The sequence below is a fragment of the Carettochelys insculpta genome, chromosome 12 (genome assembly GCF_033958435.1).
Source record: "Carettochelys insculpta isolate YL-2023 chromosome 12, ASM3395843v1, whole genome shotgun sequence".
Lineage (NCBI taxonomy): Eukaryota > Metazoa > Chordata > Testudines > Carettochelyidae > Carettochelys > Carettochelys insculpta.
In genome coordinates this window covers 606,294-676,030 of record NC_134148.1, presented here as the reverse complement: position 1 = coordinate 676,030, position 69,737 = coordinate 606,294, and the positions used below count along the sequence as shown (strand labels likewise).

The 69,737-nt window shown below is 52.4% G+C and overlaps 2 protein-coding genes across 2 annotated transcripts; one reads left to right on the top strand and one right to left on the bottom strand.

Moving 5' to 3' along the window:
- Positions 1-21,292: 21,292 nt before the first annotated feature.
- LOXL1 (lysyl oxidase like 1) lies at positions 21,293-48,395 on the top strand. The gene is made up of 7 exons (XM_075007244.1): positions 21,293-22,535; positions 38,730-38,838; positions 42,836-42,973; positions 43,623-43,779; positions 44,635-44,730; positions 45,601-45,716; positions 48,100-48,395. The coding sequence occupies exons 1-7, from the start codon at positions 21,419-21,421 to the stop codon at positions 48,104-48,106; spliced, it is 1,740 nt and encodes a 579-aa protein (XP_074863345.1). The 5' UTR covers positions 21,293-21,418; the 3' UTR covers positions 48,107-48,395.
- Positions 48,396-56,766: 8,371 nt separating this feature from the next.
- LOC142019804 (zona pellucida sperm-binding protein 3-like) lies at positions 56,767-63,605 on the bottom strand. The gene is made up of 9 exons (XM_075007090.1): positions 61,733-63,605; positions 60,243-60,361; positions 60,060-60,163; positions 59,435-59,612; positions 59,218-59,338; positions 59,030-59,121; positions 58,423-58,568; positions 58,006-58,110; positions 56,767-57,933 (listed from the first exon to the last, which is right to left on the bottom strand). The coding sequence occupies exons 1-9, from the start codon at positions 62,138-62,140 to the stop codon at positions 57,845-57,847; spliced, it is 1,362 nt and encodes a 453-aa protein (XP_074863191.1). The 5' UTR covers positions 62,141-63,605; the 3' UTR covers positions 56,767-57,844.
- Between the last annotated feature and the right edge of the window lie 6,132 nt (positions 63,606-69,737).

Sequence of the window (69,737 nt, the reverse complement as noted above, 5' to 3'; positions counted from 1 at the left end):
CGTGAGGAGAAGGTGCAAGAGCAAGAGCAGATAATGGGGCTTCAGAAATCCCGCTCTGAGCGACGGCCGGAGCTCCCGACAGGCTGTCGGAACCACCACTGCCATAAATGTTGCGTCTTCCTAGCAGATTGGGAAGGAGTCTGAGCGGAACAAGGTGGCACTGCAGCCTGCGTGTGTAGCTAATGTAATGACAGCAGCTTAATGGCTCGGGTACTAATGACTGCAGTTCACCTGAGCACAATATGGAACCTACCGGTAATTACTTTAATTGCTTAATGAACATGGTGTTTAAGAGAAGAGCTAGGAGTGTAGGGAGCAGGAGGGGTTGGCAGGGGAGATCATGGGGTGGAGGGATGAAGTTCACAGCCAGGGGACATCAGAGCATTGGCTGGAACGTGGCCAAGCTAATGAAGAAGATGAAATTTGTACTCATTACGCTACCCGGGTTAATCGCTAACACAAACAGCCCACAGGGCTCAGGAGGATCTGGGAGAAAAATGAATCGCGCCCTTTGGATTTCTTCTGCCACATGCTTTGCGCCGGTAGCCTCAGCACCTGGCCAGTAGCAGCTGGGGCAGATCAATCTTATTGCCCGTCTCCACGAAGCGCTGTCAATGCTGCAGCTCTGGCGCACAGTCTCAGACTCTCCGTGGTACCAGTGGCTTCATGGTGTGGGGCCCACGTCACTCACTTCCTGCTCTCTGGCAGCAGAGCAGCCGGGATCCAGCCTGGGAGCTGGAGGTGCTCTGAGAGCTGTAGTTCCTTGGTTAGCTCCCTGCCTAGACAGCAGGGAAGGGACTACGTAGCCCAGAATTCCTTCGGCAGCTAGCAAGAGGGAAGGAGGGTCGGGGCTGGCTGTGATACTCCTGCCCAGCAGCTTGCTGTGAATGGAGAGTGGGCTGCTGGAAGGCGATCTGTCGGGGGCTCTGTGAATGAGGAACATGTGCTCTCAGGGAAGTCGGAGGCTTTGGATTTGGCCCAGATCTGACCCTGAGACGGCTTCCCCAGATTGGATTAGGGACACTGGTGGCCTTCCCTCTGAAGGGATTGTGTCGACTGAGTGGACAATACTCCTCTGTCTGCAGCCTCGCAAGCGAGGCATGTGGCCCCCACCAGGAACAGTTAACATAGTCAGTAAAGGAGGGAAGGCTCTTCTAGGGGGCTGGGCAGCTTTCAGTACAATACCAGGCACGCAAGAGTATTAGGTTCTATTTCCACTTCTGAGCCATGGGAGTAGAAATTGCCTTTTCCTTTCCAGATTTATCTAATATTCAGAAAAGAAGTGTAGGGCCTGCTTTCCGTATGTGAACACCCTCAAAATTCAGCAGTTTGGTCTGCTGTGACTTCATGTCTCCCACATCAAATATTGATCCACTGCACAGTGCCGTAGAAAACATAGAATGCAAGTGAGCAAGAAATGTTGGCATCTTCCCATCACTAACTAAGACTGGAGCTGTTATTTTCAACAGCCATTTCCACTTTTTTTTTCTTTTGCCAAGAAGACCGGGATAATTGCATTGGCAAATTCCCCACAGAAACCATCTACCAAAAGGACAACAACAAGGGCCCCCAAACTTCTCCTTGGCTCTTGGGACGGTCTGACACTATCGATCCAGCTTTTAAATGGAGTAATTGGGCAGGAGGGTTCTCGGAAGAAGTTAAGTGCTGCTGTAGGTGTTGATTATCCGCTAGGTCAGGGGAGTCCCTCCTGGTACAATAGTAAACCAGCACAGCACAGGACGTGCTTTGTTCTTGTGGTCTCGAACGGAGCCCTTTGCTTCTATGCATAATGTGTCAGACAATGACAAGACTCCCACTCACGTCAGCAGGCTGTGGGCAGGACTGGTTGCACGTGGGGCAACTCCACTGTCTTCAGAGGGTCCCAGTCCCACAGTGGAGAGGGAACCACTTGAGCTCGCTGCAGAGCCGCTGCTCAGGGATGGGAACTTTCTGGCACCCCAGCCCCCAGACCTGTTTGGGCTGCACTTTCTGCACAGCTGTGGGCTAACTGAGGGGTGTGTGGGAAGTGGCAGCCCCTGCAGCATCCCAGCCTTGGAACTGCCACCCCGCTTGTGGTTGTTGCCAAAGAAGCTGCAGGTGGATGTGTGACTGTCAGGGCCACTACGCTAGGGGAGCAGACAAAGAATCTGGAGTTGGCCTCAAGGGACTGAGGTCACCAGTAGGAGAGGAACGTCCAGGGGAGCAGGTCAGGCTTGCAGGAGAACTGTCCCCGCTGGCTGGGGGGCATGTCCAAGGTAGAAGGGAAACAAGCCTGGGGAGACTTGGGGGTGACCATGTTGTAGAGCAGCACGTAGAGGGGAGCAGAGGGAGAAGGCCCCTGGGAACCCGCAGCCACCAGCCTAAGTCCTCACCTTGGGGAAATGGTGGCTTGCTCAGGTATCAGGGTGGGCGCTGGGGGCGGGATTGGTCAGAACTGATCAGGACATGGCTCAGGGATGTCTGGGTGAGGAAGGAGATGAATCTGTGGGGCGTTTCCCCTGGTCACTGCTTGCTGTGGGTAGTGGAAAACCCACCTGGGCGTACGTACGGCTCCATGAGAAGAACTGGGGGCGAAGGAAGCTGTGCGTGGCAGTACAGACAGTCATGCAGAGGTGTGTGAGCACAATGAAAAGTGCCTCAGACTCAGTACCGCATAGACCACATCACCTATGACACTACCACACCAGGCCCACACTCGGAAGGGGCCAGCAGCAACTACACGGGGACCCAAAATAGGTGTGTGGCTGAGCCACAAAACGTTACCCTGCCCTGCTAGCATAAGGAGCTGTTAATTGCTGCAAATGGCTGGTTGGTTGGTTTTTGGTGGGTTTTCTTCCAAATGGTGTGTGTCTGAAGGTGGGAAAGTTGTGGGCACAGGCTCTTCAGTGGTTAGGGGTATGCATCTTGAGCAAGGACGTGTCCTGTGAGTGACCTGCAGAGAGCAAGCAAAATAAGCCAGCTGCAGCTGGGTGCTGCTAGCAGCGAGGAGACTTGTCTCCTGACTCCTGGGTGAGACCAGGCTGTTGCAAGGAAGCTGGGCTGGTCCGTTTGGGTAGGCCGTGGAGATCCCTTTTGGAGGAAAGGGGTCACCTCGGGTCACTGTTCTCACTTCCCTTGCGTGGGAGAGGTGAAAGTGTTTAGCTGATCTAAGTCTCCCCGGCCTGTGGACCAGGCTGAAAGTCTCACAGAAATCAGTTCTTTCTGTAGATTTGCTCCTCTTTCTCTGTCTGTGATTCACTGCTCCAGTAGGGACGGGGCAGCAGCCATTAACCAGAGGACAGAATCCTGACCGGAGTTTGGCTGGTAAGATTGCTGAGAGCATGCAGTGAGAAAAAACGTGAGATTAATGTAGCTTCTTACTTTAACGAGTTGTATTTATTTTTCTTGTAACCATTTCTGACTTTTATGCATCATCACTTGTATTAACTCCACAGAGCAAGATTTTAATTGAATGAGTGAACTTGTTTTATCTGAACCAGTGTATTTGAATTGAAGTATTTGGGAAACTCCCTTTGCAGTAACAGGAGTTGTGCGTATCCCTTCCAGAAATACCATGACAGGCTCTATGAAAGCGTGCTGTGCAGGAGCACTGGGCCGTACAATGTACATTAATGGGGTCACCCTGCAGTGTAATGCAAGCCGGTGAGAGCCTAAGCGTGACTCACACACAGACTAAGCTAGGTGTGATTTGCATGCTAGAAGCTATTTGTGACTGGAGGTGACAGCAACAAGCAAGGTAACAGGCACCCCAGCTTAGAGACGGAGATGATGCAGCTACTCACTAGTCTGAACTGGACCCTAAATAAGTCTCACCTCTCCACCCCATTTCTTAGACGTCTGTCAGACATAGAATCACAGAATCCTCGGGCCAGAAGGGGCCTCAGGAGGTCATCAAGTCCAGCCCCCTGCCTGAAGCAGGATCAATTCCAACCAAATCATCCCAGCCAGGACCTTGTCAAGCTGGGACTTAAAAACCTCTAGGGATGGAGATTCCACCACCTCTCTCAGTAGCACATTCCAGTGCTTCACCTCCCTCCTGGGGAAAGAGTTTTTCCTAATATCCAACCTACACCTCCCCCTCTGTAACTTCAGACCATTGCTCCTTGTTCTGCCATCTGTCACCACTGAGACTAGTCTCTCACCATTGTCTTTAGCGCTCCCCTGCAGGAAGCTGAAGGCTGCTATCAAACCACCCCTCAGTCTTCTCTTCTGTAAACTAAACAAGCCCAAACCCCTCAGTCTCTCCTCATAGGTCATGTGCTCCAGCCCCCTAATTGTTTTCGTTACCCTCTATTTGACCTGCTCCAGCATATCCACATCCTTTTTATATGGGGGGTGGGCCCAGAACTGGACATAATACTCCAGATGATGCCTCACCAGTGACAAACAGAGGTGACTAATAACTTCTCTAGGTCTGGTGGAAATGTTTCTCCTAATGCACCCCAATATACCATTAGCCTTCTTGGCTACAAGGGCACACTGTTGACTCATATCCAGCCTCTCATCCACCAATCATGTCATGCTCTCCTTTGCTGGCAAGTATACAGCAATAGTCCCTATTACACCTTTGGGAGAGAAACTCATTCATCCTGTTTTAATAGCTGCCGCCAGCCCTACCCCTGGATCTCACGGGAAGGCTACCAGCACTCTACAGGATAGGGGACCAGTTTCTGAACACTAATTCCCTTGTTTCTGGGCCGTGCCCCAACCACTGGATGAATGTCTTGCCTGGGATGTTGACGTGGGGTCTTAAGTATTTCTCCACTCTGAATCCTAGTCCCTCCCTACCTATTAGCAAACCCAGGCAGCAAACTCAGGAGTTGTGCATTCCTGAAATGAACCCTGGCAATGCATGTGTAGTGGGGCCAAGTGGCCACCCCACTAATGAAAGAGGAGGAGCCCTTCCGGCAGCCATTTTGTATGGAGCCTGGCCCCTCCCAGTCACCTGACCAGAGGTCAGGAGGCGGGGCCAGAGGTATAAAAGCCTGGGCTGCAGACTCAGTCTGGACTGAGCTTCTAGGAGGGGTCAGATGAGGGTTCTGGGCTTGCTGCCTGAGGGCTCAGCTGGGGCTGGACAGTCTCTAGGGGAGCCTGAGTGGCAGAGGACCAGCTGAGGGAGGTCTTGGGCTGGCTTGTCCTGACATCCTAGGGACCCCAGCAGCCCTCAAGGACTGGTGTCTAGGAGTATGTGCTGGTGGGGGGGGTAAGACCAGGAGTGGCCAAGGAGGTAAGAGGACTGTCAAAGGGCCTCAGGCTGCCATGTTGCAGTCTGAATTCCCTACCAACCTGTGCTGCTGACCAAGCTGCTGCAACCAGGGTGCCTGGACCAGGACATAGTGGAGTGGGTGTGCCTGTGTCCCACCTGCCAGGTGTCTGTCTCCCGCTCTGCCAATATGGGGGGGGGAGTGTGTGTGCTAGTCTTGAAACTCTGAATGGTGTGTGCTTGCTGCCCTGCCCTGCCCTGCCCTTGCTGGGCTTTTTGTGAGCTGTGTGTTTGCTGCCTGGACTAGGGCCGGGTGTTCTGGAGACTGTTGTGGTGTTGCCATTCTGCGCTCCCCCAACCCCACACACGCACCTTGCACTAGGGCCTGGTGCTTTCTCACGATTTGCTGCCCTGCCTTGCACTGGGGCCTGGGCGTTCTAAGGCTGTGGCTGTCGTGTTGCACTGCCTTGCACTGGGGCCTGGGCGTTCTAAGGCTGTGGCTGTCGTGTTGCACTGCCTTGCACTGGGGCCTGGGCGTTCTAAGGCTGTGGCTGTCGTGTTGCACTGCCTTGCACTGGGGCCTGGGTGTTCTAAGGCTGTGGTTGTTGTGTTGCACTGCCTTGCACTGGGGCCTGGGTGTTCTAAGGCTGTGGTTGTTGTGTTGCACTGCCTTGCACCAGGGCCTAGGTGCTTTCTCACAGTTTGCTACCCCGCCCTGGGTGAAGGCCAGGCTGCATGGGGAACATGTATGCTCTGCCCTGACTGGAGCTCATTGCCCCAGTGCCTGGCTTTTGGAGCTATCACCCGCACACACCGGAGGCAAGGCAGGCCAAGGATAGTGACTGGGGGTGTTGTGGTGCCCATGGCAGTGGGGTAGATGGGCTGCCCACTGCCCTGGAAGAGGAGGACCCCTTCCAGGAGCCTGAACTGGCTACAGTGTGATAGTAATGGGGGAGGGACGTGGTCAGAGCTCACAGGCAGGACACGTCTGTGGCCAGCTCCTGCACAGGAGCGTAACTCCCATATCTCCTGGGTGGGGTGCGCTGTCCCCACTAGGGGCACCAAGACCACTTAAAGATGCATGAGGCTGCTACAGCCTCAGGTAATGGGAATGTGATCTTTGCCTCCTGCAGTAAAGGCATCTCGAGCTACAGGTCCCAGTCTTGTCCCTCGCTGACCACTAGCATTGATCTCTTGGGTTAGTAGCCATGCTGACTTCACCAGCTGAGCCTCTGGTATCTGCTACCTTCTGCCTTAAGACTACTTGCCCTAGTGACCTCTGGAGATGAGAGAGTAAGGCCCAGGTTTGGGTCGGAACCAAAGCCTCTGCTTTGTGCTCTTTCCGGAGGGTTTTTCAGTAGCTCAAATCCCAGCAGGGATACAGGAAGTGCACTTGGGTAGATTCACTTAGGTAAGTGACCAGCAAGCTTCACCCTTTACCTCTGCTTATGCTCAGAATGTTCTTGTCTCATTTATTTTGATATGGGGGGGGGGGCCTTTTCTCTCCAGCCACCTGTTTGCAGGGAGTGGGGGAAGACACAGCTAGCTTCCTATTTCCTTTTTCCACTCAATTCCTGGCTGCCTCTCCAGTTCCCTGTTTTCCAAACCCCCAACCTCCTGTGCATTGGGATGCCTGTCTTAGAGCACCACCTCGTGGATTCCCTATCGGTAGCCACCTGTTGCCAGGGCTATCTTGTCAGCAGACCTGGGCACAGTTTTTTCCAACAAAACGTTACTTGGCAAGAAAGCCAGATCCAGCAAGACCATAACACTTGGCCAATTCATGTCAGTTTTACCAGATTATTCTGGTTTGGCGGGAGGGGCACTCTGTAAACAATGAAAGATGTTTCTCTTTTTGTTTGAAAAGACTTTGTTTCCACATTTCTTTTTAATTTGATTGTTAATGACTTGTTTAAAATGGTCAAATTTTTACTTTTGTCAAATGAAAATCCTAAGTTTAACACAAACAAACATTTTGCTAAATACCTGACCAAAATCATTTTCCTGTTAAACCAAAATGACTTTTCCCTTCTCATTTGTTTTTGAACGTCCTGAAGTGGCAATTCAACAAGAAGTGCAGAATCCTGCACTTGGGATGGAAGAATCCCAAGCACTGTTCCAAGCTGGGGACCCACTAGCTAAGTAGCGGTGTACCAGAAAAGGACCTGGGGATTACTGTGGATGAGAGGCTGGATAAGGGTCAACCGTGTATCCTTGCAGCCAAGAAGGTTAACGGCATATTGGGATGCATTAGGAGAAGCATTTCCAGCAGATCTAGAGAAGCTGTTCCCCTTTGTCAGGCCACATCTGGAGTATTGTGTTCAGTTCTGGGTTCCCCAGTATAGAAAGTATGTGGATGCATTGGAGTAGGTTCAGTTGAGGGCAACTAACCCGATTAAGGAGCTGAAGTGCATGACCTAGGAGGAGAGGCTGAGGGATTTGGGCTTACTTAGTTTTCAGAAGGGGTGCAATTTGATGGCAGCCTTCAGCTTCCTGAAGGGGAGCGCGAGAGAGGCTGTTCTCAGTCGTGACAGAACAAGGCGCAATGGTCTGAAGTTAGAGTGGGAGGAGGAGGTTGGGTATTAGGGAAAACTCTCCCCCCAGGTGGGTGGTGAAGCCCTGGATTGTGTTACCGAGCGAGGTGGTGGAATCTTCATCCCTAGAGGTTTTTAAGTCTCGGCTTCACACAGCCCTGGCTGGAACGGTTTAGTGGGGGGTTGATCCTGCTTTAGGCCGGGGGTTGGACTCAATGATCTCCTGAGGCCCCTTCCCGCCCTAGGGCTCTATGAAGAGAGAACGGTTATTCAGAGAGCTCTGTGGGAGAGCTGCATACAGCTGATCTGCAACCTGCAGCATGGCCAACTGCTTTTCTGCAAGCAACTTGACCTTTTAGCAGCTGTGTGCGCGTGTGCCCATCTAAGGGGGAGGAAGGGGGCCCTCCCAAGGCAATTGTAACACACTGACCGTGCGGCTGCCTGCGTTCAGAACCAGTTCCCCTGTCTGCAGTGTGGCTGCAGTAGTGTCACCAGCCATATGGGTTAAAAATGGCTCCGCTTTGCACCCTCTTTCGAGCATTCCATCTAACATTTGTGATGAATGTCCAGAGCTGGGAGCTTTAGTCCCGGCAGCGCCCGCCCGCCCCGTTTCACATCCTTCTCCCTGGCCAGCAAAGGGACAGGCATCAGGCTCCCCTAGGGAGCAGGAATGGTCTAGCAGCAAGGAGCTGCTGAGAAACCCTAGGAGCTATGGCAAAGTGCCGGGCGTCTCAGCTGGGTGCAGCTCAGTGTGGAACTTACGGGGGAGCAGGTGGGGCTACGCGGGGAGACAGTGCAAAGGCCTCTGCTGCGTGCCCACAACTCTTGTTAGCTCAGCTGCAGATGGGGGACTCTCTTCTTCAGTCCTGCGCTGAGCCTGAAAAAGCCCTGGCTCTGCATTAACTGCCCCAGGTCCTGGGGGGGCTCGGTGCTGCTTCCTTGGAACTGTAACTCTTTACTGCTCTGTACCGGGAGACACGCCACCTTGCCCTTTCCTGCCAGCCCCAGCCGAAGACCCTTCCCTTTAGCCACATCTGAGTGCTGAGGGACCCCCTGAGCTCGTGCCTGAAACTGTTGCAGCACTCACCTCCAAGATGCACTACTCTGGGCGCACCACTGGGTTTGGGGACAGAATCACCCACTAAACGCACTCATTGCTCCAGCGGCCAGGCAGCACACTCTGCTCTCCTCTCAAGCACTACGCCTTGGGAGTCCTGCTGGTTAGCAAGTCTCCGGTACCGTTACAGGCTGCCGCGTCCTCCAGCGCCCCAGAAGAAAATGGTCCCTCCCCAGCCAACTGCCTGGCATGGACTCATGCAGGAGAATCAGGCCTGAGGGGGACACTAGCTATCTCAGGGGCCAGCAACATGAGCAGAGCTCTGTGGCACTAGAATGCATGAAGGCATCTGGAGGGGCTCTCCAGGGGTCAGCTGCCCTGGCTGGGACACTTGGAGCTGGGCATGATGCAATTCTAGGGAATGGGGCTGCACGGCTGAGGGGCTAGGACCTACTTGGGGGCTGTGATTCTGAGTTGGGCTCTGCTGTCCTCATCACTTGGGCTCTTGCAGCCCCCACCCAAGCCCACCCTGGCATCTGGGGGTTGTGGGATGGGGGTGGGTGCATTTCAGAGCAGACTCCTCCCCCCCTTGCACCACAGCTGGTCCAGGCTGAGAGAGATTTTTCCCTGTTCCTGTAACACTTCCCCACCCCTGGGGAGGGCCCCAGCCTGTGTCCTGATCTGACCTGTCTGGATGAAAATCTGAGGAGTGGCGGCCAGGCAGCTGGACATTATGGAACCTGTGGCTCCCCTTGCCGCACCCCCTGGCATATGCCTCCCTGGGCACAGCCATACTAACACTCATCTCAGACAGGCAGGCCCGCAGTTCTGGCTCGCTGGCTTGTGGCAGAATCCAGGCCCACCAGCTCCATCCTGGCCTTGGTACCCACGGCTCCTGCAAACCTCCCCGCTCCCCCGAAGCAAACCCTGCAGCGCGCACACATACACAAAGGCTCTCTCCTTTTCCTGGGCTGGGGGCCGCGTTCCCTGCAGCTGCGGAGCAGCCGGTTAATCGAGAAAGGGCCAATGCAAACAAGAGGAGTCTCTGAGAAACACCCTGTCTTGTGCCAAAACCGGGGGGCAGGGGGAGGGGCACTGGAGCCTGCACGATTACACCAGATTGCAAAGCTGGCAAGTGCTGCCCTGCCGGTTACATCAGCTCTGGCATTTCCAGCCCCCAGGAGAAGGGAAGGAGAAAAAATAAACAGGGAAACAGCAGGCCAGGGAATTCTTCAGGGCCCTAGAATAAGCTCTGTTCAGTGCCAGGGCCATATCCAGCCCTGCCCTCATTGCCAGGACTGCTGGTCCCCAGCTTCAGGGCTGGGATGGGGAGACCAGGGTCTGGACTTAAAGCACCAGTTTCTTCTGACACCTGTGAGGACAAATGGCTCAGGAGTGTGACCTGTTCGGTACTTGACAGCAGCAGCTGACGCGGGCCCAGGACTGGGCATAGGATTTGCAGCGCTCTGCAGTGACAGGCTCTGCCACCCCGGAGGAGGGGCTCAGTCTCTCAGTGCCTCGGTTCCCCTCTCAGCGAATGGGAGGGAAGCCGGGCCATCCTGCCCAGAGGGGCCCGTGAGGCTGAGTGTGTCCACAAGCCATTCAGAGCCTCCCAGGCGGTGCTGCAGAAGCGCAGATGGTTGTTAGTGGTGCCTCTGCCCTGGCATGGCCATAGCGGTGATGGGTATTTGATTATTACCATACTGCGTTCCGGCTTTTGCCACGGCCCAGGAGCCCATTGCACAAGGGGCTGCACCAACACAGAACAAAGGGTTTGCAATCTAAATATGAGGCCAGAGCCATCAGCTGGATACAGAAAGATGGGTGTATGAGGAAACAATCAGACGATACTGGTCAGCGGGGTGCATAATGGAGAGATGGGCTGGTCTCTGCCCAGCCGTGGCCTAACTGGGCTCCAGGGTTTTGTGGGCATCACAGCAAAGGAGAGGGGTGAGGAGGAGAAGCAGGCAGCTAGGCGAGGTTCCTGCGGGGCACCTCCCAGGCCAGGGCCAGCGTGGGAGAAAACCTGAAAATGTTCGACAATGTAACAAGCTGGAGATGGAAGCTGGTTGCTCCGAGATGAGACAAGGGATGAGAGGCTGGATACAAGTCAACACTGTGCCCTTGTAGCCGAGAAGGCTGACATTATATTGGGGTGCATTAGGAGGTGCATTTCCGTCAGATCTAGAGAAGTTATTATTCCCCTCTACTCGGCACGGGTGAGGCCACATCTGGAGTATTGTGTCCAGTGCTGGGCCCCCTGCATAGAAAGGATGTGGACTCATTGGAGCAGGTTCAGCAGAGGGCAACGAAAGTGATTAGGGGGCTGGAGCACATGACCTATGAGGAGAGGCTGAGGGATTTGGGCTTATATAGTCTGCAGAAGAGAAGACTGAGGGGCAATTTGATAGCAGCCTTCACCTACCTGAAAGGGGGTTCCAGGTGGAATGGAGAGAGGCTGTTCTCAGTGGTGACAAAACAAGAAACAATGGTTACAGGTTGCATTGGAGGAGGTCGTTTGGATATTAGGAAAAAACTGTTTCCCCAGGAGGCTGGTGAAGCACTGGAATGGGTTACCTTGGGACGTGGTATATTCTCCATCCCTAGAGATTTTTGAATCCCGATTTAACAAAGCCTTGGCTGAGATGATTTAGTTGGGATTGCTTCTACCTTCAGCAGGGGGTTGGACTTGATGGCCTCCTGAGGTCTCTTCCAGCACTACAGTTCTATGAGAAGTAAGATCTCCAGAGACCATGAAAGATCAGTGCCCAACTGCGGCATCTCACTTCATTGTCCACAAGTGGAACCTGAACTCAGCTCTTCAGGAGCATTCAAAGAGCTGAGCCACTGAGTGCTGGGAAGCCTGGGAGGGAGAATACAGACCATTACCCTCCTGCACAAGGGAGATTCCTGTCAGACCCTGCCTCAGGGCAAGGCGAGCAAGGTGCCACCAACTGACTGCATCCACCAGCTGGTCCCCACTTCAGCGTGCCACCTTGAGCCTCATGCACCAGCTGGGCCTGCTGGGCAGGCTCGGAGTCCTGCTAGCAGAGGGCATCACAGAAAGAGCTTCCTTGCCTTGAGTACCAGATCCTCCTGGTGTTGTAAGGGAGTCTCCCAAGCAATGGTGGGTTAACCTCCAAAGAACTGGAGATTCAATTCGGACCAGAACACCAGAAGCTTGGGGAAAGGGCAGAGCCTGTCTGCCATTCCTTAAACAGCCAGTGCAGGTCTCCGTGCAGCAGCATTGTCTTTCCAGGGTTGAACAGTTAAAAGAGAAGTAGCCGTGTTTGTCTGTACTCCAACAAAATAAAAAAATAGTTATGCAGCACTCTAAAGACTAACAAAATAATTTATTAGGTGATGAGCTTTTGTGGGACAGGCCCACTTCTTCAGATCACAGCCTTACCAGAACAGACTCAATATACAAAGCACAGAGGTCCAAAAATTGTTATCAAGGTTGGCAAATCAGAAAAATTGTTATCAAAGTTGGCATATCAGGTAGGAGAGCAGAAAGAAGGGACTGAGGGATGGGGGAAGTTAAGTGTTAGGTCAAACATCAAAGTGTGTGACAGAGCCCTTGTAATGAGTCAGGTAATTTCTGTCCCTTTTCAAACCACGTGGTAATGTGTGGAATTCAAATATGAACATTAGTTCTGAACATTCTTTCTATGACGATTGTTAAAGTCTCTTCAGAGCACAAACTCTCAGGTCTTTAACAGAACGGCCCACTCCATTGAAGTGCTGGTTGACAGGTTTGTGTATTTGGAGATTTTTGATGTCTGCTCCGTGTCCATTCGTTCCAGAGTTGTACGCATGTTCCTCTCTAGCTGGCTGGGAATGAACTCATCTTGCTCTGTCTCCCTGAGAGGAAATGCCACCCTGTGCCAGGACACAAGTGTCCCAGCACCCCGAGGGAACAACTGCAGATCAGCTGGATGCAAATGAAGAGGTGGCCTTGCAAAACTAGGGGCCCTGGAGGAAGGCCATCTAGTCTCACTTCCAATGCAAACATTTGAAAAGCACTTACTAAGACTGTCAGATCTTTGACTTGGGCTCAGACGAACGCTCAGCAGAGCTGACACCTTCTTGTCTCCAGTAGGATAAGGGAGTCTCCCAGAGGCAGAAAGCACCACATTCCAATCAATAACCACACTAGAAACCTACCTCTGAGTGTCCCCCTGCATTTGATAAGGTGGTTTCCATGCCAAGCAACTTCGGAGTTAAAAATGAAAAAAACACTCTTGGGAGGGTTAAAAGCTAAAGCTGGAATGAGTGGCAATGGAGATAGGTTGATTGGTGTTCTCCGAGAGACCCTCAATCTCCTGAATTGCATCAGGGAAATAGCAAGTCTCAGGTAGAATGTGTGAGAGAGAACTGAGGCCTTTGCTCTTGGAAAGAGGCAGAGACAGAGAACTGGAGACAGAGGCATGGAGAGCAGGGGTCCTAAACTGAGTGCTTGGGTGGCCTCCCAGAGGAGATTCCACTGCCGCCAGCTGATTAGGAGAGCACCCACAGCGGGCAGCATGTTTCTCCTGCTGGTGCACATTACAAAATGTATTCTGTGCGTGCATGGAAAAATTGGAGGGAGCATTCACAGAGGAGACGTGTCTGAAGGGCTAGGAATAGCTACACGTGTCTGCTTCTCAGAGACCGAGGTGTGTGGTGTGGGAAGAGAGAGGCTGTTGTCATGGTTACTGCACTGGAAAGCTGCTCTGGTGAAGTGGAGTTTATTCTCGCCTCTGACACAGGTTTCCTGTGACGGTCTGGGCAAGTCACCTAAACCAGACTTTTCGTAGGTGGCCATTGTTTGTTTGATCCTTGTTTTCTGTACTTGGGTGGGGTTGTGAAATAGTGTGTTGCAAACAAGGCAGGGGCCACAAGCTGAATGCTGAGGATAAGCTAGTACCTGATCATGTAATCAAGGCTACAGTGTAATGTTTGTGCACAGGGAGCACCAGGGAGCCATCTGACTGCCAGACGTTACAAGCTCTGTGTTCTTTTGCTGTTGTTTGGGCGGATATAATTTCCTAAGTTTTCACAGTTAAAAATGTCATTGTGCAGAACCATAATTATCACCGCCCAAAAGGCTTTAGAATTTGCAGGCACTGTCCCTAACCTGTTCAGTACAGGGTGATTGGCTGACCTCTGAGTGGACTGGAAAGGAAAAGTACATGACTTGAAATCAGAAGATGATCTAGTACAGGCAACTGTTTTAAATAAGCATAAGGAAGTATTTAAGGATGAGGTGTGCACTTTAAAAGAAGCTAACACTAAAATATACATGAACGTAAATGCCATACTTGCTTGTTTCAAATCCTGATCTGTACACATTACTATCATAGAATCACAGAACCCTAGGGCTGGAAGGGATCTCAGGAGGTCATCTAGTCCAGCCCCCTGCCTAAAGCAGGATCAATCCCCATTAAGTCATCCCAGCCCGGACTTTATCAAGCCAGGACTTAAAAACCTCTAGGGATGGAGATTCCACCACCTCTCTCAGTAACACATTCCAGTGCTTCAGCACCTGCCTGGTCAAGTAGTTTTTCCTAATATCCAACCTACATTTCTCCTTCTGTAACTTCAGATCATTGCTCCTTGTTCTGCCATCCGTCACCACTGAGACCAGCCTCTCTCCATCCTCTTTAGAGACACCCCTTTTATGAAGTTGAAGGCTGCTATCAAATTACCCCTTGCTTTTCTCTTCTGCAAACTAAATAAGCCCAAATATCCCAGCCTCTCCTCATAGGTCATGTGCTCCAGCCCCTTAATCGTTTTTGTTGCCCACTGCTGAACCTGTTCCAATGCATCCACATCCGTTCTATACTGGGGCTCCCAGAGCTGTACGCAATACTCCAGATGTGGCCTCACCAGTGCTGAATAGAGGGGAATAATAACCTCTCTAGATCTGCTGGAAATGCTTTTCCTAATGCATCCAAATATGCCGTTAGCCTTCTTGGCTACAAGGGCACGCTGTTGACTCATACCAAGCCTCTCATCCACCACAATCCCCAGGTCATTTACTGCTGCACTGCTACTTAGCCAGTCAGCACCCAGCCTGTAACAATGCTTGGGATTCTTCCATTCCAACTGCAGAACTCTGCACTTGTTGTTGAACCGCATCAGATTTCTTTTGGCCTAATCCCTATTGCTACCTTCCAATGTACCTACCTGTCCCCCTAGCTTAGTGTCATCTGCAAATTTGCTGAGGGTGCAATTTGTTCCCTCATCCAGGTCATTAATAAAGATTCTGAACAATACCAGACCTAGAACCAATCCTTGGAGCACCCCACTTGAAACCAACCACCAACCAGACATAGAGCCATTGATTACTACCTGCTGGGCTGTCCATCAAGCCAGCTTTCTGTCCATTTTACAGTCCATGTATCCAATCCACACTTCCTTAACTTATGGGCAAGAATGTTGTGGGACATTGTACCAAAAGCTTTGCTAAAGTCACGGTATATCACATCCACTGACTTTCCCATGTCCACAGAGCCAGTAACTTCATCACAGAAGCTAATCAGATTGGTCAGGAACAACTTGTCAACATGGATCACCAAGTGCTACTCTTGATCCCTTTCCCCTCTTCCAAGTGCTCCAAAATGGGTTCCTTGAGGATTCCCCCCACCATGATTTTTCCAGGGAATGAGGTAAGGCTGACTGGTGTATAGTTCCCTGGATTGTCCTTTTTTTCCTTTTTTAGAGATGAGCACGACATTTGCCTTTTTCCAATCATCCGGGATCTCTCCTGATCTCCACGAGTTTTCAAAGATATGGCCAAGAGCTCTGCAATGGCATCTGCCAGTTCCCTCAGTACCCCTGGATGCATTAAATCCAGACCCATGGATTTGTGTACGACTAGCTTTTCTAAGTAGCTCTTAACCTGTTCTTTCCCACAGAGGGCTCCCCAGCTCTTTCCCACACTGCATTGCCTAGTGCTGTAGTCGGGGAGCTGTCCTTGTCAGTGAAGTGAGGCTAAAAGAGCATTGAATACTTCAGCTTTTCCTGCATCATCTGTCACCAGGTGACCTCCCTCATCCAATTACAGCCCCACAACCTCCCTGATCGCCCTCCTGTTATTAACATGCCTGTAGCAACCCTTCTTGTTGCCCTTCACAGCCCTTGCTGAAAACAATGCTATGAAACAAACAGAATTAAATTGAGTTTAGAAGATTTTAGACAACTGGTATGATTGATTATCTGTAAAATTTCCTCCTTGGGTTATTCCAGAAGCACCAGTGTTCGAAGGCAGATGGTTCTGTATACATGTGATGACTGTAAGTTGCTTGTCGATAGACTCACACTTAGAAGAAATCCAAAAAGCAGAGGCTCTCTTTGCAGTTTTAGCCGGCTAGCTAGGTTAGAAATGAGCCAGACCTACCAACAGACCTCCCTGGAAAGAGGCTGCAAGAGAGGTCCCTCACTGGAAATACTTACAAAGGACAGGTTAAGCACAGTCTTATTTTTCAGCATGTCCTCAGCCCATTCTGTCTTCCAAAGAACCACTAGGGGCTGATGCCAGGAATTCCTCACAGTGTAGCATATCCAGTGCTACGTGAATCACAGGTTCCACAGGCCCAGACACAGAAAGTGTTAAACAGGCTAAAGAAAACAGGTCGGTATCTAAAAAGCGGTCAGCATTCCTTTGTGGTACATGCAGTGATATCAGGTGCGGATGCCCAGGGACTACAGCCAGAGAAAGAGGAAGTCATAACCGTGAGAGATGCTAGGAACTGTTAAGAAGATTTCTGAGCAAAAGGCTTACTGCATTACTACCATACACTTTCGCCAGCTTGTCAACACTTCTAATGTCTCTGTATGGGGTAAATGAAATTGGAAATCAGTCCAGGCACAAGAGTTTCAGGATACTAAATACATTCTGCTGTCCTCAGAAGTCTCAGTCTATTAAGCTGACAAAGAACTGGTATTGATGTGTTATGCATCTCCTTATGGTATTGGAGCCATTTTAGCTAATCAGATGGTGGATGGGTCAGAAAAACCAAGTGGATTTGTATCCCAGGCTGTGTCTTCTGGTGAACATAATTATTCACAGATAGATCAAGAAGGATTAGCTGTTATCTCTGGAGTGCAGAAGTTTCACAGACATGTGCGTGGTGTGTCAGTATAGGGTTAAAATTTGCATTGATTGCAAGCCCCCTGCTGTCATTGTTTAACAAGATGAAAGCTGTGCCACAGATAATGTCACTCCCATCTCTGGATCCTGCATGACGCTAGCAGCCTATAAATATAACCTTATAGGAAATGCAGATGCTTTAAGCCAGGTGCCTTTACCAGAGGCACACAAAAATGAAGAGAGAGTGTTAATAATGGGCTTTCTCAATGCATCTCCAGGGATGAAATTACTGGTAAAATCGTGGACTAGTAATTGACCCAGTACTCACAAATGTGTGTTAAGGGGATGGCCTGGAACCAAGTCATCCCTTCTAAGTGATGACTAATCTACACTACCTCAGGTCATCAATCTTAATTACACAACTTCAGCTATGTGGCTAATGTAAGAGAGGTTGATATGCTTAGATCTACTTCACCATGGTAAGTCGACAGCCAACACTTTCCTGTTCACTCCGCCTGCCTTTCTGGTTCTAGTGGGGTAGTGAAGACGTGCCCTGAGAGAGCAAGGTGTGTATTGTGGGGATCACGGGTCACCATCCCAAAGGAAGGGCATGAAGCATTAATGTATGACTGGCATCAGACCCCACCAGGTGCTACTAAATGAATGTGTTAGCTCAGAATTACATACAGAGGCCAAAGAGGGATACTGGTATTGAGAGGAAGGTACAATCCTTTTTTATCTGTCAAAAAATCAAAAGGGTCCAAAAAGCTCTCACTGTGGCTCTGCTCCATCTTGGGGGTGGTCGGGTAGGTGCTGAACAAGACACAGTGGTTTTGTTCGACCAGCTCTGGGAAAATCATTTCCAATACTAACGTACGCACATTCCCAGTGAGCAGCCGTAGTAAGGTGAAGGCTCAAGCCCGTACAGCACAGACCTGCTTTGAGGCCTAAGGCCTAGCGATAATGAACAAAACATGGCTAAAAGCAAAGCTAACCTGTGAGCAAGAGCCAGGCATCTGCTAACAGAACTTGATGCAGACAGGGCTGAGAGCACAAAACACTCCTTGGTAATCAACCCAGGTGCAGAACAACTTGAAATTACAAGGTACAACCACTTCATTAAAAATGACCTTGGTACCCGCTGCTCAGAGATACAGACCTGCGTTCGGGAAGAGGTCTAAGATGACAGCAGGATGGATAAGAGATGATCTAACCAAACCCTGTGGTACGGGGTGATGGGTGGTAACCTGACAATGGCAGAGGGCGGGAACCCGATAACGACAGCAGTGAGGTGTGCTTTGTTTGTTCCTGTATATGTGTTGGGGGGATCCTCTTTGTCTCACCTAGGGGGGCAGTGGAATTCCCATGGAATGCATCAGTCATTGTTGCAGGTACATATGCACAGTGGATCAGTCAAGTATACTTGACAACTGTTTGTACCTTGCTTGGCAATAAACCCTGGCCAAGCGCCTTCAATCCTTATCTGGTCTGTGGTCTTTGGGGAACCTTGTGGGGTCTGCTGTGATTATTGGGCCCATATGATTGAACGCACACACAAGCAGCCTTCTGGTTGTCATCAACGGAGCCAAAGACCCATGAGGCCACAACGGCAGTAAATACACTGGACTAGATGTCTATCGCATGAACACATCCAGTAAGAAGCCACCACAGAAAAAACTATGGCTCGGTTTAGTATCCATGGTTTACCTGAAATGCTTGTATCAGAGACTGGAAGTCCTTTTACCAGCACGTAATTCCAAAGAGTTATGACTCAAAAGAGCATTCATCGTGTTACATGGGCACTTTACCATCAGCCATTTGCTGAATGGATAACTGAGTCATTTAAAGAGGGTATTAAAAATACCCAGAGGTGCTATAGATGTAAACATGTCTAACTGCCTGCAGCTAAGAACAACCCTGTCCCCAGCAGAGATGTTAATGGGAGGGAAACTAAGGTCGAAGTTGGAATTTATACATCCACACTTGATGAGGAAGAAATCTGAAAATGCAAGAGCAGCAACACGATAAACATGCTGAAGAACTCTGCTTAACTGGCGGAGCAGCTGTTGAGTCTGGTCTGAGCTGGATGCTAGACTCCTGCCAGGTAATTCTGGAGGCTGGCCCGGTCATGTTCTGACATGTGACTCAGCTGAGGAAAAGGACTGCGATGAGCAATGGAGATATTGGTACAGCAACAATGGAATTAGATTCAGTGCTGGTTTCTGGACGTCTGAAGAGTCATCAGCACGACACAAGGTTAGCTACTTTGGAAAAACCTCATGGACAAGGTCACTACATCAGAATGACAGGCTTGAATGAAAAGCTGTTCCTGAAAATGTAGCAGCATTTTCCCATTGCAGGGGTTGAACTGAGGTGTTCCACACACAACTGCCTAGATGTTTGAACTGTTACATGGTGTCATAGTGATGGACTGCCTGTTTTTAATTACTGTATTGGCCATTTGAAATGCACTGCTAGTTACTATTGCTGGGTTTTGTAGGTGGTGTAGTAAAATACCTGAGAGAGGGGAAACCTTATAATGTATCCCATCATCTATCCACTAGAGGGAGAAGGTAGATTGTGAAACCAGCACCTGTATGGCTGGCTGGGTGCAGACGTGTTGCCTCACTAAAGACAGTTAAAGAAGCTTCCTGCGGGTGTAGTCCCGCAGTCTGCTCGCAGTGTGTCCGGTGCAAGGGGGTCTGTGCTTAAGGAGCCCCATGGAACTGGTCTGGTGGATAGAGCTACTTCCATGCATCAGGCCCTGTCTCCAACACAGGGCACCACAGCAGCACACCTCTGGCACTGCCCTGTAGCTGTGCTGCTCTAGTTGCCAGGGTGTGATGCTTCCTACAGCGAGCGAAGGGGGTTTCCACCACTGAGGATAACCCACCGCCCCAAGCAGCAGTCGCTAGGTTGACAGAAGCATTCTTCCAGCATTCTAGCTGCACTTGTGCCAGGGGGGTAGGCTGGCATAATTACAGCACTTTCACACCCCTGCCACCCTCCAGGACAGGTCTGGAGTCTCTCACGTTACAGATGAACTCTTAAAGAAATCTCCAGGAACACTTCCACCAAAACTGACCCACCATATGCCAGCTTGACTCATGCAGACCAGGCCTAATGATCAGAGAGAGCAGAGCAGCACAGAGGACCCTCTCTCTAGACACGCCCGGTGACTCTGGACATTAGATTGGAGTTGGAAAGGAATTGATGGGGATCTTGTGTGGAAGAGAGGGCAGATCGCCTGCTGGTATCATCTCATCTGAATCCATGGCAGGGCTTTGAGTATTGGCGACACCACAGTCCCTCCTGTTCCCTGTCTGGGGCATGGTTTAGTCTCTGGAGGACAGAGTTGCTTTCATCTTTGAGATCAACACCAAGGCAGTCATGTGAACGTCAATGGCCTATGCTGTGCTGGATGGGTCCTTCCTGGCCTTAGCCTCTGTGAAACTAGGACCAGTTACTCGGGGAACAGTCACACCGGGATCTGCCGACCATTCACAGCCAAGCTAGGGCAGGTGAAAGGAGGACAAGTGGCATTTTTATTTTATTTGCTACTTGAAGTGTTTCGACACTCAGAAGCCCCATGTGTGGCCCCACACCCATTGCGCTAGGTGTGGAATAAACACCGACTAAAGAGACCTAAAGAGCAGACGAAGGAATTCTGAATCTTTCCGGATCCTTCCCATGCCCTAAGGTTGTTTAGAGCATGAATTCAGTTCTAGGGAGGCTGGTGTATCACATTAATCATGGCATTACAAAAGCCTGGTCCTGCCATTTCTCTCTATTGTGCAAAGCCTTTTGTGTGTCCTGGGTTGTTATGCTGGTCAGTTGTCTCTCCCAGTACAGTCCAATGGAAGGATTTTTCTCACTAGCCCTCTTGTATGTTCTGCCATTACCCAGTTGCATTCCTGTCACGGCAGATGCTCTGGTTTCCTTAACACGTGGTCCGGATGCTTCCATCTTCTCAGAAGAACTTGAAATTAACGATATATTTATTTGCATTCCAAGTAAGAGAGCCACATTTTAACAGGGTTTCCGTTTGGAGGAGCCCAAAACCAGGCAATGTGCCTTTGAATTTCAGCTGAATTTTGTCAGACAACATTGAAACTTTCACAACGGTTTTAGCTGTTTTTGGCCAGCACCAGCGGAAACACTTTGCCCATTTATCGCGCGTGTCTTCTCTAGGATATCTCCTAGGCACCAAGCCCTGTCAATATTGCAAGATCCACCTGAGAATGGCACCACTATCTCCATTTTACAGGTGGGTAAACTGAGCCCCGAGTTTCAAAGGAGAGCAGGTCTGAAACGCTCAACGGGTCCGGTCCCCCAACTCTGCCCAGGGGCGAGGGGGCGGGGCCGAGCTAGAGGGGCGGGGCCGAGCTGGAGGGGGCGGGGCTGGGGCCGGGGCTGGCGGCGGGACGGGACGGCGCGGGGCCGCAGCGGAGCGGGCAGGAATGGACACGCACACGGCCCCGGCCGCTCGCCCCGGGAAGCCGCAGCCGGAGCAGCAGGAGGCGGGCGCCGCGCGCTGAGGCCCGGGGATGGCGGCGCGCGGCCTGTGGCCCTGGCGCGCCCTGCTGGGCTGCGGGCTCGTGCTGCTGGTGCAGGGGCAGGCGGCGCCGGGGCCGGGCGGCCGCTGGAGGCAGGTGATCCAGTGGGAGGAGCAGGGCCGGCGCTACCGCCTGCTGAACTCGGGCGCCGAGTACCTGCCGGCCGGCCAGGAGCCCCTGCAGGGCAGCGCCCGCCTCCTGCTGGCCAACGCCCCGCGCGGCCCGGGGACCCGGCGGCGGCAGGCGCCCCCCGCGGCGGGCCGGGCGGGCTCGGACACGGTGCGGGGCCAGGCGCGACACCCCTTTGGCTTCGGCCAGGTGCCGGACAACTGGCGGGACGGGGCCGGCGGCGGCGGCGGCGGCAGCAGCAGCAGCAGCAGCTCCCAGCGGGCCAGGCCGGCCGGCGGCCGCCAGCGCCAGACCCACCCCCAGGCCAGCTCGGCCGTCGCCGCCGCCGCCGCCGCCGCCTTCGGGCCGCCGCCCGGCCCCCTGCCCCCCTTCGGGCCCCCGCACGAGCGCTACGAGGACGGCTTCCTGCAGTACCGCAGCGCGGGCGAGGCGGGGGGCGCGGTGGCCTCGGCGGCCGCCAGCGCGGGGCTCCTGTACCCCCTGCAGCCCCGGGAGTACGGGGAGGAGCAGACCGCTTACCGGGCCCCGGGCCCCCACCCGCCAGGGCTGGGCCAGCCGCTGCCCCTGCCCCTGCCCGCCGATGGGCTGGACAGGCGGTACTCCCACAGCCTGTACCAGGACACAGCAGCCATGGCCCAGCCAGGCTTCCCGGACCCTTTCTCCGCTGCGCAGGGCCACCAGCCAGTGGCGCAGGGCGTCCCCGCTGCCGACAACTCGCCGCTCAGCCCGGGGTCCCCTGTGGGCATGGGGCCCGGCTATGGACCTGACCCACGCCTGGGGCGGTATCCCCCCTACGGGAGCCTGCCTCTGGAGCCCTACCTGCCACCCCAGCCGCCCTTCCGGAGCATGGATCCCTCTGGGGCGCAGCAGCCTGAACCCTACCTCCCCGTGAGGAGCCCGGAAGCCCCACACCTGATACCAGACAGCCAAGCCCGCGTCAGCGTGGGCAGCGTGTACAGACCCCACCAGAATGGACGGGGTGAGTCCTCGGCTTGCGGGACGGGCAGAGGTGCCGCACGGGGCCTGAGCTGGACGCAGCACAGCCTGTCAGCCCACAGCCCTTTCGGGGACGTGCCGGAGGGCAGAGCCCTGTGGGAGTGCGCGAGAGCGTCTGCCTGGGTCACAAGCAGCCCCAGGCATCTGCTGCAGTCAGGCCACCTGGGTAATGAGGATGGCAGTGCAGAGCCAGAGGGAGAGAGACATGTCCGCGTATTCAGAGCGGGTCAGGGCACCTGTGGGCAAAGTGCCGTGCTGTACTAGGGTGACTGCTCCCATATCGACACCTTGCATAGGTCAGCAAGAGTTGTCTGGAGAACCCGAAAATGGGGCCTACCCACACGGCATTGCAGTGGGTAAACTGCATGGTACTCTGGGCTCAGCAACACTGCACTGTAGTGGCTGAACTGCACTGTACTCATGGGACCCAGCAGCACTACCAGGGCGGTTAGGGAGCCTGCCGTGGACCTAGGCTTCACTGCATTGCCAACCACACTCACCGTCCTAGTTGGTTATGCCAACCAGAGTTGTCGGGATTTCTGTTCAACCAGGCATTCTAGTCAAAAACGGGGTGCCTGGTAATCTTTGTACTACTGGGGCTCAGTAGCACTGCATTACGGGACCGAGCTGAGCTCTGTTGAGACAGAGAAGCACTGCATTGCACGAGCGATGTGTACTCCTGGGGCTGAGTAGCGCTGCATCGCACGAGCGATGTGTACTCCTGGGGCTGAGTAGCACTGCATCGCACGAGCGATGTGTACTCCTGGGGCTGAGTAGCGCTGCATCGCACGAGCGATGTGTACTCCTGGGGCTGAGTAGCACTGCATCGCACGAGGGATGTGTACTCCTGGGGCTCAGTAGCACTGCATTCTGGGGACTGAGCTGTGCTCCGTTGCTACATGCTACAGAGAATCACTGCGTTGCTCGGGCAATGTGCACTGCATCCCTAGGCTCAGAAGCATGCATTGTGGGAGATCATTTGCAGTGTACTCCCAGCTACAAACTGATCTGTAGTTGTGCCCTCTTTCTTGCCTGTGCTCTGCCCGAGGGCTGCTCTGCAGTGGTGCAGGAGAGAGGGTACAGGCTGTGTGGCACTGTTCACCAATCCATTGTGCAGGCCGGTCTGGTGTGATGAGCATCGTGGGGTCAGAGCAGGGGCATTCAGTGGTTTCACAGGGCTTTGACCCCAAGAGAGAGCGATGCTGTAGCTTTTGGCTGAGGTTTGTTTTGCGTATTTTATTTCTGGTGGGAACTCAAAGCAAAGGCTAGAGTGTGTGACAGGAAACCCATGGAATTTAAATGCCCCCCCCCGCCCAATAGTTTGGCCGAGTGCACGGAAACCACAGCTACTCTGAACCCTATGACCCCTGCAATGCTCTTTGCCTGGCCAGTTCCCTAATTGTTACTGAGATAAGCACATGCAGAACAGGCTGTCTGAACCAAGGCAGCTCTGCAAGCTCCATGCTCACTTCTCTAGGCAAAGCCCGCCTGCTGGTATAGAGTGGGCAGGTAGGATGGCCAGTGAGGTGTTGCTGTTCAGCAGAAAGCTACAGATTCCAAGCAAGGTGTAGCTGGTTTGTCTCTGTGTGGAGGACTGGGAAGGCTGGCAAGTGACTGTAGAAGCCTGGGACGCATGCTTGGAGCCAGCCAGGGATGGCAGAGGCCAAAAACTGTTGTCCCGAGTAGTGGTTTGGGGGCTATGCAGGATGAGCTCGGTACAGTTCCTAATAAATACAAACACTGGTCTCACGCATGGCATTAATTGGCCCTCTACTTGGCCCTCTCAGCAGAGAGGCCAATGGTTGTATGGCATCTCCTGGGTAAGGGCTGATGGTCATGTGTCCACGCCCAGACGGCTCCATCCCTCAGCTCAGATGCCGTCAGTGCTGTCGATTGGTGGTTTGTTGGTGGGTGATTAGAAAGCTCTGCCTGGAGGGGAGGGGGCTGCTCTTGGTGTCTGCTCACTCCTGGACGAGCATTCCCCAGGAGGGATTTGGGCAACTGAGTTCCTGTGGGAGGCCCCCACAGCTTCATGTTTCTCACCTGGACTCTGTGATCAGCTCTGGCTTCCTGCTGGTCTCTTTTGGTTGCGGTGGTGGTGCTGGGGTTACCCTGTACAACGGTAGATGGCTCGGGACCTGCGTGCATGAGTCCCCTCCCTCCACATGTCACAGCCCCAGCTGCAGGAAACAGCGGGACTCAGATGGACCCTATACGAGGGAAGGAGCTGCTGGCAGAGCATTCTCTGGGGACTGTGGGCCCTGAAGTTTGTAACGTCTCCACCCCTTGATCCAAAATCAGCTCACTGATCTTCAGGGCATGCCTCTGAGCCATCCAGTTACCCAGGCCACGAGGGAGCAAGGGCCTGGTGTTGTTTTGGCTTTGGGTTATTTCTAGTTGGCTGTTTCGTGGTCTGGAGCAAAATGGAAACGACCGTTCTTATCTTCTGTGCAGCTCTGGTTCGAGTGCCTGGGAAAGGTGCTTGGAGTCTAGCTCAGCTGTTTCTGCATATAGAGCATTGGTGAAAAGCAGCATTAATAATGGTTATTATTTATCTTAATAAAGGCCTCAGCTGAGCCCCCCTCCCCCAGTGGTAGGTGCTGTACGGACACAGAAACAGTCCCTCCCCCAAAGTCTTGGCAGAAAAGAGGAATGTCTTGCCTAAGGTTGCATAGCAGCTCAGTGGTGGAACCCAGGACAGAACACCAAGATCTAACTTCTGTCTTTCTCCCCTACAAGCGGCCCTTTCAGCTTGGTTAGCCAAGAGCCATGGCTGTCCTTGTGCTTTGATTATAAACATAGTCCTCAGGGCAGTTTCAGGCAGGTTTCTTAATTGGTAAAATCACCTCTAGAATGCAATCAAATGCTAATTGCCATTTTAATCTCTTCGGCCATTCAGTCAGCGGGCCCAAGTCACAGCTCACGGCCTGTAAGGAATCTACAACATGCCAAGCCCGTAACTGTGCTGGGTACTTTCAGAACTCTGGGTTTTGTGAGCTGGGCTTGGTGCACTGTACGGCCAGCCCCCTTCCTCTGCCACCTGCACAACAAAAGCATCTTAAAAGGCAACTGACAAGACTCAGTGATCCCCTCTATCACACTCTGGCACATGTTTAGCACAAAACCAAGCACCATTCAGCTTTCAGCTGCTAGATTCAGTCCTTGTTGATTGCTAAAATATTTAAGTGTAAACGGAACCTTTCCTCTTTGCAATCAAACCCTTCACAGTTCACTCCATTATCAGGATGTTGCAATCCCTTGTTGCCAACACAACAGTAGCATCAGTGTTAGCATGGCCCTTGACCTGCCAATGCTAAAACACAGCTCCTAATAAATACACTGTGGTGCTTACAGAGGAGCACTTTTCAAGGAGAGATCTCACAGCAGCTTGCCTTAGCCAAGGTGCTGAAGTTGTATGAGCCCCACTCTATAGTCCCCCTGGAAATGGAGGCACTGGGAGGCAAAGTGATTGGCCTAGAAGAGTCACAAAGCAGGCGGTTCTCTAAATAGTTTTATCAGAGAAATGAAAAGTTCCCGGGTGACAAGTGTTGATCAGCTGTGTAACCAATGGCTTGACCACGCTTTGGTACGTTTTCAACTACATACAGAGACCAAATAGCCAATGTCAGTCAGGATTTTTCATGTGATACAAGAAAAAGTTTCTGTGTAATACCAGTCTCAGAGGAGCTGTCCTATGCATTGATCTTACAGACACCTAACACGGAATATATGCTCCCCAAGTTACGCATTTCAGCTGGTGTTAGTCGTATTATTTTACAAGTTACACACCACTAGAATCCAGCCCATCAGTTTGGCCCAATCCCCTAATCTGTTTTGTTCCTTCCTTGTCTTTGTTGTGGGCTCCAGGTAGTGGTCTGTGAAGGAACTTCTCTAACATGCACTAAGGTGTTGAACCTCTGTCTCCTGAGTTTGACAAATTTCCTGTCTGCTTATGCCAGATGTTTACATGTGCGACTGCTGGGAGTTGTGGGATACTTAGTATAAGTGAACAAGCTTATGGTTATAGGCCAGTGTAGGCTGTATCACTGTGCTTAATAGGAGTAATGCTTAATAGCTACTAGCATATGTGGTGCATACCATACAAGTAATTAATGTGATCTGTATGTTAGACAGCACTGTTAGCCAGCTCAAAGTGTGTCTGAAACACAAGTGAGACTGTATCAGAGAGGGAGCCGTGTTAATCTGTAGCTTCGAGAACAACAAGAAGTCTTGTGGCATTTTATAGACTAACAGATATTTTAGAGCATAAGTTTTCATGGGCAAAGACCCACTTCATCACATGCATGAGTGGGGGGAGGTGGTTTCAGAGGGGTATTTAAAGAGTGAGGTCCCAGTAAAAGGGAGGGCCAGAGCTGACAAGGTCTATTCAGTAAGGTGGAAACGGCCCAATATCAACAGGACTTATCAAAAGAGGAAAAAACAAGTCAGATCAGACAGGGGGATGTGAGCCTTTGTCAGTGTCTGATGAGTCTATCTCCCCATTAGACTCTGACAAAGGCTCACATCCCCCTGTCTGATCTGACTTGTTTTTTCCTCTTTTGATAAGTCCTGTTGATACTGGGCCATTTCCACCTTGCTGAATAAACCTTGTCAGCTCTGGCCCTCCCTCTTACTGGGACCCCACTCTTTAAATACCCTTCTGAAACTACCCCCCCCACCAACTCATGCATCTGTTGAAGCGGGTCTTTGCCCATGAAAGCTTATGCTCCAAAATATCTGTTAGTCTATAAGGTGCCACAAGAATTCTTGCTGTTCTTCAAGGGTGAGACTGAAGAGTTTCAGGAACGGCTCCAACTTGTGGCTGCCAGACATGTCTAAAATGTTCACAATGAATTCTGAGAGCGGCTGAAATGGGCAAATGGGGGGTTTCATTCCTGCCGTAATAACTTCAGGTTATTCTTCGGGTTCCCTGAGAGTCAAAGCAATCTGGATTCCAGGTGAGGCCAGGCGGGTTTAAGGGTCAGCTCTAAAGCAGGTGAAACTCTCTCAGGCATTGAGATTTGTTCTGAGCCTTCAGGTTAGAGTTGGACGAATAACTGACTTTTTCAGTTCAGCAGTCAAACCAAAACTCAGGAAAAATCATTGTGTGTCAACCAAAATCATTTTTTTCCTGTGGAAAAATCAGCCCTTCATTTAGATCAAACAAAGCATTTAATTTGACCTGAAACATTTTGTTTTGGTTTTGGGAAGTTTAACTTATTAATAAAAATGCAGTGAAATCCCAAACAAAAGAATTGTTTCTATTACAGAAAGTCAAAATGTTTCATTTCAAGACTATCAAAACAAAACCCTTTAGGTATTTTGTGTGTTTTTTTTTTTTTTTTTTTTTTCCCCCACTAGCATTTCTCCTATCCCTGTTCTCCCCACCTCCAAAGCCAGTTTGGAAAATTCGATTAGGATTGAATTGCAGAATGCTTTAGTCAACACAATTGATTGCAAAATGCTTTAGTCAACACAAATATGCATTTTTCAGAGAAATGAAACAGAACTTTCAGCTGATAGATTGTTCCCAGCAATTACAATCAGCACATGGCACTTCAGGCAAAAGTCCAGGAGGAGTGAATTTACTTGTGACCTGCTGCTGAAGGAAAGGGTCACAGGGGGTCTGGTCCTCCAGCTCTACTGTTCAGGTTGTCCAAAAGTCCCCACAGGGGCCTCCTACAAACCTCAGGTCCAGGTGGATGGTCAGCTCTGGGTAAAGTTAGGAGGGTGTCTTAGGACAGCGGTGGGCCGCTCCCAGGGGAATTGAATGCGAGACCCTGAACTCTGCTGTTGGCTGCAAAGTTCCTGGAAGTTAGAGAACCTAAACTTGAGCCTGATCTCCTTCTGCCTGTGCCAAAGCAGCCGTGTGGCCCAAATGTCAGGGGCTGATGCTACGAGACACCCTGTGATGTCCAGCCCCTCGAATGTGGCTGTCATTGAGGGCAACTCAGCAAGTCTTGTGGGCGTACCTTTCCCTCCCCCCCAAACTCCATGAGCTCACTGGGGCTGTCTGGGTGGAACCCTGCTGCGTGCCTGAAGAGGATGTCTTCAGCTCAGAGAGAAACCCAGCCCCTGCTGAGCTGCAGGGAGTGGAAAATTCCAGCCTCCCTGGGCATGGCTGGTCTTGAGTGTCTGCTTGTGATCAGACCCTCTGTAGCCATGGTTCATGCAAGCAGCACAGAACAAAGGGCTAATTTTACGAGCTTGACCTAATTTCCTTCTGGCCTTGCTCCAGGGGCTGCAGAGGCCAAGGGGAGCTGTGGGTGTGTGTATTCTTGTCAACTCGTAACACTAACCACATGTGCATGTTCTAAAAGCAACGCAGTCCCCCCTTCTTTGTTCCATTTGCACCCCTTTGTTTTTCTCTCTCTGCTGCTGCTCCTAACATCCCCTCTGTTGTCACATCTTTCCCCTGCTCCATCCATTCTTTCTCCTCCCTTTTACCTTCCTATTTTTTTAGCACTTGTGTCACTATCTCCATGGCATCTTTTGTTACATGGAAGTCTGCTCTTTCTCTGTCCTTCCTCTTTCACTCCAGCTGCTGCCATTTGTGCCTGTCTCCTTCCTTCTCTCCTCTGTCTAGTTTAACACATTTGCACTCCTGTGTTTTGCTTGTCTGGCCTTGAAAAATCCAGCCAAAGAGCCACAGGGAACGTGTGACTCAGAAAATTGAAACAGTAATGAGGGTCCTCATTGGCCAACCCTGAAGGTTCAAAAATTACAAGTAACGCCTTAAAACTTGTGAGATTCAAAAAAAAAAACCTGACAAAGCTGGAGTTCCTTTCCTTTGCTTTCTGGTTGTTGTCAGGTTTTGCTGTCCGCCCATGAGGACTAGAAACTTACTTTACAAAAAATTAAAGCATCATCACATGATTCCAGCACCTGGGGATTTAAAACAAACACAAATTATCATGAGCCTTGGGGAAAAAAATATGTGAGACTTGGCAGTATGGCCCCCTCCCTTGAGGGTGTTACCATAATGACCACCGTCATCCCAGGAAAGCTTTCTCCAGTAGAGGACTGCTTGGTCATGAGAACAATGCTATTGGTGATAGGATCGTTTGAGCTATTCTATGAGCCAAGCACCATCCCAGTCTTCACTCTGTGCCAGACTCCTTCCTCCAAAACCCGGCTGACAAAGCCTGTGGTTCTTGCAGCATGGCTGGCAGCTTCTCCCAAAGGGAACCGGGGACAGCGTGCTCCAGGGCCATTCCATTCCACCATCTAAGGGAACTTGTGCAGTGCATTTCTGGGGTGTCAGTGCTGCTCACGTGGACACCGCAGAGCTAGCTCTGAGTGAGCATGGTCAGGCATTGGCACAATGCTCAGATGTTAGCTGCCCATGTGAAACCCTCATGAGGGTAGCCTTGTGCACTGATGCAGCTTCTCTGCTCCAGGATCATGGTTGCTGGAGTGGAGCTGCTTGAATGCCGTTAAGTCTGAACTCTGCGGCTCTGGCCAATCTCTCCACCCAAGCGAAGGGCTAGACTAGAGTAACCACCCCTTGGAAGCCATCTCAATAGGGCATCTTCTGCCGGTGGGGATAGGGGTCTCCCACTGCCTGGCCTCTGGGCTCCCTTCAAGGAGAGGGCCGTCTCAAAGAGGCCTGGCCATCCTGCTCCCAGCAGTCACTGCAGCAGAACTGCACTCCCCTCTTGCCTCCACATGTCTCTGATTAGATTTAGTCTCATGTTTCTTCCCGTATGTGTGTGCGGGTCACCTAGCAACCACTCGACCCAGCATCGGTCGTCTTGGTTTCCCACAGGGATTTGTGCTCGCTCTGTGGGCAGCTTGGTTTGGAGGGCTGGGAGTTTCTCCTCACATCTAAGTTCAGGGGAGTGGTGGAATAAGAGGCCCCCTCAGCTCTCTCAGCACTCATAGGTCTGTCCACAGAGCTGTGCACTCCAGGGCCTGTCCACCTGTGAGCATTACAGGTCCTGTGACTCTTTTCACAGGAGGTGTGAGTGCCAGTGTCCTGGCCCCTTCCAGGCCCAGTAAGTACATTCTGATGGAACTGAAAGTCCCTTGGGGGGTTCAGTTAGGGGAGTTAATCTCCTACAAATGGATGGGTCGTGTTGCTAGCAGAGAAGAGGGGCTGTGGTCCAGTCGAGAGGTACCTGTGTCCCACAGTGGGTCTGTGTGATTATTACAGACTTTTAAACTTCTTTCCATGGAAGGCTCTCAGAGCGGTTTGCTACGCTGATGAGTGAACCAGGTGTGGGGCAGGTCCGTAGTACTCTTCCCGTGTTATAAGGGGGGAAACTGAGGCACTGATCGAGTAGGTGGTGTGCCCTGTGTCACCCAGTGAAGTGGCAACAGTGCTGGGCCCCTTGCTCTGAACCTTCCAAATGCTCCCAGTTCCTAGCTCTTCTCATCGGGAGTGCAGGTCAGTTAACCAAAGGGTGAGTTCTGCCATCCAGGGCCCAGCCATTGGTGCACTAGCATTTCAGCCCTTGTGACCCTGTGAGTACTGTGCTCTGCTATTGCCCCTGGCTGCCATGGCTTCCCGCCTGTGCCCCAAGGCCTGCACTCCCTCCCCGCTGTGTCCCAAACCCTTCACTCCCTTCCTACGTGCCACAAGCCCTGCGCCCACAGAGGCATGGAGCAGCTGGCTCTGCTGCTCACCTCCCCAGCACAGCTCCTCAGCATGCCCCCAGGGAGCTGGGAGCGAACACTGGCACCAGAGCGCCCTGCATCCAGGTCACTTTCCCCAGCTGGGCCGCACCTGGGCTTGGGTGCTGCTCCTTGCTCTGCCCCTCTGAGCAGGGGCTGGATGGAGGGGGAGTGGCCCTACTCTGCCCTAGCCCTTTCCCACCTGCACTCCAGCCCTACCTCCCAAACCGCCGTCCCTGCCCCACCTTTCGCCCTTCCTCCCCCGCATGGGGCCAGCAGCTGGGGGGCTTGCATGGGCTGGGTCACTTGCTGCTTCCAGTGCCGGCTCCCCAGGCCACCCCAGACCCTGGTGTCCCCATAAAGCATGCCCCCCACCAAAGCATGTGGCCCAGAGTGGTTGCCCCAGCCTATCCTATGGCTCTGTTTGGACTAGTTCTGGGCACTACCAAGAATGATACTGACCTGGTGCCCAGGGTGGTCCCCAATCCTCTGTGGTGAAGATTGATGCAAAATGACTTCTTTGCTTCTCTGCAATGGCCTTGGCTCCCTGGCATGGTCCTGCAGCACCTTCATTGTCCGGCAGTCCCACGGGCCGCTGGTGTGGCAGCTTTGTGCTGCCGAGGTGCTGAAAGAACATCTCTTGTTTGCTCTTTGACTGTTGTTGCTCTTCAATTGCTGTCTCACCTGCCCCGTAACACTTCGGCGCGGGACTGGCCAGGGCTTGTGCGCCTTCAGTTCTCCTCAGTGGGGTTTGACTTCCAGCTTTTCTGGTTGCTGTTTTGCCTCTAACTGCCTCTTTGACTCTGCTGCTTTGCCCTGGTGACAATTTTGGGTTCTCCTATGGTTTTGGTTTGGTTTTTTATTTGATTATTGCATACTTTTTGTTTTTTATGAGGGGCAAGGGATAGCTTGGTGATTTGACCATTGGCCTGCTAAGCCCAGGGTTGGGAGCTCAGTCCTTGAGGAGACCATTTAGGGACCTGGGGCAAACATATTTAAAAAAAAAAAAACAAAAAAACAATCTGCCAGGGATGGTGATAGGCCTGCTGGAAGTGCAGGGGACTGGACTTCGTGACCTCCAGTTCTGTGAGATCAGTGTCGGGTTTATGGGTGACCTGCAACCAAAAGACAAGTTTGGGTTGAATTTGTTTTTTCTGCACAAACTGCTCACCAATGTATGCTGTTTAAACCTAAGGCCGCCTCCCCAGCGTGCTGTGAGGGTAAACGAAGCAAAGAGTGGGACGTGCTTGGACACTGCAGTAATGGAACACCTTTGATAGTTATGACTGTAGCCATTTAGCCATTTGGCTTCAGTTGTCAAACGTTGAGATTAGCTGCTGATAACTTCTCCAGTCTTCTCTGGTATGTGGCCTGTGGTCATGGCCACAAACGCAGATGAAGGACAGAGCAAGTGGAAGGAGAGTCAGCGCTGTGCAGCCAGCTGGTGTCTGAGGTGGCTTTTAACGGTGGCATTTGTGGCACACGTTCGGTAGTTAGGTGAAGAGCATCCAGAGGGGAAGGGACCGAGAGGTAGCGAGTCCCCATTCTGTGGGCTGCCCAGCCCGTTCCACGGCAGAGCAGTTTGCTGGGAAGCAGAGACCGATACTAGATGCTTCAGGGCTTTTTAGGAGGGAGCAAAAAAGGAGGGCGGCTTTTAGCCAAAAAAGGAATATTTTTGCAGAAGATCTGAGTTCTGGAAGGGGCTGTTATTTACGCTCTTAAATCATTTGTATGACTTTTAACCAAGAAACTTGTCGTTAGCTCCACCAGTGGGGAGTCGGGCAGAGGAGTCAGCAGCCCCTGGGCCCCGCAGTTTAAAAGGACCCAGGCTCCAGTTTGCTGCTGCTGTGGCGATGAACCCTTTAAATTATCAGTGCCCCCAGCCACACACTCCAGGTGGCACTGAAGGGACAGCTGGGGCAGGTTCCCCTTCCAGCTTATCCAGGGGCTCAGCAAGTCTGACAACCATCCAGCCAGTGAGTGGCAAGAGCCAGAAACCTAACCCAGAGGTCCTGAATCCCAGCCCTGTGTCCTGGCCCACAAGCAGCACTCCTGTGACTGTCTGGGTGTACAGCCCACATCCCACTGTCATGAAGCCATAGGAAAAGGGCAAAGAGCGAGTTTTTAATGAACATTTTGGATGTTATGTGAAAATTAAAAGAAAAAAAAACAACCTAACTAAATTTTGATGAAAATATTCCCCTATTTTTCAACTATGAGGCGATTCAAGTTAGTTGTGTCCACCCTACAGAGGTTCTGTCAACAAGTCACTGTGAACAGATATTTCCTGGCAGAACCTCATCTACAGAGCATGTCCACACCTAATACAGGCTACTCCGTCGACAGAGAGCGGCCAGACTGCCCAGCCTTCTGTCGGCAGAACAGCCAACAGGAAGCTCTGCACACAGGGCAGCTTGGTGACCTGGAAGCCCTCTCTGTCAACAGAGGGTTCCCCTGAGCGTCAACACTATTTTTTGTCAACAGAGGCACTATGCTTCCTGCGGTCAAGGCAGAACTCTGCCAGGAAAACTGCTGCATTCTGATTCCCAACAGAACACATCTGTAGTGTGACCACTCCCTACTTTTGTCGACAGAAGTCCTCTTCTGCCAAGGGAACTCTGCAGTGTAGACCCAGCTATTGGATTTAGTGGGCTGGGGGGCAGTTAGATAGCTTTTGTTTGCTGAAAAATTTTCAACATTTCAGTGTTCAAAAAAGGGTCAGTAAATGCTGATAACCTCTTCATGAAATGTTTCCCCTTTCTCTGAGTTACCGTGTGCAGTGAGGCTGCCAATCTGCCTCCTTGTAGCAGCCCTAAAGAAAGAAAGAACCGGGACCGGATGGTATTCACCCAAGGGTTCTGAAAGAACTCAAATGTGAAATTGTGGAACTATTAACCGTGGTTTGTAACCTATCCTTTAAATCAGCTTCGGTACCCAATGACTGGAAGACAGCTAATATAACACCAATATTTAAAAAGGGCTCTAAAGGAGACCCTAGCAGTTATAGACCGGTGAGCCTGATGTCAGTACCAGGCAAATTAGTAGAAACAATAGTAAAGAATAAAATTGTCAGACACGTAGAGGAACATGATATGTTGAGCAAAAGTCAACATGGTTTCTGTAAAGGGAAGTCACGGCTTACTAGTCTATTAGAGTTCTTTGAAGGGGTTAACAAGCATGTGGACAGGGGGGATCCAGTAGACATAGTATACTTAGATTTCCAGAAAGCCTTTGACACAGTCCCTCACCAAAGGCTCTTATGCAAATTAGGTGGTCATGGGGTAGGAGGAAAGATCCTTTCATGGATTGGGAACTGGTTAAAAGACAGGAAACAAAGGGTAGGAATAAATGGTAAATTTTCACAATGGAAGGGGGTAACTAGTGGCATTCCCCAAGGGTCAGTCCTGGGACCAATCTTGTTCAATTTATTCGTCAATGATCTAGAGAAAGGGGTAAGCAGTGAGGTGGCAAAGTTTGCAGATGACACCAAACTGTTCAGGATAGTCAAAACAAAAGCAGACTGTGAAGAACGTCAAAAAGATCTCAGCAAACTGAGTGATTGGGCAGCAAAATGGCAAATGAAATTTAATGTGGGTAAGTGTAAGGTAATGCACATTGGAAAAAATAACCCTAATTATACATACAATATGATGGGGTCAAATTTAGCTACAAGAGATCAGGAAAGGGATCTTGGAATAATAGTGGATAGTTCTCTGAAAACATCCACGCAGTGTGCAGCGGCAGTCACTAAAGCAAACAGGATGTTAGGGATAATTAAAAAAGGGATAGAAAATAAGACCAAGAATATCTTCCTTCCCCTATATAAAACTATGGTACGCCCACATCTTGAGTACTGCGTGCAGATGTGGTCTCACCTGAAAAAAAGATATATTGGCGTTAGAAAAGGTTCAGAAAAGAGCAACTAAAATGATTAAGGGTTTGGAACGGGTCCCATATGAGGAGAGGCTAGAGAGACTGGGACTTTTCAGTCTAGAAAAGAGGAGACTGAGGGGCGATATGATAGAGGTATATAAAATCATGAATGGTGTGGAGAAAGCGAATACAGAAAAGTTATTTACCTGTTCCCATAATATAAGAACTAGAGGACACCGAATGAAATTAATGGGTAGCAGGTTCAAAACTAATAAAAGAAAGTTTTTCTTCACACAGCGCACAGTCAACCTGTGGAACTCCTTACCAGAGGACGCTGTGAAGGCCAGGACTCTAACAGAGTTTAAAAAAGAGCTTGATAAATATTTGGAGGTCAGGTCCATAGATGGCTGTTAGCAAGGGGTAAGGTATGGTGCCTAGCCTTTTCTCGAAGGCAGGAGATGGATGGCAGGAGACAAATCGCTTGATCATTGTCTTCAGTTCACCTCCTCTGGGGCACCTGGCACTGGCTACTGTCGGCAGACAGGATACTGGGCAAGATGGACCTTTGGTCTGACCCAGTATGGCCGTTCTTGTGTTCTTAAGAAAGAAAGAGACACGGACCAGCCTCTTGCCTGGAAAGGAACAGAACTGAGTTTAATGATCTCTGTTAGACGTGTGCATCCATTGATGCTGTCCTCAAGCCCAGTTCTGGTTCTTCAGCATATCGACTTGAAAGTTGCTTAAGCCACAAGTTTTATATTCAGTTCTTATTCAAATATCTTGAGACTTCTTGAAAAAAGACCAAAACCTGCCATTCTTTCTCAGTGCTTCCTCGTCCAGAATTCTTGGTTACTGAGCAAGTCGTGTAGCCCAGTGCTTGAAAGAAATTCCACAACAACAAACCAGCCCAACTCATAGGGCAAGCAACCCTACAATAACAAACTAGCGTGTGCAGCCCAGGCGTAGTGAGCCCCCTTCCTTTGCCAACCAGCATGCAGAGTCCCGCGCTACTGCGTGATTAGAATAACAAGCCAGGAGTGCTGCCCTGCACTCATAAGCAACCCTGCAATAACAAGCCACTGTGCTCTGCCCCGAGCTTTGGAGCAGTCCTACAATAACAAGGCAATTCAGAAACTTCAGGGGAGGGAGGATGCATGCTGGTAATGGAATTGGATTGCTGTCTCGAGTTCCCAAGACTGATTATGAACTTCAGGGAAAAGGAAAACGCTTTATAAATAATGACCAATCTCCTAGCGATGTTCCTGTCTATAATGTAGGCACAACTTGTGAAGCAAGAAGTGTGGGGCCAGCTCTGAGTACCTTCCCCAGGGCATGGCTGGCCATCCTGGGGTGTTCTTTTTTCTTTGCTTTTTAGGGACCAGTTTCTTTAAAAAAAAATGTTTCTCCCCCTGGCTCCTTCTTCTTTTCTTTGTATTCAAATTCCCATGTGCATTACATCACCAGAAATGACCAAGCAGAGAGGCAGGAAACACAGTCTAATCTAGTGACGTGATTTCTCCAGGGGAAACAAACCAAGAAACAAGAAGGCATTGTTCTCTGGAAAAAAATCCCCACTCAAAACCTGGTCTGGTTCCCATTGAAACCCATGGAAACATCCCCACTGACCCCACCAGCAGCTGGAGCGGAGCTGACATCTCCGGAATTCAGCAAACCCCCTGCAGCAGAGGAGAGTCTGCCAGGACATGGGCAAAGTGTGAGCCCTGTAAATTGATTGAAGCTCACCTGATCTGCCCTGCCATGGGAAGCAGAGCTGCAGATCCTTAGAAATTGCAGCTAAGGTGGGACTGTGGCCTAGCGGTGAGGCCCGATTGCACTCGGAAATACAGGCGGAAGAGGGGGATGGGGCTGGAGAGCTCAGAGGCTGGTGTGCTGGGGAGACATGGCAATCCTTACATATGTACAGCACCACGTATACAGGCATTGTCACCCAGGGAGGTCCCAACAGGGCATACACAGGAGAGTGCAGCAATATCCCCCCTCAACAGACAGGGGAACTGAATCACAGCCAAGAGGCAGAACTTGCCCAAGATCCCAAAGGCAGTCAGTGGCAGAGCTGAGGAACAGCAGCTCCCAGCCCTGTACTTGTCCCTGTAGGGCACAAACACCCTGTGACAGGAGCTGAACGGCCTTTATAGAACAAGAATGAGGGGCTGCTGAATAGAACTGATAGGAAGAAGGTTTAAAACAAAGGGAAGTTTTCCTTCAGACGGAAGTGGTCACTCAGTGATCCCCTGTTCTGTTCACTCCCTCTGGTGCACCTGGCATTGGCCTCTGGCAGAGACAGGACACTGGGCTGGAGGGCCCTTTGGTCTGACCCAGCCTGGCCATTGTCATATCCAGTCTCCAGGGACCCCACGAGGGAGGTTTGGAGAACTTCTGCACAGCAAGTACAGCACTACCCCCATCACTGCTGTGCAAATGGAAGAGCCCTGGCTCCCATGGTCAGGCCAAGCTCACGCCCCATTCATAGTGAGGGGATCACGTCAGCTTCTTGCCACTGCCCTTCCGGGGCTCTGAAGATGGGGGCTTGAGTTCCAGCTGAGCTCTGGAATGAACCCAGCCCTCTCCTGGCCCTGGCTCTGCTCTGAGTTCATGTTCCAGTGTAGGCTCCCTTCCTGAGGCTGGGCTGCGGATGCCGCACAGGAACGAGGATAAGCTGGTGCTGAGGTTGTGGAATCTCCATCACTGGATATTTTTGAGAGCAGGTTAGACAGGCACCTGTCAGGGATGGTGCTTAGTCCTGCCAGGAGTGCAGGAACTGGACTTGATGACCTCTCGAAGTCTCTTCCTGTTCTAGTGTTTTATGATTCTGTGATTTCAGAGGAAAGGGTGGACAGTCGGGTAAAATTTTTACCCCATTGAGACTAAGGGCAGAGTGCCCATTAACTTTACTGATTATGCCAAGATTATGCCTTGCCCTTTCCAAGTAGGATGAATTCTGAGTTCAGTGGAACATCAAGAGAGGATTCGAGCAATCAGATTGTCTGAGCCCAAGTCTACACTACCGTGGGCTCACGATACAAGTTACGCGACTTCAGCTGCGTGCGGTGTCTCCGCAGCCTCGTTCCCTTTTCAGATTCCTGGTGAACCACACACACAGGTGGTGTGCTCCCCCCAAAAGGACTGAAGAGATCGAAGCGTACGTTACTGCTTGCTTTGCTATTGCTTGTCTGGGGGTTCCCTGGACTGTTGCCAGGGTTTTTAATCTAACACCTTTCACGATCACTAACTTGCTTAAAAAGAAGTCATCATGCAGGAGGAACTTATTCCTGGTGCTGCCTCCCCAGCCTGGCTGGCACTAAGGTAATTGCTATCTCTGTTGGTTTGGAAGGAAAAAGAAACCACAATCCATTGCAAATTTGAAGGGTAACCCATTGAATGGAATCTTTCCTTTATCAGTTCCAGGAGGCCGGATGGAGCAGCCAGCCTGTGGAAATGTTAAAGTTTCATTTGCCAGTGAAACGGGGAGATGGGAAGCAGAGAGGACTTTCCAGCTTTAGCTGAAATTAAAAAAACATGGCAGTCACCAAGGCAAGCCTTCCCAAGGAAACCAGGAGCAGCTGAGAATACAACTGTGTCAGCCTCACACCGCAAGCAGCTCCCATTAGTCTGCAAGTGGCTGGTGTATTCTCAGGCTTTTCTCACGTTGTATCTCCATCATTTACAGGCCTCCCTGACTTAGTACCTGATCCAAACTATGTCCAGGCCTCCACCTACGTCCAAAGAGCTCATCTCTATTCTCTCCGCTGTGCTGCTGAGGAAAAGTGCCTCGCCAGGTAAGAACACAGGTGACTCCATGTTACCAACTCTTGTGATTGTATCATGAGGTTTTTGTGCTCTTTGGAGTTTTGCCTGAAACTGCCAGCTCCTGGAGTCAGGTGAGTAGGGGAGAAAATGAACTTTTCTTTATAAAAGAAGCTTCCAGCCCTCCGAACGCAGAGGAGAGCTTGCAAATATGAAGCTTAATGGATCAGAAACCTAAAGGCAAAGAAAAAGAATCCAATTTCTTTCAATCTCATGAGTTTCAAGACAATGTTGTGATTTCTGAGGGCCCAACTCAGAATTTTTGGAAGGGTGGAGTGTATGACACTGTTGCCACCACCTTGCCATTAATAGGGGGCCAGTCAAAACTCTGGTTAAATTTGGAAAGCTCTTGGGCCCATGGATCTGGGGGGTAGTTGCTGGCTGAACAGCATGGAGATGCTGCAGTAATATTTCTGCTTCTGGTGCTGTGAACTCAGAAGTGTGCAAACATGTGGCTGGCAGAGGCAGGGAAAACTAGGAAAGAATGAATCAGAGGGTTGTTGTTTTACAGTTTTACAGCCCTTTCCTGTGTATGTCCAGATTTCCAAGAAGGGTCAAAAAATTTTAGTGAAAACGTTTTAATAGAAAAAAAATCGAGTTATAACAAAATAGTTTCAAGAATAACATTGGGAAGGAACAGACCAAAACAACTTTTCACAATGCTGAAATGTACAAGATATTCATTCTGTTCTGTTCACCAGATTGTCATTTGTGTCTCTGAACATCTGTCCTCATTCACTGTGTGTACAATGGAATTTGAAGAATTGTGCCACTCTTCTTTCTAGTTCATACACTGAATATTTTGTTGACTGATGTTCTATTAAATTAGATTGGGGGGGGAGACCAGATGCTAATGCCATTGCTCCCAGAATGTAGTGCCTCACTTTGCATGCAGGGCCATTTACTCCAGCGTAGTAAGGAGCTGTTTGACAGAAGTGGTCTAAAACCCTTGTACTCTCAGTGGAGCATAGGTCACCTATAAATCTCCTCTACTTAGCTCTGTCTCTGGGCAAAACTTCTAGCCGACTCCAGAAGTAGCCGAGTTGTTGTCCTTCAGTCTCAGGAGATCTTCTCTACATTGTCCGAGGTCTTCCTCTTTTGCATTTTCTTTGTGAGTGTCCTTTGAAAGCTTGATGGACTCTGCTGGATGATGGTCTTCTGAGAGCGTGGCCTAGCCATCCCCACTCTCTGCTCTTGATGGGGTGCATTAGGAGAAACATTTCCAGCAGATCTGGAGAAGTTTATTATTCCCTTCTACTCGACACTGTTGAGGCCACGAATAGAGAATTGCATCCAGTTCTGGGCCCCACAGTATAGTAAGTATGTGGATGTGCTGGAGCGGGTTCAGCGGAGGGCAACTAAAATGATTAAGGGGCTGGAGCGCATGACCTGTGAGGAGAGGCTGAGGGATTTGAGCTTATTTAGTTTGCAGAAGAGAAGACTGATGGGCGATTTAATAGCAGCCTTCAACTTCCTGAAGGGGAGCTCTAAAGAGGGTGGAGAGAAACTGTTCTCAGTGGTGGCAGATGACAGAACAAGGAGCAATGGTCTGAAGTTAGAGAGAGAGGAGTAGGTTGGATATTCAAAAAAAAAAATTCACTGAAATGCGTTGCCTGGAGAAGTGGTGGACTCTCCATCCCTAGCGGTTCTTAAATCCTGGCTTGACAAAGCCCTGGCTGGGATGACTTAGTTGGGGTTGATCCTGCTTTGGGCAGGGGGCTGGACTAGATGACCTCCTGAGGTCCCTTCCAGCCCTAGAAATTCTATGATTGATTTGAATGTCAAATGGTTCTCGTCCTGCTCTGTTCCAAAGCTCCTCATTTGCGACAGAGTTGTTTGACAGGAGTAAGGGCATCAGAATTTGGACTTAACTAAGCCAATGTGGTTTATGGTTATTTTAATGAGGGCCTGGATTATTTTACTTCATATATTTTTGTTGCCCGCACAGTGACTCAGTTCAGTTTTCCTGCACTGTTAAGTTGAGAGCACACACAGAAGAGCAGTCGGTTCTTGTGCTCAGAATGAACTTTATGTGACTAGTCCATTCTGACAAGTGTCAGAGGGGTAGCCGAGTTAGTCTGTATCTGCAAAAACAACAAGAAGTCCTGTGGTACCTTATAGACTAACAGATATTTTGGAGCATAAGCTTTCGTGGGCAAAGACCCGCTTCATCAGATGCATGAGCAGGGGTTCCAGAGGAGGGTCTAAATTTGTAGGCTCATAAAAGGGAGGGAGTCTGTTCTGAACTGAGCAGCTGTTCTCAGCTGACTCTGTCACAGGACAACAAATTTAGTACCACTTAAACCTAACAGTTTAACCATTGATGTCTCAGCCTTGTCACGGTCTGTATAACCCTCCTTCTCCAATGAGGTAGCAGAGCCTTTTCCTGGTCAGAGAAGTGAGATTTCCTGGCGAATGTGGAGCAGCTGCTGATCTTCGTTAGCAGGGTATGCCATGGTGATGATAAAAGGGGGAAGTGTGAGGCCTGAAACTTTGGGGAATCAAAGCTTGTTTGGCAAGTTGAGGCCAGGAAGCGGGGGTGGGGAGGCTCTGTCCTTAAAAAAAAATAGAATGGTTTTCCACAAAGGACAACATAAAACTGGTCTGCTTGCTGTCATTTTTCAGATCTGCTTTAGCTCCCATCATGCTGACAAGGCTGCAAAGAACCTTTCCCTGCAGCCAGTATGCTCAGAAGAATTCTGTGCCCACCTAGACACCAAGATAAGGGGCCAGATTTTCAGCAGAGCCCAGAGCACTGGGACCTGTGTTCTTTTGGCAATCTGCCCATCAGCATTACAGCGAGAGTCATTAACGGAGGAGCTCGGGTGAAGGTGTGGCGGGGGCCTAACTGTAGGGGGCCCACGGCCTGTTTTTAAGCCCTGTCCCAGCCATCCCAACTGTTTTGGCAAAAGCAACCAGGACAAGTGCCCAATGTGTGGGGGTGCAGTGGTAGCCGCGGGGGGAGTGGCCGGGACAGCGACGCCTGGTTGTGGGGAAGCAGTGTTTGAGTGAGCAGCAATGCCAGTCCTGCTGGGGGCAGCCACCAGGCCAGCCTCAGGCTGTCCCATTTCCCTTTTGGGAAATGTGGCCACCCTGCTAGTGGGAGTGGAGCCCCCTGGCCCATCGAGGGAGGTGAGCCTCTGGGAATCTGACTCTGAGCTCCTTTGAAAACCCAGTCTGACCCCACAGCTATTGAAATCAATAGACAAGCTTCCACTGACGCTAGCAGCATTAGAACACGCGCTGGAGTGAGCGCCGAGCATCCCACTGCTCATCCCTTGCCCCCTCCCCAGGCAGCTTAGCACAAGCCAAACTGAGCAAATAATGGGTTTTTGGGGTTGGCTGCGGAAAAGGCAGGTTCCGTTCCAGCCAAACCCTGATTTTTTCAGGCTGTTTCCTTAAACAGAGAACTTGGTCAGTGTGAGTCTGGAACCTTGCAGGCATTTTGCAGCTCGTCAGCTTCCATGGCTTTTGTTCTCCTTTGGCTGTTCTCTCTCTCTCTCTCTCTCTCTCTCTCTCTCTCTCTCTCTCTCTCACACACACACACCTCTCTCTCTCTCTCTTTCTCTCTCTCTCTTTCTCTCTCTCTCTCTTTCACACACACACACACACACACACTCACTCACTCACTCACTCTCTCTCTCTCTCTCTCTCTCTCTCTCTCTTACTTTTCCTTGTTAACTGGGCATGTAGAGAGAGAAAGTCCTGCCTCATACTGAAACACTGAAAGGAAAACTGTTGACTTAGAAACAAACCCTGAAAGGAGCCATCAGCTTCCACCAGAATCCAGGGACAGTTTCTGAGCAGGAAAAAAAAAACAGCAAAAAGAAATCTAGTCACTGAAAAACTTCTCTGTGCTCTAAGTGGAAGCTCATCCAGGCCCAGCACCTGTCTATCCAGTGCTCAGGTTTCACCGAGGGTTTCCAGGATGAAGTGACTTGCCTCCCATCTCTTTTTTACCCCCATCAGCACTGCTTACAGCCCTGAGGCCACCGACTATGATGTGCGGGTGCTGCTGAGGTTTCCGCAGCGTGTGAAGAACCAGGGCACGGCTGACTTCCTGCCCAGCCGGCCCCGCCACAACTGGGAGTGGCACAGCTGCCACCAGTGAGTCGAGACCTTGGCACTGCACAGCATCTTGTTAGTCCCTCTCCAACTGTCAGGGCCTGGGCGCTGGAATCTTCCTTTGGTGGGCAGAATGTGGTACCAGCCAAGGGAGCCACCCAGCCAGGCTCAGGGCCAGGCTCCAGTTCGGTGAAGTAGCGGGATTAGGGCCTAGGCCAACGTGCTACAGGCGAGATCCACCTCTGGCTCTCGATCAATGGCCTGGCTCCCTCCCCCCTGCCTTCCTCTCCCCATTTCTTTTTCACTCCCTCCCATCTCTTTTCCACCTCTCCTCTCTCTTCCTTTCTCTGCAGCACTGACTTACTCCCACCACGCAGCCATTTCCCTGCCTGCTCCCCAAAGCCCCATGCTGCTCAGGGTGAGCCGCCTCGCAGACCCAGAGCGTCATCACCACAGACCCAGGGATGGAGCAGCTCAGGCTTTCAACAAGCTGACTGATGCGTTATGGGAACAGGGGTTAGGGACGCCCCCCTTTGCCATTGTGGGGTGGGGTGGGGTGGGGTGGGGTGGGTCTGGGTTCGTGCCATGTTCCCTGGCCCCCATCCAGGCTTGGGCTGCTCTGGTGCCCCTGTCCTCAGCAGGCGTCAGGGAACAGCCCTTGAGCATATGCCTCTGCCCTGGCTTTTCCAAGGCACTACCACAGCATGGACGAGTTCAGCCACTACGACCTGCTGGATGCGGCCACAGGCAGGAAGGTGGCAGAGGGCCACAAGGCCAGCTTCTGCCTGGAGGACACCACCTGCGACTTTGGGAACCTCAAGCGCTACGCCTGCACCTCGCACACCCAGGTCAGAGTGGGGTAGGCTGTGCCCAGCACTCCAGGCTGCTTTCCCCTCCCGGCCCATTGCTGGCCGTGGGCAGGCCCTGGGGAGAGCCCAGCCCTGAGCCCTAGTCCAGGCCGGGCCCACATGCCTGCTGCAATGCAAGCCAGCTCTTGTGCACACCCCAGTGATTCCCCCAGGCAAGCTGGGGGTGGGGGTGCCAGGGAGTCTGCCCCCACCTGTGTCGCAGGCCCCCCAGCTCCTCACAGCTGCCCGGGGCAGGGACATGAGCTAGGGGTGTCCTGCAGGCTGGGAAATTGAAAGCCCCCTAAGGCTGCCCTGCCCCCATCTGGAACCCCCTGTCCTGAGGCTGCCCAGCAGGGTGGGGCAAATGGCCCCAGCAGCACTCTCCTGGGCAGAGCACTAGATGCAGGTCTACCACGGAGGCCGTGCGTACTTAGAATGACAGCAGCCCCCAAGCCAGCTGCTGTTGCAGTCAGACCCAGGAACCCACACCAGGATTTTCAGAGCACCACCACGTTTGATGCACAGAGTCCTCATTCTCTGTGCCTTGGAAACGCTGGGCCTGGCCTGGCCTGGCCTCCTGTGCCCATCTGGAATGGACTCTGCCGTGCTGCCTTGGCAGTGTTTTGTGTTAGCAGACGTTGCGGGGCAGACATGCCAGCTGCACAGAACTGAACACTGTGGGCAATTCCTGAAGGTATTTCTATGTAAAGAGAGAGGGAACAACAGGAAAGAGAAGCGCGAGACACGCCAAAGATGCCAGCAAAGTCCAAACCCTGCGATGTGCAGGTCAGACTGGGTTGGCTGAGCGTCGGCCTGGGCCTACAAATCACAAACACGGCTCTTTCCTCCCCTTAGGGCTTGAGTCCCGGGTGCTATGACACCTACAATGCTGACATTGACTGCCAGTGGATTGACATCACAGACGTGCAGCCTGGAAATTACATCCTGAAGGTTGGTTTCCCTGCATGGAGGGCTTCTCTGTACAGGCCATTGCCCAGAGTAGAGTCAGGTACTTGCAAGCTGCATATGGTGAATTTTAGTGCTGGATTTTGGCTTTTGTGTGTCTACAGCCCCATTGCCCCTCTCCGCTTTGTGGTGAATGTCCATCCACAAGGCAAGTGAACAGCTTGGCTGCTCAGACACTTGTTTGATGACAGAAGCCAAGCTATGCATTGGCAACTAGAAATAACAGTGAGGATCGGGGAGACGGATATGAAAATGAAACAACAGTGCCCTCCTCCCTAGAACAGATGGAACCGAAGCCATTGTTTGGCTTGTTTTAATTGTACACAAACATGCTTTTAGCACCAAATTAAGCCCTGCTGAAATTAGGCACAGTGCAACCAGTTTAAGGGAAGTTACACCAAGGCTGAATTTGACCCTCTCTGTTTACATCTCTCTCTTTATACCGTTGGGTGCAGAGAAGTAAGATGGTTGCAACAGGACAAGAAGCTGTTTTGACTTCTTGGAAGAAATTTTGCCTGTAGAAGAAAACATAAAACTAAAAACTGTGACAGTAGTAAAGCAAAACAGCCCATGGCGGCTTATGTCCCTAAGGGGAACACAATCTCCCCTCCTGCAATACGTTTGCATTTTGCATTGCAAAAAACAAGAGTAGTACACTGTTATGAGCGTTACAGTCGAGCTAAGGACCCACCAAGAACAGGGCCCTGGTATGGACTCAGAATAGTAGCAGGTGGCCCTAGCCCAGACACGAGGGATGGGGAACGGGTGTAAACCAAAGTTACATCTCTCTCACTCTCTGTCCACTGCACATTGGAGGAACTGGTTCCTGATGTGGTCTTTCTCTTGCTTTCTTAGGTTCAGGTGAACCCCAAGTACATGGTGCTGGAGTCAGACTTCACCAACAATGTTGTGAGGTGCAATATTCACTATACTGGACGCTACGTTGCCACTACAAACTGCAAAATTGTCCAGTAAGAGCACTTGTGAATCTCTCCCGCTCCTTGTCTGTCTGCCTGGGTTTTTCCATGGTGCCCATCACTGAGGTATCCAGGCATCTCTCCTCTTTGTTCTTCCGCTTCTCTCTCTCTTCCATCACTTCTTCGTGGTGTGGCCTTGGAGGTGAGTGGGGAAATGTGAGGCTGGAGCTGCGCAGGAACTGCTGTTGCGGAGGGGCCCGGGAAATGCAGAAATGGGACTTAAAGCTGGGGTTGGGGGTGGGGAGGTTTTTCCAGACCTAGCACTGAGACTCTAGTGGAGCGTTCAGTAGAGTAGTTCTGTATCAGCTGCCACCTTCAGCATGATGTGGTCCCCAAGGTGCCCTCTGCCACAGAACAGAAAGCACCTTGCACAGCTTACCTGCTTGCTCTTAGGGTCTCATCCATACCACTCCTGTGAGATGTCTCCATTGCTAATTCTTAGGCAAGAAACACTGCACATTTGATAGGCCTTTTAGGTCATTTCCTCCACTCACACAGCCTGGTCCTCCAGGCCAGCCTGTGCAGCTTGTTTCCTGCACCCTGCTGCTGTGCACAGCCCGAACACAACTGGGGACCCCAAGCTCCGGGTTCTTGCCTCAGCTGTCCCACTGACGCACACTGTGACCATGAGCATATCACTTAGAGCTTGGTTTTCAGAGGTGCTGAGCACCAGCCGCTCTCACTTACTTTACCACCTCTGGAAATCAGGCTTTAATCTGCTTAGGTCTCCACCTGTAAAATGGGCTTAATCTGTGCATGGGGGCATGATGATTAAGGGACTGTCTGAAGCATAGGGAGAGCCTCAGCCGAAAGGACCCAAAGCAGAGCTTTGGGGCACCCAGGGGAATTGGTGCTACCATTCCACTTTCCCCGTCCTGGATGCCACTCAGGAGAAGGTCAGTTTGTCCTGGGACAAACTAGAGCAATCTCAGGGCTACTCTAACTTCCACCAGAGATGGCAGCTCTTGGGCAGCTGCTCCCCCTCACCCCAACCTACCCCTTCGTCTGGCCGGCATTGCCCCATGCAGACAAAGTGGGAAAAGGGGCTCAGGCTGAGAAGCCATGTTGACACACAGCCCCCTGCCCTCGCTGTGTGTGCGTGTAGCAGTCAGGTTGCGCCCTCTCTGTGCACATTTGGGAAGCACTGCAGGACCTCTGTGAATGCCGTAAGCACGTGGCTGAGGAAGGCAGCACTGGCAGGAGTGCTCCCAGGAAGCTGTCATGGGACCACAGGCGGTTTGGACTCAGTAGCCAGGAGAGGAAAAATTGTTTCTTTTTATTTTCTCATAAAACACTCAATTCGTGACTGGTCCCTGCTTGGTCCTGGCTGGAAAAAGCCAAACACTCCTGGCCAGTCCCGGCCCTGGCAGAGAGGGCGACAGGACCCACCAACGAGGGAGGCACTGCCTGTCTCCACTGGTATCAGACACCGCGGAGCAGTAGAACACAGGGGCGAACTTTTTTCTGGGTGGGAGCCACTGACCAGCGGAGAAATCAGGCACACAAAAAACACCTCATTGAAAGAAAACACACACCCCTCGCTCACACTCCTCTCAAGCACCAGGGCGCCTGCCGGGCTCCAACCCTGCCACGGTTCAGGGCTTCCACCCTGCAGTGGGGCCAGACAGACCCTCGGGGCTTCCTACGCCCTGCACAGAGACTTGCCGTGGGCTCGATCAAAATAAACGGGGGCCAGATCTGGCTGGCAGGATTTAGATTCACCACCCCTGCCTTAGAAAGTGGGGAGATTCATGGAAGAGATCCTGGGAGCTGCTGCCCTCACCAGTGTCCCGTGCCACAGGGGGACGGAGCGCACAGCTGACGTTCCAATAGCAGTGGGTTTCAGTTCAACTCAAGGCTGAAATCCTGGCCCCGTTAACATCTGTGGGGGCTTTGCCATTGATTCACATAGGGCCAGGGTTTCACCCAGAGATGTGTCAGATCCCAGAGAGGGGTCTGGGATTTCCAGTGAGAGCTTTCTGGAGCCCACTGGCTTCTAGCTCCCTTTCAGGAGCTGGGCTCTGGGGATTCTGGGAGTTGGCAGCTGAATCTTCGCTGGGCCACAAGGACGAGCCACAATAAAGTTTGTGCAACTTTTTTCAATGAAGCTGTTTACCAGCGTAAAATAGCTTTTTGATCAAAAATTGAAACGGTCATTTTTGGGCATTATTATTACAGGTTTTCTTTGCTTATTTCCAGTTAACATCTTAGTTTTTCAATTTGGTTTTTCAGTTGCAAACACTGAATACCTTCCCAAACATATGTTTGCCACAGTAACCGAGGGTGAAAAAGGAAAAACAGAACTCTGTTCTTGCTGAAAACAACTAGCACTTTCCAACCAGTCTGCCTGCTGGGCGCTCTCATTTCCCCCCTGCAGGTCGTGATCCACACAGGGAGGAATGCTCAACGCCTCACCTCACTGCCCAGCCCAAAGGCAATGCTTTCAAGGTGGCGCTTGAGATGTCCGCTTCTGGGATGCATAGCACAGTGGGCATCAGACGTTTCTCCAGGCCTGCAGCCCCTCGAAACAAACGTTAAGACCACGAGGGAAATAAGAATGATTATTTTAAATATTTTTATACTTAACTTCTCTTTACTCTTTGGGACTTTTCCCTGTTTCCAAGTGGAGTTTGCTGACAATTTAGGTTAAATAAAAGAAGGATTATTACTGTATCAGGCACAACCAGTGTCTGTAGATTATGCTGTATCAGTAGATAGCTCTCTAGTCTAAACCGTGTCCAGCTGTACAACAGAGGAGTGTATTTCTATGCTAGTGACTCTGCAAACCCTAGCCTCAGCCTCCTGGTGAGAGAACAGCTGTGACCTGGGTGTATTGTTATGTATGTAATCTGGCACCAGTGCCCCCCAAATGGGAATTAAGGTGAAGAAGTTACAAATGTGACCTCTGGTTTTGTCTGTTCCTGAGTGCCCCAACTAAGACTTCTTGGTCTTACTGTCAGAGGAGCTGGGCAGCTGCCGTTCCCACTGCCTTCAGATGGAGCAGTGAGGACTCAGGGCTTCAGAAATCAAGCTCTTCTGATTTAGGACATCCAACGTTTAGCCAAACCTGTAGGGATAAAAGCTGCTCTCAATTGCTGCAATGTTACAGCAAGTTAACTGTTTAAAAAACAAAACAAAAAAAAAAGAGGAGGAGCCATCCTGCCTCCCCACCCCAACACAAACACTGGGGATCCTGCGGCTGCGGCTGCCGAGGTGCTGGTACTCAGTACCAGCACCAAAAAAGGAAAAAAGAAAAAACACTCATCATTGTATTATTTGTATTGCTGCACTGTCTGTCAGTCTGAGCCATGGACCTAGATTCCACTGTGCCAGGAGCTGTTCACATATGGAACAGGCTGCCCAGAGTACTCACAGCTTAGTTCTAAGCGGTGTTGCATTGCTTGAAGGTCACAGTCAGAGGGGTTACAATCCTAATCTGACTGAAATATTGTAGTTTCATGATTTCTGAGAGAAATAATAATCGCATCAGATTTATTTTCCTGCTGGTTTGTGAACCCGGGGCATTTTTTTCCGGTGGAATGCAGTGGAACCACGTTCCCCCATCTTTTTTCCTGGTGCTGTTTTTAAAAGGAGCGCCACCGCTCCGCCTCCAGCTCCCTGCCTGCAGGACAAAGAGCAGGAGTCGATTTCATTGGCTTAACGGCCAACCAGACCATTAAACCAATTGCATTGACTCCTGCTCTTCCTGCGCGTCAGGGATCTGCGCCTGCAGCTAGACCTGCGGGGAGCCAGTGAAGCAGCGGGAGCACATGGAGCTTGTTTTGAAATGTAAGTTCCAGGTTCGGGGCTGGGCATTTGGGGAGGGTTAAGCCTGGGGAGGGCTAGGACTGTGAGGGGGAGCCAGGGGTGGATTTGAGCCAGGGCCAGTGGCTGTGCGGGGGAGGTTGAGTCGGTTGGGTTGGGTGGCTGGAGCTGAGGCTGTGCAGCTGGGCGGGGATTGAGCCAGGGCCATGCGGCCACACGGGGGTTGAGCTGGGATGTGGGGAGCAGGGGTTGAGCTGGGGCCAAGCGGTCATGGGTGCGGGTTGAGCCAGGGGAGAGGGTGGGTTGAGCTGGGGCCATGCGGAGGTTTAAGCTGGAGAAGGGGGTGGATTGGGGAGGTGTTGAGCTGGGGCCATGCAGGGGGTTGGGGTTGTGGGGAGGGGGATTGAGCTGGTGGGGGCTGGGGCTTGAGTTCCCGCACCTCTTTGTGCAGAAAAAAAGCAATGTGAACCCACACACCAACAGAGGATCATGGAATGGAACTGGGAAATGAAATGGACTAGCAACAGAAAGTGAAACTGACTGGCCAAGTGAAGGGCAGGAAGGGAAACATTTTCCCTTGGGGCCAAAACCAGCCAAGAGATCTTAGTGGGACAGAAGTGGTGAGCAGACCCCTGTGCTGGCTCTGTGGTAGGAGTGAATTTTACTCTGGGTGAAGCTGGAAGTGTGCTAAGAGGTGCTGTGTCACATGCCCTTCGGTACGTCTGTACCACAACACTGTGCGGGGCTGCTCTGCCAGAGTGTGCATGAAGCCAGCTAGAAGAGCAATGAGACCCGCACAGGGCTGGCGACACGAGCTTAGCAAGGGCCCTGGCTGCGAGCGCATTTTGCTAGCCCATGCTGCAGTATACCTCTCTTGCGGCCGTTCCCTGTGCTAGCTGGGTTCAAGCTAGGTCAGGCATGCTAGGCTGTGCGCAGCCTGTGCAAAGTAGCTATGCCCTAAGTTATACTCTTTCAGGGACAGCGGCAGCTGCATCATTTCCCCAGGGCTCCATAACGCAGAAGGACAGTGGGCCTCAGGGCACTGCCCTGTCCCATTGGGTCTGGACTCAGCTGTTGTGTAGCAGGACTGAGGCTTCTGGTCTTTTACCACAGTAGTGCTGAGTGGCCCAGTGAACCCATATGCGATGGATGAAAGGGTTAGTGCTATTATAGGTGATGGAGTATCGCCAGTGAGGGAAATAAACCCCTCTAGGATGCAGGAAATTCCTATTATTATTGAGGTAACCAGCGTTTTCTGCTGCGGCATCTGATGTTGTCATGCACAGCAGTGCCTAGCAGAGCAGTTAAAGTACAAGGGCCACCCTGGCCTGATTGCTTCACTCTCTGCCTGATGGGACACAGATATCCCCTGTGCCCACACTTAGAGCACCCCCTGCCCCCAGGCTGGATCAGGAATGAAAATGAGGACTCTGGAGAGGCTCGTCTGCATAACTTTTAGAGGTGGGTTCAAGTAGCAATGTTTGCCTCTAGGTTTCAACCGTCCCAAAATTCAGGGAGTTTGGCTCTGGGGTTTGTTCTGAGTAGTTTTGAGCAAAATAGAGAGAGCTGGCTCAGAGCCCAGTAGGAACCAGCACTGGAGCCAGAAGGAACTGATTGCTGGCATCACTAGTGTGGTCTCTGTGCGACCCCCAGAGCAGCATCGCCTGATGGGTGCTCTGCCACCATGCACCCTACGGCTACGTCTACACGTGCCCCAAACTTCGAAATGGCCATTTGCATGGCCATTTCGAAGTTTACTAATGAAGCGCTGAAATGCATATTCAGCGCTTCATTAGCATGCGGGCGGCAGCGGCGCTTCGAAATTGACGCGCCTTGCTGCCGCGCGGCGCATCCAGACGGGGCTTCTTTTCGAAAGGGCCCCGCCTACTTCGAAGTCCCCTTATTCCCATGAGCTCACGGGAATAAGGGGACTTCGAAGTAGGTGGCGTCCTTTCGAAAAGGAGCCCCGTCTGGACGCGCCGCGCGGCGGCAAGGCGCATCAATTTCGAAGCGCTGCTGCCGCCCGCATGTTAATGAAGCGCTGAATATGTATTTCAGCGCTTCATTAGTAAACTTCGAAATGGCCATTTGCATGGCCATTTCAAAGTTTGGGGCACGTGTAGACACGGCCTACGTGGCTCTAGGACATTCTTGGGATGCTGCACAGAGCCATGGCAATACCCAGAGAATCCAGTCTGTTCCTCCCTGGGCAGCCCCCGCAAGCCTAAATTAACACACACCTCTCCCCCCCGCCCCACACACAGCCAGCAAAAACCGACTGTCCCATAATTCTGTCCTTCTCTTCCTGTTTCCCCTCGTGCCCCAGCAGAATACGACTGGGTTCCACGACTGGCCAGGTACAGGTTGGTTTTCCTTGTATTGTCTTCCCACAATTTACCCAATATCTATTAGCCACGTAGTAGCTATTGAAAAATGAAACCTGATGAAACAGGCAACCAGGATTTTACGTCTCTGAGTGTACTCCTTGAGGGTCCATATTGAAGTGCAAGTAGAATAAAAAGTAGCAAATATTCTTGTTTGCACCTGGTCACTTTTCTGAATATGGGTCTTGGGCTGAAGAGCCACCAGCTGCTAAGGAAACATGCAATCTTGAACTATGTGGCGGGTGCAAACTGCTCTGGATTTCATACCAATGTTCCCATGTTTACCAGGCTTCACTCAGGTCTCCTTACACTGATCTGCCATGAATCCTGCACCTACCACCCTACCCAGGCTGTGCTGGTCAGCCTTGTGATGGAACACTGCCCTGCTGCGGGTTTCACGCATTTGTTGATGGGGTAACAGACTCAAGGTTCAATTCCAGCACCTGGCCTATCTACATCATAGAACTGGAAGGGGCCTTCAGAGGTCATTGAGTCCAGTCCCCTGTGCTCAGAGTGGGGCCTGTCTATCACCACCATCCCTAAGAGATGTGTTTTTTAATGTATTTGCCCAAGATCCCTAAATGGCCCCCTCAAGGACTGAGTTCACAACCCCAGGTTTAACAGGCCAATGCTCAAACCACTGAACTATCCCTCCCTGTGGAAGTTCATGCTGGGTGGCAAGACAGTAAACAAGGTGCAAGCTGTAATGGCCCAGGGCCAAGCCAGGAGATTTCTGAGATAAATCACGTGACTTGGCTGTTCAGGGTAGGCCCCCAAAGGCTGCTTAGATGGCAGCAAAGGTAACAATAGTTCCCACGCCTCACCAGGCCTGCTTTGAGCATGAGATCTGCTGTTTTTCTTCTTACACTTTCTCTGGTGTCTGCTCATCCTGCTGTCTGACAGGGATCAAAGCAAAAGTAGAACTCTGCTCACCAGGTTAATGGCTGCGTGGAAACCACATCTTGGGAGAGATTTTCATCAGGTTTCCAGGCTGCAGTGGTTTTGCCACGTTCATGGGTGTTTTTCCAGCTTTGCCCATCCGTGCTCTGCAGGCACCCCGATACCATGGGGTGGGTACCAGGAGCAAACCAGGGTGGAGCAGAGTGGCTGGCATCAGAACCGTGTTCTGTGCTGCTCACAGTTTTATGTTTCTGAATCCTGCTTGTGGCATTTTCCCTAGTTAATGCCAAGGGACTTCTCTCCTTTCACTAGACGCAGCTTTGCTAGGCTTAAGCTCTTGTGCTTACAAGTGGAATATTCCAGGCTCGAGTTGGCTCTGTGTTTTATTGTTGGAAAAAAAGCCCTAGATATTGGAACCAGCCCTTGTTGTTGTCAGCTCTGTCCGGAAGCAGGGTCATGCACTGAGGGTACCACAGACGAGATCTCCTCTCCCCGTTTCCAGAGGAGGTAAATTATGTCTCGGGGCCCTTGAGTGCAAGCAGAGGGAAATTTGCCCAGAAATGCAGTAGCAGCCAGAGCAGGTCTGTTGGAAACGGAAGGTCCCAGCAGAAAGGGTGGAGTTTCGGGCTGACAAGGAGCCCGGCTATGACGTGCACCAGGGTGGTTGCCTTTTCCCAACCTGCCTCATTGCCTATGAGGACTTGTTCCCTGCTGGAAAAGCCACAAGAAAGCCCTGTTCCTACTGAGACCTCAAGTATGTCTTTCCTCTGGCTCCTGCCAAATGGAGACCCAAGCAACCTCCCGGAGGGGAGCCAAGGAATCCTTGAAAAACAAAGCCCTCTAAGGGAGCCTGGGAAGGCGGGTCAAGGCAGAGCAGACAAAAATGACTGGTATGTGGCAGCCCGTCAGCACATTCCTCCCTCGCTTAACTCTTTGCTGGCAGAAGCTCTGAGAGTGCTAGCCAGCTGGGCGGCTGCTGTGCAGCTGTGATGGCGGGAGACTGGGGAAGGCGCCTGCCTGGCTCTGCACGGATGGCACTTGCTAACAGCTGCTGGTCACTAGCCTGGGGGAGGGAGATGAATCACAGCCAGGCACGGGCAGATGGCCTGCATGCAGCGCCAAACTGACCTGCAACCCAGCTTCTCCCCACGCCCAAGAGTGACGGCCCTCTCCAGCCGAGCGATGCCCTCAGGCCCACGCCTGGCCAGAGACACTGCTCTGCCAGTGGCCTCAGCCGAGCTGCCATCTCCACTCCAAGTCCATTGGAGCCTGGAACCCCCCTGAGCCTGGCAAATGTAGGTCAGTCTCCCCCACAACTCTTCAGCTCCCCAGGGTCCTGGTCCCCACCCACCGGGTGCGGAGCTGTGGCACTTGTGCTGGGCCCGCCGCCAGGGGCCATCCCAGACGGTGGCTCTGCGCCGGCGGGTGGAATATAGTGTCCCTCTGCCGTGCCTGTGTCCTGGGGTGGACCTGGCGAGGAGGAGAGCTGATGAGCTGTGGTCCTGGCGCAGAGAACTGAGCCCTCCTGACCTCTTGCCCCACCCAGTGGAGTTATTCATGGAAACACTCAGGTGCTTCACATCAGCACCCCGCCTGGAAGGTGCTGGCCAAGCCCTAGCAGTGTGTGTCTGGCGTCCCGGACACCGCACCTCCCCTCCCAGCCTGAGGGCTGGCTTTTAAGACTAATTGCCTAATTGGGCCCTTTCCAGTCTGGCCTGGCCTGACCTGACCTTGCAGACTGCAAGCGCCTGTAAGACCGGTAAGCCTCTGGCACAGTGGGATGCTGGTTGCAGCTGCAGCCTGTAATACTAACCCCACAGTGCTTGGCAGCCCCAGCCAGCGCTAGGCCAGAGCAGGCAGCCAACCTGGCCCTCCAGCACAGCGGCGACAGTAAAGCAACCAGCGTGATCCCTGTGTCTGGAACATGCGGTGCTGGCCCATGTGATGCAGAGCCAGCCAGGCCAGGGCAGTTTGGTCTGCTTCTCTTTTCTCCCCTTCATCCAACCAGTGATGGGTCATTTCCCTAGTTCGGGGCAGTTCCCAGCTGGCCAGCCAATCTTCCTCCCCGCCTGCCAGCCTGAGAGCAGCTCTCTGGTGGTTGGCTTCGCCAGGCTCAGCATGACATCCAGCTGAGACTGCCCAGTGGTGGCTTCAGGACTGAAGGGGAAAGGTTTGGCAGTCATAGGACACCCACTGCAGAGGCTGGCCCATGGAAAGCCTGCAGGCTGAGCTGGCTCGGGGGAGCTGCACCGGCGATAGGAGCACTGCCCACCTGGGGGCCTGGTTTAAGCCTGGGCCCTCTGCCACCAGGCTGATGCTGCACCTGAGAGTCTGTTCTCACCGCAGCGAGTGCAGGAGGGGTACAGCCGATAAGGGGCATTGCATTTCTGTGGGTGTTCGATTTGTTGCCGCCCCAAAATGGGGGAACTGAACAAAATGGCACTTCTGAGCAGAGCCACACTCCGCCTCTCCCCTGCTGAGGCACTTCGGTGGGCACGTGGTAACCTCTGAGGGGAGGGGAGGGCCGTGACAGGCGCCTGCACCCGTGCCTTAGCCAGGCATGTGGTAACCTCTGAGGGGAGGGGAGGGGAGGGTTGTGCCAGGCGACTGTGCCAGGCACATGGTAACCTCTGGGGGAAGGGGAGGGCTGTGACAGGTGACTGTGCCAGGCACATGGTAACCTCTGGGGGAAGGGGAGGGCTGTGACAGGTGACTGTGCCAGGCACGTGGTAACCTCTGGGGGAAGGGGAAGGGAGGGTTGTGACAGGCGACTGTGCCAGGCACATGGTAACCTCTGGGGGAAGGGGAGGGCTGTGACAGGCGACTGTGCCAGGCACGTGGTAACCTCTGGGGGAAGGGGAGGGGAGGGTTGTGACAGGCGACTGTGCCAGGCACGTGGTAACCTCTGGGGGAAGGGGAGGGCTGTGACAGGCGACTGTGCCAGGCACATGGTAACCTCTGGGGGAAGGGGAGGGGAGGGTTGTGCCAGGTGACTGTGCCAGGCACATGGTAACCTCTGGGGGAAGGGGAGGGCTGTGACAGGCGACTGTGCCAGGCACATGGTAACCTCTGGGGGAAGGGGAGGGGAGGGTTGTGCCAGGTGACTGTGCCAGGCACATGGTAACCTCTGGGGGAAGGGGAGGGCTGTGACAGGCGACTGTGCCAGGCACATGGTAACCTCTGGGGGAAGGGGAGGGGAGGGTTGTGCCAGGTGACTGTGCCAGGCACATGGTAACCTCTGGGGGAAGGGGAGGGCTGTGACAGGCGACTGTGCCAGGCACATGGTAACCTCTGGGGGAAGGGGAGGGGAGGGTTGTGACAGGCGACTGTGACAGGCACATGGTAACCTCTGGGGGAAGGGGAGGGCTGTGACAGGCGACTGTGCCAGGCACGTGGTAACCTCTGGGGGGGAAGGGGAGGGCTGTGACAGGCGACTGTGCCAGGCACATGGTAACCTCTGGGGGAAGGGGAGGGGAGGGTTGTGACAGGCGACTGTGCCAGGCACATGGTAACCTCTGGGGGGAAGGGGAGGGCTGTGACAGGCGACTGTGCCAGGCACGTGGTAACCTCTGGGGGGAAGGGGAGGGCTGTGACAGGCGACTGTGCCAGGCACGTGGTAACCTCTGGGGGGAAGGGGAGGGCTGTGACAGGCGACTGTGCCAGGCACGTGGTAACCTCTGGGGGAAGGGGAGGGCTGTGACAGGCGACTGTGCCAGGCACATGGTAACCTCTGGGGGAAGGGGAGGGCTGTGACAGGCGACTGTGCCAGGCACGTGGTAACCTCTGGTGGAAGGGGAGGGCTGTGACAGGCGACTGTGCCAGGCACATGGTAACCTCTGGGGGGAAGGGGAGGGCTGTGACAGGCGACTGTGCCAGGCACGTGGTAACCTCTGGGGGAAGGGGAGGGTTGTGACAGGCGACTGTGCCAGGCACGTGGTAACCTCTGGGGGAAGGGGAGGGCTGTGACAGGTGACTGTGCCAGGCACGTGGTAACCTCTGGGGGAAGGGGAGGGCTGTGACAGGCGGCTGCACCTGGGCCTTAGTCACAGCAGTACCACGTCGTGCTGCTCCTGGGTAGCAAAGTGCCTGTCCTGTAACTCTCAGGTTAGTGCAAGGTTTGGTGCCCACCCCGGCAGGGCTCCCAGCCTGTCTCGGCACCAGCCCTCCGCGCAGGCAGGAAGGTGGGCTCAGGGCTAACACAGCTGGCCAGCTCCGCCCCAGGCTCCCAGCCTGGCTGGATGCAGCATGTCCCCCCCACTGGGCTGAACATTTTCCTGGCCCTTAACTGGTGCTAACAAATGAGCTTGGTGAGAACACCATGGCCGCGTGGCTAGAGCAGCTCTGCTGGGGTGCAGCTAGTCCTGCGCAGGGCTCCTGCTGCCTCAGCCCGCCCCTGCGGCTCTGAGCTAGAGCCTCAGCACTTTCCAGCCCTGATCCCTCCTGGTCTCCCATGGGACCAGGAAATGGTTGTGCATCTGCGCTGCACAAAGGGAAACTGGTGTAACTGAGCCGATCCAGACGCCCAGCACGAGCCCCCGGGAACGAAGGGCCGGCCCGCTCCCCAGCTGGCCGTCCTCACTCTTCAGCTGCATCACGCCCACCACATGTCACAATCTCTCTCACAGCAACCAGAGTGCTGTGCTGAGACCTTGGGCCTCGTGCTCAGTGCTCAGTGCTCTGCTGCCAGTCTGACCTTCGGCAGGTCCCTGAGCTGGTCTGTGCCCCTCCTGTACAAAGTCACAGCAGCTCAGTCCTACCTGCTGGGGGACGTTGGGGTACAGTTTCATCAGAAGAGGGGTGCGCGCACTCACCAAGAACCCACCCTTCAGCAACGTGTGGTTCTCTCCCAGCTCCATAGTGCCCCTAGGAACTCAGCATCCGCCCAGGGCTCATTGCCGTGCTTTATTAGAGACATCACAGGTGCAAAGCCAAGGAAGGAAACAGTCATTTTCACGGTTGTCTTTTAGACAGGAAAGGCTGGAGCCACAGCCACAGAAACCAGGCTGCAGCCACAGCCACGGCCACAGAAACCAGGCCAGAGCTGTGGCTGCTGCTACAGAAACCAGGCCAGAGCTACAACCACAGCCATGGGAACCAGGCCAGAGCTACACCTGCTGCAATGGAAACCAGGCCCACCACTGTGCCATGCTCTGCTGCAGCACCTGTGGAGAGACAAAGCCATTAGACTGATACCATGGGCATTTCAGCCTGGTGGCAGCTTGTCGGTGCCTTACCCTGTGGGGCTTCCATTTGACTTTCCAAGAGACCCTTTGAGCCTTGATTAAGGATGAACAATGGTCCAACCACCACATCAGCCTGATCTCTTGCCAAGGAGTCACCTGAAAGGAGGGAGGGACAGCTCAGAGGTTTGAGCACTGGCCTGCTAAACCAAGGGGGTGAACTCAGTCCTTGAGGCAGTTGTTTAGGGGTCTGGGGCAAATAGATTTAATTTAAAAAAAAGTCAGGGATGGTGCCTGGCCCTGCCAAGAGGGCAGGGGGCTGGACTTGATGACCTCCCCAGATCCCGTCCCGCTCTCTGAGATGTGAGGATGGAGGAGAAGCTCCTGAGACACTGGATTAGAGATGGAGCCCCCTAGAAACAGCCAGCGCTGCCCCTCACAGCTTACCCGTAGACACATTAGAGACCCTACCAGGCCTGGGGGGCACATCTCTCTGGAAGCGCCTGCCCAGCCATCTGTCCAGAGGGTTTGGTCTCCTGGACTGTCCTCCAACCGGCCCACAGTTCCCACTCTCACAGCAGCTGCAGATGTCTCTGGTGCCCTCCACTGGAAGCCAGCTGAAACAGCAAGGAGAGCCCTTACCTGCCGTCAGATTGGGCGGAGGGGAGGGGGTTCTTCCCAGGGCACTGTAGCCGGGATTCCCACCAGGGCCTCCAACCATACGGTTAACGCAGAAAAGCCTTCCCTGCAGGGCGCCGCAGGTGGAGGGTTTCTATGCCAGCAATGCAAAGCCCACACAGAGGGGCCCCTTCTCGCCTTCCCCACAGAAATGACCTGATGCTGGGAGAAGTTAGCACAGTTCCTCAGACGACGGCACCTGCCAGACGCCTACGCCACTCATAACCTAGACCAGAGCCACATCTCTAGTGCGCAGGCCACGTCCTTCACCCTCGAGGCCCAGCCGCACAGAGCCTGGACTCGTGGCCAAATGACTCTCTGCATGCAGAAAGCGGGCCCGAGCCCTGCCTCCCAGCCATGCCCTCGTCGCATGCTTGTGTTCTGGGCTCCAGCTACTCACGTGTTGCTGGCTTTGCTGAAAGAACAAGCCTTGTTCAAGGCATCTGGGGCTTGTTCGGCTGCCGTGACTTTCAGATGGCAGGTGATGTAGATCTGAAGGGGAAGGGAAAGACAGGTTAGCAGCGCACAAAGCAGAGGCCAATGGCTCTTTAGTTTGGCTTGGATGGGGACGGGGACGAAGCATCTCACCAAATTGCTGGCATCTCCAGCAAACCTGAACACATCCACTGTGAACTGCAGCATGTCCTGCCTGGGCCGGGGGGACACGAAGGCTGAGGTGCTGTCATCTGATCTCCCGTCCACCAGGCAGCTAGACACACGAGTCACGATTGTGAGGTGCTATCCAGTCATAGCTCCTTACCAGCAGCAGCAGTAAATACCCTTCTGAGGGGCCCCCAGCTCTTACCCATTGAAGTCAATAACAGCGTAGCGGGGAGAAGAGTCTCTCTCGGGGCTCAGCGTGGCCACGCAGCTGTCCACAAAGAGCCTCAAAGCCACATGGTTCCCGGTGGTGACATCAGCTTGGATATGCAGGATCTCGCCCAGCTGGAATCCATTGGAGGGTCTCTCTGCGCTCCAGTCATCTGCAAGGCAAGCTGACTGTGAGCCTCGCAGGCTCCCCACAGGCCGTTAGCTTCTCAGCCAGCATGGGGAGGAGTTGCTGCCTTTGCAGGAGAACATGCCTAAGGGCTGGGTGGATGCTGGGCAGAGGAGAGCTGCAGGTGGGAACGTACGCTAGTGAGGAGTTCCACAGGAGACGCTCTAAGGGGATCATACTGGTGACAGGGGCAGTGGCTCAGAAATGCTGCAGAGGCTGTGGGTTGTTTGGGCTCTGCTGTTCCAGTCTCCTCCTGTGGTACGGGACCAGTGTCATGAGCTGAGCAGCTCTCAGCACTGAGTCCTAGTGTTCCAGGAGAGCTCCCAACACCCCTGGAGCTCGAGAGAGGGGCCAGCGTGTCAGCCGATGGTCTGGCTACACAGTGTCACAGACACTGGCATGGCAGACTAGAAGCTGACGGTCTCCCACCTACCATTCATCAGGCGCAGGGAGAAACCCAGCCTCTCCTCCGCAGACAGGGTGGAGGTGAAAGGGACCCATGTTGGCTTGATGGCTCTGCTGCTCACATTGTCCTTCCTAAGGGAGGTAGGCCCAGTGGTTACGATAGGCACCAGAATGGCCACTAAGTGCAAGGACAAGATCTGTCTTGCCTCACCTTGGGTAGTGACACTCGACAGGAATCACAGCTGGACTTGTTCTCTGGATCACCGGGTTGCTGGCAGGGGTGGGGCTGTAGAACAGGCTTGTGCTGTAGACCAAAGAGTCCGGGGTCATCTGAGGAGAGGCAGACATTGAAAGGCTCACAGTCAGACTGGCATGTCCCCATTGCTTCCAGTGTCCCCACCTTCCCTCCCAGCCCTCCCCTCCGCGGTTACCACATGCCCAGGTAAGGTTTCAGCCATGCCTGGGCCTTGCGTGGGGGGTGAGTTTTGACCTGGAATATATTAAGGCTCATAGTGAGAGAGCTCAAACAAACCCAGGGGTAATGCAGCTAAGCAATGGGCCAAACTGCAAGTGGTCCCAGCTGAGCTCTCCAGGAACTGGAATTTGCATTCCACCAAGAACTTTGCATTTCTTTTTTGTGCCGGACGGGGATCGTCACAACTGCTAATCTTCTCATGAGCGGGTCTCACAGGACTTCACAAAGGAAGTGGCTATTATTAGCCCCAGTACACAGAGGAAGAAAAGTGAAGCACAGAGCAGGGAAAGCGACTTGCCCCAGGTCACTCTGCGAGCCATTGGCAGAGGCAGGAGTAGAGGCCAGAGTCCTACCCACTTCAGCACCACTCTGTCTTCTGGGGGGGGGGGGGGGGGGCGGGTGCGGGAAGCGACTGGTTACTGACTTTGTGTGGCATCCTTGTGCCAGGCCTCTCTGCTAGCCAGAAACCCAGGGAGGCAGGCAATGAGAGATTGGTACGAACCACTGTGACCCATTCCAAGTACGGGAACTCCAGCAAGAGTCAAGGAGTGGGAAAGGAGCAGTAACTTCACTCAGCCCAGGACATGTTTTTTTCAAGCCAGGTAAGCTCCTGGGATACAGGGGTAACCCTGGGGGCTCTGAGCCCAGGCGCACAACTCACCTCCCCTCCTCCACACACACACAGGTGTAGCCCCCTGGGGTGCTGAGCTCAGGAGTCACGAGCTACCTCCCCCGGGAGAGGCTGAAAAACTGAGGCCAGAAAGTCACAGTCACTCGTCCTTTCCCTATTGCTAACAAAGGGCCCCCTTGCCCCTGGCCTGGCAGACATGGAGAGACACTGGTTGAACCTGTGGGCTGAAGACAGGCTGGGCCCTTTTTCCAGCCATCGCTCTCATGCCGATCAATGAGCTGGGGGGTTATCGTCTCCCCTGAAGGGTTCTTTCCCCTCATCCTTCCTCCCCCTTGTTGCGGGGAGCACACCAGAACAGCCTGCCCTGCTTTCAAGCCATGTTCCTTCTGTCAGATGGGCCCACAGCCATGCACCACTCAATCATTTGGTCACAGGGCCAGAGCTAAGACACTCTGAGGCGCCGCATGCAGAGCTGAGCATGGCTGACGGCGGCAGAGGGGTGGGCATGCGACCTCTCCTGCCCCAACAAGTGGGACGCTTTCATCCCAGAGGCTGGGGTGGGGAGGGCCGGAAGCAGCACGTCAGGGGTTCCTACCTGCAAGGTGCTGCCGCATTCGTGGAGGCCAGCGGCAAAGGTCACAGTGTTCTCCGCAGCATTCAGGGACGTGTACGCGCAGCCGTCCGGGCCCAGGCTCAGGTCAGCAGCGCTGACCAGTTGCCCGATCCCAAAGAGATCCCTGTGCACAGTGATCACCATCTGTGCCTCCTCACACTCCACCGTCACTGGCTGCTGTGGGGACACAGCCCTGAGCTGTCCAGCATCAGCCCGTGCCCAGGGGTAGGGCTGGGAAAGAGAGGCCCAAGGGGGCTGTCTGCGAGGGGGCTCAGCCCTCGGGGTGGGTCTCCAGATGGCTGAGTCACTCCTGGAGAAATCCCAGGGATTGTAACCGGCAGCTCCATGGACTGCCCAGCACAGAAGGGCAAAGCCCAGACAGGGCTCCATCCTGCAGCAATCAGCCTGGAGGGACACTGCTGATCGGGGCCCTTTATACCCTGACCTGAAGGCAGCCCCCAGCCGCCCATGTACTTAACACCCTCCCCTCGACTGCAGGCAGCCAGGGCCCAATCGCAGCCACGGCCCAGATCCGAGGTCAGGGGAAACAGAATCAGACCCAGCTGGCTGCACGACCAGGTCTCTAACAGTCCAAGGTGACAAGAATCCCATGCTGCCCTTACACACAGTTTATAGCTGGCATCGGAAGTTGGAGACAAACAGGCTGGTGCATATGGAACTGTTTGGGTGAAGGCCGGGTGATAAGGAGTGTTCAAGGCTCCTGGGGAAGTCATGGGTTGATATGACAAGCCAGCAGTGGGAACCAGCCTGGGCAGACCCTGGGAGTGGAGGAGTAAGTGTCACCCTCAGAGCCTCCCTGCCCCTCCCCACTTCACCTGGGTTGCACCCCATGTCCCCGGGCCTTCCTGAGCTGGAGCAACAGCCTGCCCACAGAGAGGGCCTGCCCTCCAATCACCATTTCGTCCGGCTTTGCCTGAGGCCTGTCCAACTCCTGGCCCCTGGGTTCCCGATCTCCCCCCCCCGCCCCAGGGCCCTTTTCCTTCCCCAGCTTCGTGCTTTGCTTGCCTGCCTTTCACCAGAAGGGGGCTTGTGTGGCCGAGGCACTGCCACTTGGGTACAGGCTCCCAGCAGCATTCGCAGAGAGGCAGACCAAGCACTGCCCTGTTGGCGCTACGAGTTTGCCAGGTCTCAAGCGGCCGATTGGCCCATGTGCTTGGCCTGTGTTTCTCCGGCAATGAAGCTACCAAAGCGCAGCGGCTCCATTTTCTCTTTGCTTATGTGGGGCTGGGCCTGGCTTGGCTTCCGGGAAGCCAGGGTGGCGGGGGGTGGTGTGAGTTGACTTTTAACAGCAGCAGCACCCCACTCCAAGTGGCTGCTTTTCTCTCCCAGAGAGCTGCCACAGCTGCAATGCGCCTGCAGCCTGGCAGCTGCGACTATCGCCCTGCAGCTCCAGCAATAAGGAAGCTTGTTAAAGTAATTTCATACTTGCCCTGCACGAGTGATAAAAGGACAAGCAGGTAAGCTTGTCCGTGGGGTTTGTTATGGGGGGGAGCTAGCAGGAATAACTGCACCAAAGCCCCGGGGCATCTTGCCCTCTTTGATGTTGTAACAAACAAGGGTTTAGCATGGGGAAGGCAACAATTTTTGCCAGGAGGCCACTCCATGAGTTTTGGAAAGTTGTCAGGGGCCACACGTTTCTATTGCAGGGGAGGTGAGATACACTCCTCGGCCAGGTCCTGCCTCCAGGCCGCATCTGGCCTGCGTACTATTAATATCCCACTGCCAGGTGCACTACACCCAGCACCACCTCCACGGCTCCCATTGGCTGGGAATTGTGGCCAAGGGGAGCTGCAAGAGTGACACCTGCAGGTTCAGGAACAACAAGAAGTCCTGCAGCACCTTCTAGATTAACAGATATTTTGGAGCATAAGCGTTCATGGGCAGAGACCCACACGAAAGCCGATGCTCCAAAATATGTTAGTCTAGAAGGTGCCACAGGACTTCTTGTTGTTCTCGAAGATACAGACGAACATGGCCACCTCTCTGATACTTGTCACCTGCAGGTTCAGACAGGCAGAGGGAGATGTGAGCTTTTTAAGTAGCTGCTGGGACCCCAAGAGGCGGCCAGGCAGCGTGACAGCAGTTGAGGCTGGGAACTGCGAGCCAGGAGCCCTTAAAACTGCTGCTATTTAAAGGGGTCCCAGCCCCCACCAGCACTGTGTGGCCTGGGGTTCCTGTGGCTATTTAAAGGGCTTGCAGCTCCTGGTTGGGGTGTAGTTGCCAACCGAGCAGTGCATACCTCAGGTGGCTCCCAGCCAGCAGCGCAGAGGCCTGAGCTGGGCTCCCTGGCTACCCTGGCTCCTGTCTGCTCCACGAAGTGACCAGCACATCCGGGCCCATCTTGGGCATGTGGCCAGGCGGTTCTGCACTGTGTACATTGCCTGAACCTGCAGGTGCCACTCCTGCAGCCCCCATTGGCTCCAGTTCCCAGCCAATGGGAGCTATGGAGGTGGTGCTGAGAGTGGTGTGCTCTGGCTGCCCCTTCCCTTAGGATCTGGAGAGAAATGTTGGCCATTTGCAGCCCTTGCACAGAGCCAGGGAAGATAGGGAGCGTCCCTTAACCCTGCTGCCCAGCGCCATAAGGTTCCCCAGCTGACGAGGCGTCCCAGGCAGGGCTGAGTGAGGTAGCTGGCTTGACTCAAGTTTTTCGGGTAGCTCGGCCCTTGGCAGAGCCCTGGGCTGCCAGAGCAAACTGCCGAGAGCAGCACTGCTGCCGAGCTTTTGGACACCCAGGGCCCAGACACTAGCAGACAGCGGGAAAGGAATTAGTCTTTGTGGGAGAGAAGCTCTTGCTTCCAGCACCTCACTGCTCTGCCACTCAGAAGTGGGTCTGACTGAACATACCTGAACCTTGGGAGAGTCAAAGTGCAGCATCTGCCGCTGTGGTCAGAGGTCCAGGAGCACGGGGTGCAGGAGATGCTTCAGGACACCCAGGTTTTATGCAGGGCTCTAGCAGCTGACTCCTGGGACACCAGCCCCCTTGCCCTGTCCGGGTCCCAAGGACAGCTAGCAGGACTAGCTTTGTTATGAGAGTGGATAGCACCTTCTTATGTTACACCTACCAGTCATCTGGCGCAGGGACACATCCAGCCTCTCCTCTGCAGACAGGGTGTAGCTGAAGGGGACCAAGTTGTCTTCATGGCTTTGCTGCTCACATTGTCCTTCCTAGGAAAGGAGAAAACCTCTGTTGCTGAACCTGCTCCCGGGACAGGGACTGAGTGTGAGCAATAGAGACAGAGCATCTTGATGACTCGGCTGAGCTAGTGGCACAGCAGGGATCACAGCTGGCCTGATTCTCCTGATTCCTGTGCTGCCGGCAGGGGTGGGGCTGTAGGACAGGCTTGTGCTGCAGACCAGGGTGTCTGGGCTCCTCTGGAGAGAGGTGGGCACTGGTGTTTTTACATGAACACAATTGCTGGGCTCACCAGGTGCTCACGTTCAGGTATAAGTGGAAGGCTTTGAACAATGACTAGTTTCACAGTGTTCTTCATCAGAACCAGCCACAAGCAGAGCCATGGTGTAGTAGGGAGGCGCAATCACCACGTTAGCCTGACACTTGGGGAACTGCTCCCAGAAGTATGGCGTGGGGGTGGAGAAGCTGTGCCAGGATGGCAATAAGTGTGTTATATAATCTACCCTGAGCTAGCCATTTCCCATGCACGTGCTCACGAGTGGGGTGAGATCAAGAGGCAGAGGGGGGCTGGGCTGCAAGAACCATCCACACATTGCTCCTTTGAGTAGTAACAGAGAGAACACCTTGCTAGTCTATATACTAGCAAAACAAAAAAGCAATCCAGTAGCACTTTAAAGACTAACAAAATAATTTATTAGATGAGCTTTCATGGAACAGACCCACTTCTTCAGACCATGGCCATACCAGAACAGACTCAATATTTAAGGCACGGAGAACTAAAAACAGTAGTCGGTGGACAAATCAGTAAAAAAATTATCAAGGTGAGCAAATCAGAGAGTAGAGGGGCAGAAGGAAGACAGGGAGTCAAGAATTAGATTAAGCCAAGTATGCAAACGAGCCCATATACTGGCCCAGAAAATTCCCCTCCCGGTTCAAACCACGTGTTCATGTGTCGAATTTGAATATAAAAGAGAGTTCAGCAGCCCTCCTTTCAAGAGTGTTGTGAAAATTCCTCTTCCGTAAGACGCAGACTTTTAAGTCGTTAACAGAATGGCCCACTCCATTAAAAGGCTGGCTGACCAGTTGGTGGATCAGGAGTGTTTTTGCGTCTGTTTTGTGCCCATTAACTCTTTGTCCAAGAGAGTTTGAAGTCTCTTTAAGTTTGAGTTGGATAGACTTCAAACTCTCTTCGACAAGGAGTTAATGGGCACAAAACAGACACAAAAACACTCCTGATCCACAAACCGGTCAGCCAGCATTTTAATGGAGTGGGCCATTCTGTTAACGGCTTAAAAGTCTGCGTCTTACGGAAGAGGAATTTTCACAACACTCTTGAAAGGAGGGCTGCTGAACTCTCTTTTATATTCAAATTCGACACATGAACATGTGGTTGGAATCGGGATGGGAATTTTTTAGGTCATTATTATAGGGGCTCTTTTGCATACTTGGCTTAATCTAATTCTTGACTCCCCACCCTCCTTCTGCCCCTTTACTCTCTGATTTGCTCACCTTGATAATATTTTTCTGATTTGTCAACTTTGATTACTATTTTTGGTTCTCTGTGCCTTAAATATTGAGTCTGTTCTGGTATAGCTGTGATCTGAAGAAGTGGGTCTGTCCCACGAAAGCTCATTACCTCATAAATTATTTTTGTTAGTCTTTAAAGTGCTACTTTACTGCTTTTTTGTTTTGCTCCTTTGAGGAAAATGCTAGTCACTAACTTCCCAAGCAGCTCTGCTCTCACTCTGCCAATGTGCTGTTTCACCACCTGACCATTTCATAGCGGGGTATTGGTTGCAACACTTCAAGTGGATTGTTTGAAGTCCAGAGAGAGTGAATTCTGATTGCTTCTTACAAGAGTAACAGAGAGGTGACCGTGTTAGTCTGCACTCCAACAAAACAAAGCAACAGAACTGTAGCACTTTAAAAACTAACCAAATGATCTATTTGGTGATCAGCTTTGGTGGGGCAGACCCACTTCTGCAGATCAAGATGCTGTATTCTCAGTGAATGCAGCATTCTTGCCTCATCCCTCTGAAAACATACCATCTTCTTCTTCTAAGCACAACGCATTTGGTGGAGAATTGCCAAAGGAGAAGGTAGCATAGGCTGTTCTTGAGAACCAGTAGAAAAGTTCTGTGTGTAACTGCAGTGGTAAGAGTTTTAGACTGCAGAAAGAGTTTGGGGATACTGAACTGATGGATCATTGAAGTTTGCACACTCCCAGTTGTAGAAGCACCGGTAGAGTGGAGAATTAGATTTCTTGCTCCAGGAAAAGAAACATTCTCTTAAAGGGTGGATTGCTAATAAAAGGCTGGAAAAGGTTCAAAAGAAAGCTGCCTTTTTAAAAGGCTCCCCAAGAGGAGACTGAGAAATTGGCTTTTGTAAAGAATGTTACTCCTTTTAGACAGACCTTACAAAAATTCAGACATAGCCCCAGGTATAACCAGGCACTGACTGATGTCCACACAGTTTCAGATTTGGAAGATAAATTGACCAAATACTTAATGATATATAAACCATCTACCCCAATGGAAAAATGCAGCTGCAGTCTGGCTCTTATGGGAAGCCAGGAGTGAAGCATTTAAAAGCATTGGTCGACTGCAGAAATAAAAATTCAAATGTACACAAGGAAAGGAACCAGGAGGTGTCAGGGGTTAGTTGAGAAAGCTGTTCTTGTGAAATCGGTAGTGTAGCAAAGCCTGTGTCCATGGGAAGGAACAGTTTAGTTAGGGCAGCAGGATCAGGCCCAGACAAGCAGGCAGGCAATAAAGAAAGTGAACTATTCGCTAAAAGCCTAGGGCAGAAGCATAGTGACAGGCGAGACACAGTGATTCCAGGTATGGAAGATTCAAATTCCTTTGATGTTACCTAAAACAGTAATATCTAACAAATATGTCTTTTGGGGGAATTAGCAGGTGTTTTAAGGAAAGAGCAAAAAGTTAACTCTCAGAGTCTGGAGGGAACTGAGCAGTTAAACCTTGTAAAAATGCTATATAAAAAAAATCTTGGTTTCTGTGCGTCCATTCTAAAGGGAAAATGGGCCTTTTCCAAAGGAATGTCTGTAAATAAGCCAGGAAAGGAAATAATATGATTTAAATCTGGATAATTTGTCAAATTTGCTTTTAAAAAATTAGGGGACTTCTATTGGACCTTAACTGCCCCACATGTATAAAACGAAACATAAACTATGCACAGCGGTGCAAAATAAGTTAAAGTAATACAAGAGATGTTAACAAAAGGGGAATGTATGTACATATTGGTGCGTAAATATACATATATTATGTAAATATGTGATGTTTTTAGACCCTAACCACCACTGTTGTGTAAGTTTATAAAAGCCTTGTTGTATAAGCTGGAAATGAATTGTTTTTAATGAATGTCATTTCAGAGTAGCAAAACCGACGACGCTTGTTGTAGGGTGACCAACCATCCCATATTGCACAGGAGGGACCCATATTTGGGATGCCAAAAACGTGTCCCTACTTGTATTTCAGCAGGGACAAATTGTCCCATATTGAGGCCCTTGATGGATGGGGGTGGGAATGCCTGTGGCCACCACTTTCCCTGGGGACCCGGAGCATCCGCAGCTGCTGGCTCCCTGTGGCTCTGGCTGGGGAACACACACAGCTGCCACTTCCCCAGGGCTGAGGGAGGGAGAGACTCCAGCTCCCTGAGGCTTGGTGCAGCCGGGAGGAGCCGTCCCTCCCCCCATAGCTCCCTGTCCCTTGTTTGGGACAGGGCAATATGTTGCCCTAACTTTCTGCCAGACAGAAGTGACTTTTGGTGGTTTGCATATAACCCTTACAGTACCTCCGAGCTTTACCAAGTGCAATATCATCTCAGAGCAAGTTGTGGCTGTTACCAGGGTGGCAGCCAGAGAATGAGGAGAAATTCTGGGTTCCTTGTGTTTGGCAACCAAACAGCAGCTGAAAGCTGTAGTGAAGGGCTAAAAGAGGGAAAAGGCATTGTTAGGAACACTGAGGCTGAAAGATGCTCGGAGTAATCGGTCTGTGACTTTGATAAGAGTACAGTGCGGTCCCAGCATTCGCCTCCCCAGGACTCCAGGCAGGGAGTACCGGCAACCACAGCTTCCCTGGGGCCCCAGTATGCGCAAACTGCTACAGTCGCGAGGGTTCGCCCCCACAGACCCTGTGTGAATGTTGAGTCCCTCCTGTAGGGAAAACCGTCTGCGGGAAAGAGCATTGCACCTTGGCGACCTGGCGCCACAGGTAACTGCCGACAGAGAACGCGCCACAATACCTCTGTGGACATGTTCCGTCACACCACAGCCGCCCGCAATGGCCAGCTGTCTGTCGGCAGAGCGCGTCTGCATGCAACGGCTGCTGCCGACAGAACCGGCCCGTAAGCCGGCAGCCAGGCGTGCACGCAGGGAAAGCCCTTCCTGGAGCCCCCGCGCCACCGCCCCCCACACTCCCTTGGGGACCGCTTGCCGGGAGCGCCAGGCTGCTGCAGGGTGCCTGGCAGTGTGCTGGAGATGGGGAGCTTGCCCAGCTGCGCTCTGCGTTACTGACCGCCCCCCCCCCCTCGACACCCCCACACCAACCTCCAAATCCGACCCCCCCCACCTTTCCTCGCACCCCACCCCCGACCCCCCTTCTCTTGACACCCCCCCACTAACCTCCAAACCCGACCCCCCCACCTTTCCTCACACACCCCCTAACCCCCCCAAACCCAACCCCCCCCCACTTCTCCTGCCATCCCCCACAGCCCGACCTCCCCCACCTTTCCTCACACCCCACCCCCAACCTCCAAATCCCCCCCATCTTTCCATACACCCCCCCTCCCCAACCCCCGCACCCCCTGACCCCC

Excerpts from the sequence above, each read along its gene's own strand:
- LOXL1 (XM_075007244.1), top strand. The coding sequence starts at position 21,419 with ATGGCGGCGCGCGGCCTGTGGCCCTGGCGCGCCCTGCTGGGCTGCGGG. Across the intron at positions 43,780-44,634 it reads CCTGCACCTCGCACACCCAG|GGCTTGAGTCCCGGGTGCTA; the intron begins GTCAGAGTGGGG and ends TCCTCCCCTTAG. Across the intron at positions 44,731-45,600 it reads CTGGAAATTACATCCTGAAG|GTTCAGGTGAACCCCAAGTA; the intron begins GTTGGTTTCCCT and ends TTGCTTTCTTAG.
- LOC142019804 (XM_075007090.1), bottom strand. The coding sequence starts at position 62,140 with ATGGAGCCCTGTCTGGGCTTTGCCCTTCTGTGCTGGGCAGTCCATGGA. Across the intron at positions 60,362-61,732 it reads AATGCGGCAGCACCTTGCAG|ATGACCCCGGACTCTTTGGT; the intron begins GTAGGAACCCCT and ends GCCTCTCCTCAG. Across the intron at positions 58,111-58,422 it reads AGATGTGCCCCCCAGGCCTG|GTGACTCCTTGGCAAGAGAT; the intron begins GTAGGGTCTCTA and ends CCCTCCTTTCAG.